The sequence below is a fragment of the Phyllobates terribilis genome, unplaced genomic scaffold (assembly GCF_046119375.1).
Source record: "Phyllobates terribilis strain yellow unplaced genomic scaffold, ASM4611937v1 Scaffold_1__5_contigs__length_1240528914, whole genome shotgun sequence".
NCBI classification, from domain to species: domain Eukaryota; kingdom Metazoa; phylum Chordata; class Amphibia; order Anura; family Dendrobatidae; genus Phyllobates; species Phyllobates terribilis.
The window spans coordinates 329,942,664-330,014,752 of NW_027362761.1; positions in this window are offsets into that span (position 1 = coordinate 329,942,664).

Genomic DNA, 72,089 nt, shown 5'->3' on the forward strand with positions numbered 1-72,089 from the left:
GTCCACTCCCACGATAGGCGGTTCTTCTCCTATACTTTACCGCCATTGTCGCTATCTTGGAATCCATGCTTCAGGCCGCCATATTGAGCCGCATGTCTTCCAACACTTTCTCTTCAGTGTTCTGGGTCGGCTCTTCCCTGTTTTCTTCATGCAAGGAGCTCGCCTCCTGCCGACTGCGCCAAATGTAAGGTGCCCCAGCAAGGTCATGGGCGAGCTGTGGCCCCTGCTCGCTCTGGCAACCTACAGCCAATGTGTGTCCTCCCTCTGATGTACTGCAGTGTATGTGGTGCTCTCCACTTATTTTGATAGATCGGACCTTTCTAAATGCAGCGATACCACGCATGTATTTTTTTAATTGTTTTACTTTCAATGGGGCAAAAGTGGGTGATTTGAACTTTTGTGCTAATCTTTTACTTTTTTTATATTTTAAAAAACTTTTTTTTCACTTTTTACTTTTTTTAATAGACCCCTTAGGAGACTTAAAGCTGAGATTGTCTGATTGCCTGTGCTATACACAGTGTTTCAGCATTATTATGTATGGCAGAAATGACAATCTCCTATGAACGCCGGCCATAAGCCAGCGTTCACAGGTGTATAGAAATTACAGGCACGGGGGTCTTCTGCAGACCTTGGCTGTCATGACAACCCATCAGCGCCCCGTGATCACTTGACATGGGCGCCGATGGGCGGGATTTCAGACGCGCATCCGACTGTCGCATGTTAAATCTCGCTGTCAGAGATTGACAGCAAAATTTAACGGGTTAACAGCCACGAGTGGAGGTCCACTCCATCTGCAGCTGTTAAAGGCTAATGACAGCTATTTAAATCAGCTGTCATGTGTGGGGAAACATGCAGGCTCGGCATGTGAGCCTACATCAAAGGCAGGGACACTACATATGACGTAAATATATATCATATATCGGGAAGGGGTTAAACAATATATCATTTACTGATGATAGGTTCCCAATAATAGTAACTGAGCTCCAGTACCTTAGATTGGCAATTATACAGTGTTCTATTCTTGCTTCATCCACTGTTCATGCTGTATGCCACTAATACTGCAAACAGCTGATTAATGGGGAAGCCAGAGGTTGGTCCTCCACCAATCAAATATTGACCATCTATCCCATTGGTATCAAAATTTAAGCTATAAGAATCCCTTTAAGTTAAAAGGGTATTCTGTTAATAATTATTACTGAATAGCTAATAACTAGATCAGTGGGGGTCTGACCACTCAGACCTTACCGTTCGCCAGAATGGAGCTCTGTTTCACCCATTTGAATAGAGAAAATGTAATGTATGCATGCTACTGCTTTATTCCATTTTTAAGGAAGTAACAAACATAGCTCTAAAGTCCTACAGATTTTGAAAAGAGCAGTAGCGTGCATGGCCGACAACTGACACATAACTCCAGCTCTAGCAGTTGGTTGAGGTCTCAGGGGTAAGACCTACACTGATCTAGCAGTTATCACTCATGCAGTGGATAGGTGATAAATTGCTATTACCAGAATAATTCTATAACATAAATCAAACAGTGATGTGTATGGTAAAAGAGAATAGAAAACAGCTTGGCTTTAACAAAAACAAAATCTCACATAGTGGTGTTGACGTAAAAATATAAACGCTATAGATAATATAGCTGTGAATGTGATGAATTAAAATAAAAATATTCTAGCTTTCCAAACAAGCAAAACACCCACATTTTGACCTAGTTAGAGAACAAATGACACATTATAATTTGTCATGTGTTGTTGTTAATCTGAAATTTTATTTACCTAATTTAAAAGGGATTCTGTCAGCACAGACAGAACCAAAGAGTGGTAATAAATGGTTGCACATCCAGTTGGAAGAATGTCTCAAGTGGGATACCACAAGGCTCTGTCCTGCGCACTGTGTTGATCAACATCTTTATCAATGATTTAGATGAAGGAATTTATTAAATTTGCTGATGATACAAAGCTAGGAAGGATAGCTAATACTAGAGAAGAGAGAGGAGATTCAAAAAGATCTAAACAAACTGGAACTCTGGGCAGCAACTAACAGAATGGTTTTTAACAAGAAGAAATTAAAAATCCTACATCTGGGCAAGAAAATTTAAAAAAGCATATAGAGAATGGGAGGAATAGGGCAAAGCAACAGCACATGTGAAAAAGACTTGCCTATACTAAGGCTAAGTGCCAACGATGCAGAAATGCTCCGGATTTTTCCTGAGCTTTTCTGTATCTCCCTGGCAGAAAAAACGCATGCGGATTGTACGTACGGATTGTACATGCGGATTTTACATGCATTTTTTTCTGCCAGGGACAAGCGGATGTGAAGTGTTTTGATCATGTGATTTCACATGCGGGTTGTCAAGCGCTTTGCAAGCGATTTTAGCATCACTTGGAAAGTGCCTAACAACTTGGTCACACTATATAAAATCCATGCAACCGGCATGGATTTTATATAGTGTGACCAAGTTAGTTAAAAAAAAGAATAAAAATGGTAAAAAATAAAAAAATACATTATACTCACCTTCCGGTGGCCCCCGGTCTCCTTATCCGATGAGTCGGGTCTTCCCGGTGTCTCGCGGTTGTGTAAAAGGACCTGCCATGACGTCATTTAGTCATGTGACAGGTCATGTGACCGCCGACGTCAGCGGTCGCGTGACCCGTCACATGACTAAATTACGTCATGGCAGGTCCTTTTAGACCATCGCAAGCTGCCGGGAAGCCAGGACGCACCATAGAGGAGACCGGGGGCCATCAGAAGGTAAGTATAATGTAAATTTTTTATTTTAATTCTTTTTTTTTTACAGGTACTATGGTATCCGGGTCTGGAGGAGAGTCTCCTCTTCTCCAAACCCGGGTACCATCAGCACATTGAATCGCTTAATATCAGCATGTGCACATGTAGTTATGTGGATATTAAGCGATTCAATGCAAGTCAATGGCAGCAAAAACGCCGCCATTACTCAAAATAATTGGTAGTGCTTCGGATTTTTTCGCAATGATAATCCGCAGCTGAAATTTCCGCAGCATGTGCAAAGCACATGCGGATTATCATTGGGGAACATTGCAGACTTTCTACCAAGCATTTTTTAAGCGTTTCTACAGCGGAAATGCCGCTGCGGAAAAGCTTAAAAAATGCATAGTGGGCACACAGCCTAATAGATCACAGATTGAACATGAGTCAACAGTGTGTTGTAGCAGCAAAAAAAGGCAAACACAATTCTGGATTGTATTAACAGAATCATACAGTCTAGATCAGGTGAAGTAATTATCCCCCTCTACTCCTCTTTGGTCAGGCCTCATCTGGAATACTGTGTCCAGTTCTGGGCCCCACATCTTAAAAAAGACATGAAGAAACTGGAGCAAATTCAGAGAAGAGAGACCAAAATGGTGTCCTGTGAGGAACAGTTAGAGGATTTGGGAATGTTTAGCTTGCACAAGAGAAGACTGAGAGGAGACTTAATAGCTGTCTACAAATATATCAAGGGCTGTCACACTGTAGAGGGATCAGCTTTATTCTCATTTGCATAAAGAAAGACTAAAAGCAATGGGATGAAACTGAATGGGAGAAGATACAGATTAGATATTAGAAAAAAATTTTTGACAGTGAGGGTGAATCCTGCCATGAGAGGTGGTGAGTTCTCCTTCAATGGAAGTCTTCAACAGAGGCTGAGATGATTTAGTAAATCCTGCATTGAGCAGGTGATTGGACCAGATGACCCTAGACGACCCCTCCAACTCTAACATTCTATGATTCTATGAATGACCGTTCAAACTAAGTACAGGCGCCGGTGCTTCATGGCGGGTCAAATCTCTTCCCTCCTGCTTGTTTCCCTCTATTTCCCTCTTCTTTGATTGATAGCTTTGGCTTCATAGAACAAGACAAGGGCAGAGATCAATGGAAAAAAAGAAAGTGGCAAGGTGTAGTTAAATAATTGTCCACGCCATGATGCACCGAGCACCTGTACTTGGTTTGAACAGTCATTCTATGCTGACAAAGTCCCTTTAAGACCCTCTAAGGACCAGATTTTTTTTTCATGTATCGTAATTAGAGATGAGCAAATATTTAAAATTTTCTAGCTTTTCTGAATTTTTATCACAAATTTGATTCATGGCAACCCGGAAAAGAATTCCAACAAACAAGATGACCGCACAAAATATATACAGAACCAGAGCTTTCAGTCTCTGTTTAGCCTCCTCCTGCACCAACATATCTGACCACAGAAAATTGTTTGGCTTGACATTGGCTTTCTTTTTTCTTTATTTCTATTACCTATGCCACAGCACTCCTCCTCTTATGACATCACCTCCTCATCAATCCGATCTGGTTCTTAGGTCCCATCCAACACATAATCATCATCATTAACTTGGCTGACAATTATCTCAATGTGGAAAATGTCCTAAGCTCCTTGCCTCCCAACTGATTCCCACCTCTAGCTTTGCCCTGAATTAGAGTGGCTTTACCAACTTGACAGCTACTACCAGTGCGCCTGGACCATGGCTGACAAGGCCACTGACACAGCTTGCCATTTGAGTCATTTTCTCCATCTCCTCTGCTCCATCTAATCCAAACACAAAATCGGACTGTTCATCTCATCCAGTAAATCAACTGGAAGTAATTGTTTTTATGAAATATCTCCCATAGCCCCTATAGTGCTTTGGCTTAATGAACTAATTGAAACTCTACAATGTAAAATATAAACCGTTATTGTGGCATAGCATGAATGTGCAGAAGACTGATTCCAACTGATTGTTTCATTTTCAGAGGCAATATCATTCTGTGTGCTGTGTTGGTGCTGCTGCTGCTCCAGCGTTCTTATAGTAATATGCCATAGTATGGTTTTCTTTTCCCCCTCTACATAACCCTGTCCATTACTACTGCCACATTTTCTTTCATGATACATTTTTTTGCTACAATATAATTAATTTTTGTCACTGTTTTCATCCACTATTTTCCCATTCAGAAGAAGTACTGAACAAGAAAGACAGACTTTAGGAGTTAGATAGTCTCATTAAATGTTTTGATTTTTTATACTTTTATTTTTATTTCCCCATTCCCAAAAAGGAATGAATAGAAAATGCTACATGTCCAAATCACATCCAAAAAGCTCATAGGGGTAAAAAGCCATAGTATTGGTGCGGCTTACACAAATCTCAAATTTAACTTCTAAAACAAGTATAAAAAAGAACTATGATATAGACCGTTTGTGATATAGACAGTTGCAATTAACTGTCTATATTTTTTTTATTTATTTAGTATTTTTTTTAAAACAACTATTTTATTCCCAAAAATGATTGAACAAGAAATCCATTAACCTAGTACCATAGTTTGTGACACATGCACTTTGTCGGCCAGACACAAAGTTTAGTTTTTTTATGAAATATTGTTGACTTGTTGCCTGCTTCTGCATGAAGAATGAAAAAAAAAAATAATTGAAATGCAGCAGCTGCCAGTTTCTTTATATTGCTGTGTGATCAATCAATGGCACTGCTGCTGACAGATCTCCTCCGTCTCTCCTCCCTTTCTATATTATTCTCACATTACTACACTAATCTTTTTCGCTACTGCAGTTAAACAAAAAATACTGTCTGCAGTAGGCATGAGCGAACACTTCAATGTTCGGTTCGGAAAAGTTCGCCGAGCAAATTGATATTCGCAGAATTTATTCGCCGAATGTTCGTCGAACATTTCCGAATCCCATAGAAGTCAATGGGGGACCAAAAAATGCATAGACAACACCTTGAAACGGGACCAAAAGCTGCCAAAACACATCAAATTAGGGTAGTGCCATCAACTGACCCAGAGTACAAGTACTATAATTATTATTACTGTGACAGCAACATTTATTCAGTTGCGCTTTACATGTCACCGACTGGTACAACAGGAGAGAGGACCCTGTCTGCGAGGGCGCACTGTCACGGATGTGGTTTGTAGAACCACTGTGCCACGGACCCCGGAGAGCCTGGAGGGGCGTGACTAACCGGACTGTTCACTAGAGCCTCTAATGTGAGGTTTAACTTGGCTCCCGATGAACGCCAGGTGCCACTCCTGGACAGACCAACGGACGCGCAGCAGCTGGACCCAGTAGGACAGACTAGATGGTGCAGCAGGCAGAGTCTGCATCAGAGTGTAGTAGACAGAGTCTGTATCAGAGTGCAGCAGGCAGAGTCTGTATCAGAGTGCAGCAGGCAGAGTCTGTATCAGAGTGCAGCAGGCAGAGTCTGTATCAGGAGAGCAGCAGACAGAGTCTGTATCAGGAGTGCAGCAGGCATAGTCTGTATAAGGAGTGCAGCAGGCAGAGTCTGTATCAGGAGTGCAGCAGGCAGAGTCTGTATCAGGAGTGCAGCAGGCAGAGTCTGTATTAGAGTGCAGCAGGCAAATTCTGTATCAGAGTGCAGCAGGCAGAGTCTGTATCAGAGTGCAGCAGGCAGAGTTTGTATTAGGAGAGCAGCAGACAGAGTCTATATCAGGAGTGCAGCAGGCAGAGTCTGTATCAGGAGTGCAGCAAGGACTGGTACACAACCTTACACAACTTAGACTGCAGAACAGGAAGGTTCCACTACAGCCAACCCAATAGATGGAGACCCAATCAAGATTCTCCACATTTAAAAAAAATAGTGGCAGACACTAGCAATGTCTAATCAATTTCACTACAGTATAAATAGTGTAAATAAGATCCACACTTCTTCCAGTACAGCCAACCCAGGCGATGGAGACTTAACCAGGAGTGTTCATATTGCCCTAAATGAGGGCCTAACACCACCGAAGTGGCATCAGTGTCATCAGACTACAAGTAGTTTAATGCAGACCCATACCTGTCCCACTACAGCCAACCCAGGAGATGCTGACTCAATCGAAAGTGTTTACATTTTAAAAAATTGGGCCTAAGACCACCATTTCTGTGGCCAACAGATTGGAGATGGTGGGGTTCAACCCTTTCGCTTTGTCACGTGTAGGATGAAGCAATCTTTGACATGACCACAACAGTGGGATTGAGGGCTGGCTGCAGTGCTGAGAGAGGGCAGAGTACGGTGAAACGGACAAACCGATAGACCATGAGTGAGGTGCAGGCGGAGATGTTAGAGTGGATTGAGAAACGTGTGGTGTGCTCAGTGAAACAAACACAGCAGGCCTGTCCGCTTCACTTACAGCTGATGGGCTGTCACTCAGCCTAACTGCAGGGGGTATACAGCTGGTTCAGTCAGACACCTGCGTGACACAAGTTGGTATGATAAGAGAGGAGGAGGAAGAAGCGGCAGAGGTGTTTGATGGAGCAGCTGATGGTTGTTTATTGAAAATCAATAACTATAGAAATGCATGGAGACCAAAACCTCTTCCAGTACAGACAACCCAAGAGGTGGATACTTAACCAGGAGTGTTCACATTGCCATAAATGAGGGCCTAACACCACCAAAGTGGCATAAATGTTCTCAGACTACAAGTAGTTTAATGCAGACCCAAACCTGTCCCACTACAGCCAACCCAATGGATGGAGACACAATCAGAATTCTCCACATTTCCCAAGATTAGGGACTAAAACCTGCAGCAGCAGCAGCAAGAGCAGGCACAGAAGCCATATCACAGACTGCAATTTCAAAGGATCAATGCAGCACACTCAAAATGACAACATCGCCTACTCTGTGCAATCTGCAATTGGGGTGCAAAAGTCCTTGGAGATCCATGACTTGATCATCTTAATGAAATTTAGGAGGTCTACACTTTCAGGGGACAGCCAGGTGCGCTTATCCGTCAAGATACTACCAGCAGTGCTGAAGACACATTCAGAGAGAACGCTGGCTGCCGGGCATAATAAAACCTCCAAGGCGTGAGAGGCGAGCTCAAGCCATTCATCCATTTTTGAAGACCAAAATGTAAAAGGGTCAAAATCCTCCCTGATGGTAGTCATATTAAGCTCTAGTTACTCCTTCACCATCTTCTCCAGTCGTTCATCACGTGTCAGACTTGTACTCTGTTGTGCTGGTGCACGAACTGGTGCAAAAATGTGCGAAAGTACTCCCAGAAATTGCTTCTGCCACTTACTCTGCAGCTGCTGCTAATGCTTTGGCATTGACAAACTAAAGTGCCGGAGGTTGAAAGACTACAGCTGCGATGCACACTGTGTGCCTCACTGTTTTCTTGGGGAAAACCTCTTTTAAAGTTGCTAAAAAGCTTGTTTCGATACTCCAACATAAGCAGGTCCCTTTCCAGGGCGGGAAGCATCTGGCAAAATTGACTCTTAAATCGTGGATCTAACATAGTGCTACCCAGTAGTGAGCATTATTTTGAATCCTTACTATACAAGGATCATGTTGCAGATAGTGTATCAAGAAGGCACTCATGTGTCGGCCTCTTCCAGGAGGTCCAAAGCCAGGCTGTGTTGTGGGCTGCATAACAATGATGCTTGTTTCCTCCATCCCCTCCTGCAAACCACGTTCAAACGACAGGGGATGATTATCCTCTTCATTATCTGACAGCTGCTTGCCCATCACCTCTTCCTCCTACATTAGTTCCTCAGTTCTTGCACCTTCACTAACAGTTTGCCTGGTATCACCAAACCCCCTCGATCGCTTTAATCCACCATCACTTGGCATCCGCCTGTGTGACAACAGTCTGTAAATTTGAGACATTGGTGTCCCTTCCGCATTCTCCTCTTCTTCTGGACCCACCACCTCCTACCGCAGGTCATTCAAGGTTTGCTCCAGCATGTATATGACCGGAATAATGATGCTGATGACGGCATCGTCAGCGCTAACCAGTTCAGTAGCCATTTCAAAACCATGCAAAAGGGTGCAGAAGTCCTTAATCTGTTCCCACTCCGAAACGTGATATGCCCCAAGTCCGTACTGCGTTGCCCCAAGCTATACGTCATGACATACAGCATCAGAGCTCATTGCTGCTGGCACAGTCGCTGCAACATGTGCAGAGTGGAATTCCACCGCGTCGGCACATCGCAGATAAACCTGTTAACTGGCACGGACAAAGACTTCTGTATCGATGCAAGTCGATGACATGAGGGGTGCGAACGACGGAAGTGAGCACACAGCTTCTGTACTTTGTGAAGCAGCTCATCCAGGCCAGGATAGAGGCGGAGAAATCGCTGTACCACCTGGTTGAGGACGTGAGCCATGCAAGGCATGTGTATGAGCTTGCCTCGGCCTAGGGCCGCTAACAGGTTTTATCGCACACGGCCTTCCCTGGCTCCAGGTTCAGCGGAAACAGTCATTGCTCAAACTGAGCCTGGAGAGCTGCCCACAACTCTTCACCCATATGACTGCGATCTCCAAGGCATATTAATTTGAAGACTGCCTGATTACGGTGAGCCCTGATTGCGCAGTACTGAGGTGGTGTGTATTCGCTCTGCACCCTTGGAACGCGTATCTCGTTAAGACTGAGGTTGAGTGTGCAGGTGGAGGCCCTAGAGGAGGTGTGGAACGCAGAAGCAGCGGAGGAAGTGGGAAATACAGAGGTTTCTTCTGGAAGCCTTGAGGATTCCAAGATTTGTGAAGCAGCCCCTTCCCCGCCTGCCCCCAAAGCCACCAGAGTCACCAAGTACCCAGTAAGCGAGATGTAATGCCCTTGGCCATGCTCACTCGTCCAGATGGCTGTGATGAAATGCACCCTGGCACACGTAGATTTAGACACGGAACGGGTGATGTTGTCTGCGACATGCAGGCACAGCTTTCTTAGAGAAGTAATGGTGACTGAGCAACTGGTACTGGGGGACTGCGACGGCCATCAGTTTTCGGAAACCGTCCGTATCTACCAAGGCGGAAAGGCAGCATTTCCGTGGCCAACAGATTGGATATGGTGGAGTTCAACCTCTTAGCTTTGTCATGCATAGGATGAAACAATCTTTTACGTGACCACAACTGTGGGACCGAGGGCTGGCTAAGGTGCTGAGAGAGGGAGGAGTATGGTGAACCGGAAAAACTGGTGGAGCGTGAGTGAGGTGCAGATGTTACGGTAAATTGAGAAACATGCAGTGTGCTCGGTGAAACAAGCCCCGCAGGTGTGTCCGCTTCCATTACAGCTGACGGGCTGTCACTCAGTCTGACTGGAGCGTGTAAATAACTGGAGTTTCTGCAATGGGAGACCTGCGTGACAATACTTGGCATGGTAACAGAGGAGGTGTTATGATCTGCAACAACTACGAAGGAAAGAAGGGGAAAGCTTTCCCTACAGTAAGACTAAGCTGAATCCCTACAATGTAGAGGGCTGCCTGTTCCTTGTCAACAGACCCGCCTTAGTCCTAGACTAGTCTGAACGAAGACCTATAGAATAAAGGGGAGTGGTCCCTAAAAGAACTAAGAACTGGTACAAAAATGGGACACCTCCTGAACAGAGAGAGTTGTTGCAGAACACAAAAAGATAAACTGACAAAAAGGTACTAGAGGTCCCAAGGAACCAAGCGAACTGACAGAGATAGGCACTGAAGCACCTGTCTAGCAAAACAGTCAGACAACACTGCAGTCCAGCACAGCCAAAAAGGCGGAGCTGGAATATAAAGGCAGATGGTCACGTGACCGCAAAACACAAGATGTCAAAAACAAACAGGAGGGTTCTAACAGGAGGAGGAAGAAGCAGCGGATGCATTGGATGGGGCAGCTGATTGTTGTTGAGGTGCGCTGGTCCGCATTTCAGAGTGGTAAGATTCCCGAGAGTTGGCTTTTCCTTTGCAGTGACAAAAAAGGCCCATGCTAGGCAACCCTTGCTGCCCCTGCGAGCTGCAGACCCATGATCGCTGCTGGCCACAGCCACGGTTGTGGCTAAGGATGCAGTGCTCCTCGTGCTTGCATCACTCCGTGTCTGCGCTGTAGGGTGAAGTGTAACCTCCTCGTCTTCCTCCTTCACATCCTCAGATGAGCTACTCGGTTGCATGACTCTGAGTTCACACCAAGTAGGATCTTCAACCCTGCCATCATCCAATGTGTTATCCCATTCCTTGCCCTCAGAGTGACCCCTCTCTTCTTGTTGCCCTGACTGCACAATACAGTCCCCATGAGCCTCAGGTATCTGAGTCTCATCGGGATCACCTCTCTCCCCTGCAGTTAACGTCTGGTGACAAGGGTCAGGAACCTGCTCTGACCCTACTTCGTCCTGCCCCAAATCCAAGCTAAAAAAAATTTGGGCATCGGTGCAGATGTTTTCCTCCCCTTGACTCTGTGACTGCTTGGAGTACACTTCTGATGCCCATGGTGTAGAATGAGTGAAGAGTTCTACAGACTCGCTCATCTGTGGTTCGCTACAGTGAGTTGGGCAGTTGGCCAGTTGTGACGCGGTGGGAAGCATGGGTAATTGGGGTTCCACCTCTGTGGACTGTACTGAATGTGATGTTGAGATGGAGGAAGAAGAGGAGAGGCCACTGGAAGCAGAGCTTGGCATCCACTGGAGCACCTGCTCTTTCTGGGCCTTATCAACAAGGCGTATTGCTGCGTGGCTGTCAAAGGAAGGGAGTGCAGTAGGCTTCCACTATCATAAGTTGTCAGTTGTCTTTGGATAGGACCTGTTTGTGTTGGTTCACTAGTACTTTCACTTACCATGTACCCCACGTACACCTTGAATACCAAGCCTATTCCCCCTTCCACCACGCCCTCTCTTTTTCCCACTCATGTTGGTCAGATACAGTGGTAAGAGCACGCAATTAACTAAAGAAAAATACATTTTTTTCCTGTGCAATATCTCAGCACACACCTGAATTTCAGCGACACTAAATGACAAGGTAAGATATGGCCTGCCATATAACGTTACTAACAGACAAAAGAAATTTGTTAGTGTGCATTAGGCCGATTAAACCTACGAGATATTCTCCAAACAATTTCAAAACTGAGATGCTTCCTGCTGTATTACTTTAGGAACAGAAGAATTTTTTTTTTAATATAGTTGAGGCCAGTATGACATAGAATATATGCTCCAAAATATTTTAAACTCAGATCTAGCCAGCTGCATCACTTTACTCAGAGCAAAAAATATTTTTGGGTTACTCTGCATAAGCTCTGCGTCCAGTTGACTTTGACTGCCACTGACGTAGTAGCCGACTTATAGCACTATATGACTTTTGGCACAGGAAAAAAATATTTTTTGGACTGGGTCTAGTAAGAGAAAAATTTATTTTTTTTACTCTGAAACCACCTGAAGTTCAACTCCACTAAAATAGTATCTGACACTAAAAAAAACTTTAGTGCACACAGCTTTCAATATCACAATAACAACAGAAAAAAAACAGTTTTTGTGCTCTGCAATAAGAAGCTCTGCAGACTGTGCAGAGCACAATTTCAACCCCACTAAAAGAAAAGGTGCACTGCGCTTGTTTGATCATATTAGCAAGTGCCAAAAAAGATTCAAGGTATACTGAGACATGGAGCTCTATACCAGCCGTGCACAGCACTATTGTGTAGCATGGATCCTCTGTTTCTGTCAGAATCTCAGTATTTGCACAAGAACACCAAAAATGTGCTGCAACGGCGGTTGCAGAGGTAAACAGGCCAGGAATTATCTACACTATCTGACTACCACACAAGCGCCCATCTATCTAGCTAATATCTCTCATTACACAAGAGAACATTGAGCTGCGTCTGTCTCCAGAAGTGACATGGATATAATGGCGCTGAGGGAACATGGCCGCTTTTTATATTGAGAGAACATATGATTTCTGCAGCCAATTGCAGAAGTCCTTATGTCTGGACAGTGTAGATGCTTCCTGCGCTATGATTGGCTGGCCGCGTTTTCCTCAGTTAAAGTTACCGCCCACGGGAAAAAACAAACAAACAGTGCCCCGCTGATCTGACCTGTTCTAAGCTCTCCACAGCCCCCACACTCACCTGGCACATGTCATCGCTCATCATACACTTGCACTATGCAAACAAAACTGTTAAAAACGTCGTGATTGCCCTGTATTTGCGGTCCCACGCAAATTCATCTAACTTTTCCGATTTTAAGAAAATTTGCTTTACTTTGCGTTCACGAATCCGAATGTGCCATATTCTTGCCGAACATTCACCGAACAAATTCGCTCAACACTAGTCTGTAGTACTTGTCCAATGTTTTATGGCTTTCTTTCCCTTTCTCCATAGCTAAGCTGTGAAGGCACTTTCACTGCCCCAGCTTTTGTACAGGCTATGATAGTCCTTCCTCATTGGCTCTGCTATACCATGTGATGTGATAGCTGCAAATAATTATCAGGATGTTTGCCCAGCTGTGCCTAAAAGTCATGTGAGCCTTCTCATTGTATAAAATGGTGGTGGGCATTTTTTGTGATTCATGCAACATTCATGAGTCACAAATGTAATTCACATCAATTTTATTTACTCATCTCTGATATGTAAGACCAAAGTACTTGATTTTTCTTATGATGGTGTACTGCCCAACATTTTACCTTAAAGAAAAATATTCTTTTTTCTAAATGATCTAGTCCATACATTGCTTGAATAAACTTACTCTGGCACAACTATTTGCAGTTGTTATCGACCTACTTATTGTATGACAAATGTAAATGAGAAGAATGCCAAAAATGTAAATTTGTCATGATCCTTAGGCTGGTTTCGGCAGCCAAAGTAAAATGTGACCCAGTTAGATCTGCAATTTGCCGATGTAAATTGCTCCATGTAGAAGAGCTCGATGAACTTGCCCACATAGCAGATAAGTGCAGGAGCTGCCTGATATTTACATACCCTAGTTTGGTCAATAAATCAGACCATAATAGTGCCTGCTGCAGTTTTTTCCATGCAGACAATTGGTCTATGTGGAAAATCAGCATACCGGCATTAATGGATCTGTTTGCTTTATGAATGTGGTTTGTGGTGTACAAGGACAGCACACGTACTTTAACTAGACAGGCAAATACTGAGGTAGTAAAGCAGTTGGTTGTCTAGGTTCTAAACATTCATGGGTGGTTAGGCACTTTATTGCATTATCAACGCACCTAAAAACATAGCTTATGAACAGCCCATTAATGATTTTTTGCAATATTGCCGACAGTTAAATAGACCTTGCATTTTATATTGCTTAATAATGCAGATTTTATAACATTTTGAATAGATTTATGTATAAAAACTTGCATGTCTTTTTTCAATCTGCACTTCACACAAACAAACCAAAATTAGCTGAAGTTATATGTCAGCAACTTAAAGGGCTCAGGCAAGAAATGATTAAATCTTTTCAAATTTAGATTCATCACGTTCGGCAAATGTTTTTTAAAAAAATCTATTCATAGGGAATCAATTTGCTGTGAAACGCAAAATTGCAAAACCTCCAACTGCACTGAAAGAAAAAAGGCCGTAAAAAGAAAGATTTTTCTGTGATATATATATATACACACTGCTCAAAAAAATAAAGGGAACACTTAAACAACAGAATATAACTCCTATTAAATCAAACTTCTGTGAAATCAAACTGTCCACTTAGGAAGCAACACTGATTGACAATCAATTTCACATGCTGTTGTGCAAATGGAATAGACAATAGATGGAAATTATTGGCAATTATCAAGGCACACTCAATAAAGGAGTGGTTCTGCAGGTGGGGACCACAGACCACATCTCAGTACCAATGCTTTCTGGCTGATGTTTGGGTCACTTTTGAATGTTGGTTGTGCTTTCATACTTGGGGTAGCATGAGACAGACTCTACAATCCACAGAAGTTGCTCAGGTAGTGCAACTCATCCAGGATGGCACATCAATGCAATCTGTGGCAAGAAGGTTTGCTGTGTCTGTCAGCGTAGTGTCCAGAGGCTGGAGGCGCTACCAGGAGACAGGCCAGTACACCAGGAAACGTGGAAGGGGCCGTAGGAGGGCAACAACCCAGCAGCAGGACCGCTACCTCCGCCTTTGTGCAAGGAGGAACAGGAGGAGCACTGCCAGAGCCCTGAAAAATGACCTCCAGCAGGCCACAAATGTGCATGTGTCTGCACAAACGGTTAGAAACCGACTCCATGAGGGTGGTATGAGTGCCCGACGTCCACAGATGGGGGTTGTGCTCACAGCCCAACACTGTGCAGGACGCTTGGCATTTGCCACAGGACACCAGGATTGGCAAAGTCGCCACTGGCGCCCTGTGCTCTTCACAGATGAAAGTAGGTTCACACTGAGAACATGTGACAGACTTGACAGAGTCTGGAGACACCGTGGAGAGCAATCTGCTGCCTGCCACATACTTCAGCATGACCGGTTTGGCAGTGGGACAGTAATGATGTGGGGTGGCATTTCTTTGGAGGGCCGCAGAGCCCTCCATGTGCTCGCCAGAAGTAGCCTGACTGCCATTAGGTTCCGAGGAGAGATCCTCAGACCCCTTGTGAGACCATATGCTAGTGCGGATGGCCCTGGGTTCTTCCTAATGCAGGACAATGCCAGACCTCACGTGGCTGGAGTTTGTCAGCAGTTCATGCAAGATGAAGGCATTGAAGCTATGGACTGGCCCGCCCGTTCCACAGACCTGAATCCGATTGAGCACATCTGAGACATCACGACTCACTCCATCCACCAACGTCACGTTGCACCACAGACTGTCCAGGAGTTGGCGGATGCTTTAGTCCAGGTCTCGGAGGAGATCCCACAGGAAACCATCCGCATCCTGATTAGGAGCATGCCCAGGCATTGTAGGGAGGTCATACAGGCACGTGAAGGCCACACACAATACTGAGCCTCATTTTGACTTGTTTTATCGACATTACATCAAAGTTGGATCAGCCTGTAGTGTGTTTTTCCACTTTAATTTTGGGGGTGACTCCAAATGCAGGCCTCCATTGGTTAATAAATTTGATTTACATTGATGATTTTTGTGTGATTTTGTTGTTAGCACATTCAACTTTGTACTGAACAAAGTATTCAATGAAAATATTTCATTCATTCAAATCTAGGATGTGTTATTTGAGTGTTCCCTTTATTTTTTTGAGCAGTTTATATGCAAGTACAAAAATCAAAATGTGGCAGCATGCTGCAGCATAGGTGTGGTAAGTAGGGTTGTAAAACAAGTGTGCAAAGGCAGAATGCACAATTAAATGTCAATATTTTTAAAACTTTTTTAAAAATTTTCTAAAAAAATGCAACCCTCTTCACAAAAAGGACATACACCGTGTTCCAAATTATTATGCAAATGCAGTTTTCCTCTGATGTTCCAATATGGTATATTCCAATGAGTCAGCATAATGTTCAAATCATCAACCGTTAGAGTAGAAATCACATTTTATTGGACAAACCTCACAATGATAACAGTATCTTTTTTTTCAAAATGAAAACAAAACTCAAAATGCACTCTTCTATGCACAGCAGAGATTCCAAACATTTTATAGGTTGCGAAGAACTGAAAATAGTTATTTGATGAATTTGCAGCATTAAGAGGTCATATTTATTGAAATCAAAAGCTTTTTCAATCAAAACATATTAACAGGCCAAGTTACTTTAACCCCTTTACCCCCCAAGTCTGTTTGCACCTTCATAACCAGGCCAAATTTTACAATTCTGACCACTGTCACTTTATGAGGTAATAAATCTGGAACACTTCAATGGATCCCACTAATTCTGAGATTGTTTTTTTCATGACATATTGTACTACATGATATTGATAACATTTATTTGATATGACTTGAGTTTATTTGTGAAAAAAATGGAAATTTGCAAAAAAATTTAAAATGTTGAAATGTATCAGCACAATTTTTAAAACACATTTTTTTTTATTAAGAAGTTATAAGGGTTAAAAGTGGACCAGCGAATTCTCATTTTTCCAACAAAATTTACAAAACCATTTTTTTAGGGACCACATCCCATTTGAAGTGACTTTGAGGAGTCTATTTCTAATTCCTGGAACATGGAAGAAAATAATGAACATGTAATTTTGTTTCACAAAAATTTATCTTTAGACCCAACTTTTCAATTTTTGCAAGGGTACCAGGAAAAAAATAGTCTCTAAATTTATTGTGCAATTTCTCCTGAGCACGCCAATACCCCATATGTAGGGAAAAACCACTGTTTGGGTGCACGGCAGGGCTTGGAAGAGAAGGAGCGCCATTTGGCTTTTTGAATGCAAAATTTGCTTGAATAATTAGCAGATGCCATGTTGCGTTTGGAGAGCCTCTGATGTGCCTAAATAGTGGAAACCCCCCACCAGTGACACTGTTTTGGAAATTATACCCCTTAGGGAACTTATCTAGATGAGGGGTGAGCACCTTAAACCTCCAGGTGCTTCACAGAAGTTTATAACATTGAGCCATAAAAATAAAAATTTCACATTTTTCCCACAAAAAAATGTTCTCTTAGAAGCAAATTCCTGTTTTAGCACCAGAGGGTAAGAGGTAGTGTTGAGCGAGCATGCTCGACACTGCTCGGTACTCGCCAGAACATCTCACTATTCGGGATGTTTGGCGAGCACAGAGCATTTCCGGGTTACTCGGGGGGGAGCTCGGGTCTCCGCCCTGCACGTTTGGCGCTCTTTACAGAGCCAATGAACATGCAGGGATTGCCAGCCAATCACTGGAATGCCGCAGCCATGCTGTTTGTGGGCATTACAGTGATTGGCTGGCCGCACAGCATCACCTCGAGCATTTAAAACTGGACGCCGCAATCTTGGACACAGTCGCTCTGGATCAGACAGTGTAGGGTCAGTGCTGGAGAGCTAGGGAGAGATTTATATTGCAAAATAGATAGTGAAGGGTCTCTAAAGCCTGACAAATCAAGAACACAGTCCTTCTCAGGACTAATATCCATCCCAGATATCAGGCAGGCAGGCTGTATAGGAGACGCAGTGGTTATACCAACAAACACTGCATTACAGTCCTGTGTGCTCCTGCTGGTCAAATTGCTAGACTTAGCCCCAAGTCTCACGGGCCAGGAAAAATCCTTTTTTTTTCATCTAAATCCTGTTTTGCTTTGTTTTTCCCTCAGTCAGACTGTAAAAATACACGTCTTATAAACCTTTTGGTATTCCCCACCCCCCCAAAAAAAAAATTGAGTGTCTCGCTGACTGTTCAGACACCAATATATATGTTTAAAAGAGTCTGGTGTAGGCCAGAGAACTAGAACTGTGTTTTTCCTCTTCCACGGTTAAAATCTGGGTGTTATCAACCTGCTTGCCTTTTTTCCATTGAAAAAAACAGTTTGAGTGTGTCGCTGACTGTTCAGACACAAATATATCTATTTTAACAAGACTGGTATACACCAGGAAATTATAACTGTGGTTTTGCAGTTCCACGGTTCAAATCTCTGCATTACCCACTTTTTTGTCTTTTTTGCATAAAAAAAAACATTTTCAGTGTCTCGTTGACTGTTCAGACACCAATATATCTGTTTAAAAGAGTCTGGTGTAGGCCAGAGAAGTAAAACTGTGTTTTTCTTCTTCCACAGTTCAAATCTGGGTGTTATCAACCTGCTTGCCTTTTTTCTATAAAAAAAAACAGTTTGAGTGTGTCGCTGACTGTTCAGACACAAATATATCTATTTTAACAAGTCTGGTATACACCAGGAAATTATAACTGTGGTTTTGCAGTTCCACGGTTCAAATCTCTGTATTATCCACTTTTTTGTCTTTTTTGCATAAAAAAAACAATTACAGTGTCTCGCCGACTGTTCAGACACCAATATATCTGTTTAAAAGAGTCTGGTGTAGGCCAAAGAACTAGAACTGCGTTTTTCCTCTTCCACGGTTCAAATCTGGTTGTTATCAACCTGCTTGCCTTTTTTCCATTAAAAAAAACAGTTTGAGTGTGTCGCTGACTGTTCAGACACAAATATATCTATTTTAACAAGTCTGGTATACACCAGGAAATTATAACTGTGGTTTTGCAGTTCCGCGGTTGAAATCTCTGTATTATCCACTTTTTTGTCTTTTTTGCATAAAATAAACATTTTCAGTGTCTCGCTGACTGTTCAGACACCAATATATCTGTTTAAAAGAGTTTGGTGTAGGCCAGAGAACTAGAACTGTGTTTTTCCTCTTCCACGGTTCAAATCTGGGTATTAGCAATCTGCTTGCATTTTTTACATAAAAAAAACAGTTTGAGTGTGTCGCTGACTGTTCAGACACAAATATATCTATTTTAACAAGTCTGGTATACACCAGGAATTTATAACTGTGGTTTTGCAGTTCCACGGTTCAAATATCTGTATTATCCACTTTTTTGTCTTTTTTGCATAAAAAATAAAATTTTCAGTGTCTCGCTGACTGTTGTGACACCAATATATCTGTTTAAAAGAGTCTGGTGTAGGTCAGAGAACTAGAACTGTGGCTTTCCTCTTCCACGGTTCAAATCTGGGTGTTATCAACCTGCTTGCCCTTTTTCCATAAAAAAAACAGTTTGAGTGAGTCACTGACTGTTCAGACACACACATATCTATTTTAACAAGTCTGGTATACACCAGGAAATTATAACTGTGGTTTTGCAGTTCCATGGTTCAAATCTCTGTATTATCCACTTTTTTTTCTTTTTTGCATAAAAAAAACATTTACAGTGTCTCGCCGACTGTTCAGACACCAATATATCTGTTTAAAAGAGTCTGGTGTAGGCCAAAGAACTAGAACTGTGTTTTTCCTCTTCCACGGTTCAAATCTGGGTGTTATCAACCTGCTTGCCTTTTTTCCATTAAAAAAAATAGTTTGAGTGTGTCGCTGACTGTTCAGACACAAATATATCTATTTTAACAAGTCTGGTATACACCAGGAAATTATAACTGTGGTTTTGCAGTTCCGCGGTTTAAATCTCTGTATTATCCACTTTTTTTCTTTTTTGCATAAAAAAAACATTTTCAGTGTCTCGCTGACTGTTCAGACACCAATATATCTGTTTAAAAGAGTTTGGTGTAGGCCAGAGAACTAGAACTGTGTTTTTCATCTTCCACGGTTCAAATCTGGGTATTAGCAACCTGCTTGCATTTTTTACATAAAAAAAAACAGTTTGAGTGTGTCGCTGACTGTTTAGACACAAATATATCTATTTTAACAAGTCTGGTATACACCAGGAATTTATAACTGTGGTTTTGCAGTTCCACGGTTCAAATCTCTGTATTATCCACTTTTTTGTCTTTTTTGCATAAAAAATAACATTTTCAGTGTCTCGCTGACTGTCCTGACACCAATATATCTGTTTAAAAGAGTCTGGTGTAGGCCAGAGAACTAAAACTGTGGTTTTCCTCTTCCACGGTTAAAATCTGGGTGTTATCAACCTGCTTGCCTTTTTTCCATAAAAAAAAACAGTTTGAGTGTGTCGCTAAATGTTCAGACACAAATATATCTATTTTAACAAGACTGGTATACACCTGGAAATTATAACTGTGTTTTTGCAGTTCCGCGGTTCAAATCTCTGTATTATCCACTTTTTTGTCTTTTTTGCATAAAAAAAACATTTTCAGTGTCTCGCTGACTGTCCAGACACCAATATATCTGTTTCATAGAGTCTGGTGTAGGCCAGAGAACTAGAACTGTGTTTTTCCTCTTCCATGGTTCAAATCTGAGTGTTATCAACCTGCTTGCCTTTTTTCCATAAAAAAAAAAACAGTTTGAGTGTGTCGCTGACTGTTCAGTCACAAATATATCTATTTTAACAAGTCTGGAATACACCAGGAAATTATAACTGTGGTTTTGCAGTTCCACGGTTCAAATCTCTGTATTATCCACTTTTTTGTCTTTTTTGCATAAAAAAAACAATTACAGTGTCTCGCCGACTGTTTAGACACCAATATATCTGTTTAAAAGAGTCTGGTGTAGGCCAAAGAACTAGAACTGCGTTTTTCCTCTTCCACGGTTCAAATCTGGTTGTTATCAACCTGCTTGCCTTTTTTCCATTAAAAAAAACAGTTTGAGTGTGTCGCTGACTGTTCAGACACAAATATATCTATTTTAACAAGTCTGGTATACACCAGGAAATTATAACTGTGGTTTTGCAGTTCCGCGGTTGAAATCTCTGTATTATCCACTTTTTTGTCTTTTTTGCATAAAATAAACATTTTCAGTGTCTCGCTGACTGTTCAGACACCAATATATCTGTTTAAAAGAGTTTGGTGTAGGCCAGAGAACTAGAACTGTGTTTTTCCTCTTCCACGGTTCAAATCTGGGTATTAGCAATCTGCTTGCATTTTTTACATAAAAAAAACAGTTTGAGTGTGTCGCTGACTGTTCAGACACAAATATATCTATTTTAACAAGTCTGGTATACACCAGGAATTTATAACTGTGGTTTTGCAGTTCCACGGTTCAAATATCTGTAATATCCACTTTTTTGTCTTTTTTGCATAAAAAATAAAATTTTCAGTGTCTCGCTGACTGTTGTGACACCAATATATCTGTTTAAAAGAGTCTGGTGTAGGTCAGAGAACTAGAACTGTGGTTTTCCTCTTCCACGGTTCAAATCTGGGTGTTATCAACCTGCTTGCCCTTTTTCCATAAAAAAAACAGTTTGAGTGAGTCACTGACTGTTCAGACACACACATATCTATTTTAACAAGTCTGGTATACACCAGGAAATTATAACTGTGGTTTTGCAGTTCCATGGTTCAAATCTCTGTATTATCCACTTTTTTTTCTTTTTTGCATAAAAAAAACATTTACAGTGTCTCGCCGACTGTTCAGACACCAATATATCTGTTTAAAAGAGTCTGGTGTAGGCCAAAGAACTAGAACTGTGTTTTTCCTCTTCCACGGTTCAAATCTGGGTGTTATCAACCTGCTTGCCTTTTTTCCATTAAAAAAAATAGTTTGAGTGTGTCGCTGACTGTTCAGACACAAATATATCTATTTTAACAAGTCTGGTATACACCAGGAAATTATAACTGTGGTTTTGCAGTTCCGCGGTTTAAATCTCTGTATTATCCACTTTTTTTCTTTTTTGCATAAAAAAAACATTTTCAGTGTCTCGCTGACTGTTCAGACACCAATATATCTGTTTAAAAGAGTTTGGTGTAGGCCAGAGAACTAGAACTGTGTTTTTCATCTTCCACGGTTCAAATCTGGGTATTAGCAACCTGCTTGCATTTTTTACATAAAAAAAAACAGTTTGAGTGTGTCGCTGACTGTTTAGACACAAATATATCTATTTTAACAAGTCTGGTATACACCAGGAATTTATAACTGTGGTTTTGCAGTTCCACGGTTCAAATCTCTGTATTATCCACTTTTTTGTCTTTTTTGCATAAAAAATAACATTTTCAGTGTCTCGCTGACTGTCCTGACACCAATATATCTGTTTAAAAGAGTCTGGTGTAGGCAAGAGAACTAAAACTGTGTTTTTCCTCTTCCACGGTTAAAATCTGGGTGTTATCAACCTGCTTGCCTTTTTTCCATAAAAAAAAACAGTTTGAGTGTGTCGCTAAATGTTCAGACACAAATATATCTATTTTAACAAGACTGGTATACACCTGGAAATTATAACTGTGTTTTTGCAGTTCCGCGGTTCAAATCTCTGTATTATCCACTTTTTTGTCTTTTTTGCATAAAAAAAACATTTTCAGTGTCTCGCTGACTGTCCAGACACCAATATATCTGTTTCATAGAGTCTGGTGTAGGCCAGAGAACTAGAACTGTGTTTTTCCTCTTCCACGGTTCAAATCTGAGTGTTATCAACCTGCTTGCCTTTTTTCCATAAAAAAAAAAACAGTTTGAGTGTGTCGCTGACTGTTCAGTCACAAATATATCTATTTTAACCAGTCTGGAATACACCAGGAAATTATAACTGTGGTTTTGCAGTTCCACGGTTCCAATCTCTGTATTATCCTCTTTTTTGCATAAATAAAACATTTTCAGTGTCTCGCTGACTGTTCAAACACCAAGATATCTGTTTAAAAGAGTCAGGTGTAGGCCAGAGAACTAGAACTGTGTTTTTCCTCTTCCACGGTTCAAATCTGGGTGTTATCAACCTGCTTGCCTTTTTTACATTGAAAAAAACAGTTTGAGTGTGTCGCTGACTGTTCAGACACAAATATATCTATTTTAACAAGTCTGGTATACACCAGGAAATTATAACTCTGGTTTTGCAGTTCCGCGGTTGAAATCTCTGCATTACCCACTTTTTTGTTTTTTTGCATAAAAAAAACATTTTCAGTGTCTCGCTGACTGTTCAGACACCAATATATCTGTTTAAAAGAGTCTGGTGTAGGCCAGAGAACTAGAACTGTGTTTTTCCTCTTCCACGGTTCAAATCTGGGTATTAGCAACCTGCTTGCATTTTTTACAAAAACAGTTTGAGTGTGTCGCTGACTGTTCAGACACAAATATATCTATTTTAACAAGTCTGGTATACACCAGGAAATTATAACTGTGGTTTTGCAGTTCCACGGTTCAAATCTCTGTATTATCCACTTTTTTGTCTTTTTTGCATAAAAAAAAACATTTTCAGTGTCTCGCTGACTGTTCAGACACCAATATATCTGTTTAAAAGAGTCTGGCGTAGGCCAGAGAACTAGAACTCTGTTTTTCCTCTTCCACGGTTCAAATCTGGGTGTTATCAACCTGCTTGCCTTTTTTCCATAAAAAAAACAGTTTGAGTGTGTCGCTGACTGTTCAGACTCAAATATATCTATTTTAACAAGACTGGTATACACCAGGAAATTATAACTGTGGTTTTGCAGTTCCACGGTTCAAATCTCTGTATTATCTACTTTTTTGCATAAATAAAACATTTTCAGTGTCTCGCCGACTGTTCAAACACCAATATATCTGTTTAAAAGAGTCTGTTGTAGGCAAGAGAACTAGAACTCTGTTTTTCCTCTTCCACGGTTCAAATCTGGGTGTTATCAACCTGCTTGCCATTTTTCCATAAGAAAAAAACAGTTTGAGTGTGTCGCTGACTGTTCAGACACAAATATATCTATTTTAACAAGTCTGGTATACACGAGGAATTTATAACTGGGGTTTTGCAGTTCCACGGTTCAAATCTCTGTATTATCCACTTTTTTGTCTTTTTTGCATAAAAAAAAACATTTTCAGTGTCTCGCTGACTGTTCTGACACCAATATATCTGTTTAAAAGAGTCTGGTGTAGGCCAGAGAAATAGAACTGTGGTTTTCCTCTTCCACGGTTAAAATCTGGGTGTTATCAACCTGCTTGCCTTTTTTCCGTAAAAAAAAACAGTTTGAGTGTGTCGCTAAATGTTCAGACACAAATATATCTATTTTAACAAGACTGGTATACACCAGGAAATTATGACTGTGTTTTTGCAGTTCCACGGTTCAAATCTCTGTATTATCCACTTTTTTGTCTTTTTTGCATAAAAAAAACATTTTCAGTGTCTCGTTGACTGTTCAGACACCAATATATCTGTTTAAAAGAGTCTGGTGTAGGCCAGAGAAGTAAAACTGTGTTTTTCCTCTTCCACAGTTCAAATCTGGGTGTTATCAACCTGCTTGCCTTTTTTCTATAAAAAAAAACAGTTTGAGTGTGTCACTGACTGTTCAGACACAAATATATCTATTTTAACAAGTCTGGTATACACCAGGAAATTATAACTGTGGTTTTGCAGTTCCATGGTTCAAATCTCTGTATTATCCACTTTTTTGTCTTTTTTGCATAAAAAAAAACAATTACAGTGTCTCGCCGACTGTTCAGACACCAATATATCTGTTTAAAAGAGTCTGGTGTAGGCCAAAGAACTAGAACTGCGTTTTTCCTCTTCCACGGTTCAAATCTGGGTGTTATCAACCTGCTTGCCTTTTTTCCATTAAAAAAAACAGTTTGAGTGTGTCGCTGACTGTTCAGACACAAATATATCTATTTTAACAAGTCTGGTATACACCAGGAAATTATAACTGTGGTTTTGCAGTTCCGCGGTTGAAATCTCTGTATTATCCACTTTTTTGTCTTTTTTGCATAAAAAAAACATTTTCAGTGTCTCGCTGACTGTTCAGACACCAATATATCTGTTTAAAAGAGTTTGGTGTAGGCCAGAGAACTACAACTGTGTTTTTCCTCTTCCACGGTTCAAATCTGGGTATTAGCAACCTGCTTGCATTTTTTACATAAAAAAAAACAGTTTGAGTGTGTCGCTGACTGTTCAGACACAAATATATCTATTTTAACAAGTCTGGTATACACCAGGAATTTATAACTGTGGTTTTGCAGTTCCACGGTTCAAATATCTGTATTATCCACTTTTTTGTCTTTTTTGCATAAAAAATAAAATTTTCAGTGTCTCGCTGACTGTTGTGACACCAATATATCTGTTTAAAAGAGTCTGGTGTAGGTCAGAGAACTAGAACTGTGGTTTTCCTCTTCCACGGTTCAAATCTGGGTGTTATCAACCTGCTTGCCCTTTTTCCATAAAAAAAACAGTTTGAGTGAGTCACTGACTGTTCAGACACACACATATCTATTTTAACAAGTCTGGTATACACCAGGAAATTATAACTGTGGTTTTGCAGTTCCATGGTTCAAATCTCTGTATTATCCACTTTTTTTTCTTTTTTGCATAAAAAAAACATTTACAGTGTCTCGCCGACTGTTCAGACACCAATATATCTGTTTAAAAGAGTCTGGTGTAGGCCAAAGAACTAGAACTGTGTTTTTCCTCTTCCACGGTTCAAATCTGGGTGTTATCAACCTGCTTGCCTTTTTTCCATTAAAAAAAACAGTTTGAGTGTGTCGCTGACTGTTCAGACACAAATATATCTATTTTAACAAGTCTGGTATACACCAGGAAATTATAACTGTGGTTTTGCAGTTCCGCGGTTTAAATCTCTGTATTATCCACTTTTTTGTCTTTTTTGCATAAAAAAAACATTTTCAGTGTCTCGCTGACTATTCAGACACCAATATATCTGTTTAAAAGAGTTTGGTGTAGGCCAGAGAACTAGAACTGTGTTTTTCCTCTTCCACGGATCAAATCTGGGTATTAGCAACCTGCTTGCATTTTTTACATAAAAAAAACAGTTTGAGTGTGTCGCTGACTGTTTAGACACAAATATATCTATTTTAACAAGTCTGGTATACACCAGGAATTTATAACTGTGGTTTTGCAGTTCCACGGTTCAAATCTCTGTATTATCCACTGTTTTGTCTTTTTTGCATAAAAAATAACATTTTCAGTGTCTCGCTGACTGTCCTGACACCAATATATCTGTTTAAAAGAGTCTGGTGTAGGCCAGAGAACTAGAACTGTGGTTTTCCTCTTCCACGGTTAAAATCTGGGTGTTATCAACCTGCTTGCCTTTTTTCCATAAAAAAAAACTGTTTGAGTGTGTCGCTAAATGTTCAGACACAAATATATCTATTTTAACAAGACTGGTATACACCTGGAAATTATAACTGTGTTTTTGCAGTTCCGCGGTTCAAATCTCTGTATTATCCACTTTTTTGTCTTTTTTGCATAAAAAAAACATTTTCAGTGTCTCGCTGACTGTCCAGACACCAATATATCTGTTTAATAGAGTCTGGTGTAGGCCAGAGAACTAGAACTGTGTTTTTCCTGTTCCACGGTTCAAATCTGAGTGTTATCAACCTGCTTGCCTTTTTTCCATAAAAAAAAAAACAGTTTGAGTGTGTCGCTGACTGTTCAGTCACAAATATATCTATTTTAACAAGTCTGGAATACACCTGGAAATTATAACTGTGGTTTTGCAGTTCCACGGTTCCAATCTCTGTATTATCCTCTTTTTTGCATAAATAAAACATTTTCAGTATCTCGCTGACTGTTCAAACACCAAGATATCTGTTTAAAAGAGTCAGGTGTAGGCCAGAGAACAAGAACTGTGTTTTTCCTCTTCCACGGTTCAAATCAGGGTGTTATCAACCTGCTTGCCTTTTTTCCATAAAAAAATACAGTTTGAGTGTGTCGCTGACTGTTCAGTCACAAATATATCTATTTTAGCAAGTCTGGTATACACCAGGAAATTATAACTATGGTTTTGCAGTTCCACGGTTCAAATCTCTGTATTATCCACTTTTTTGCATAAATAAAACATTTTCAGTGTCTCGCTGACTGTTCAAACACCAAGATATCTGTTTAAAAAAGTCTGGTGTAGGCCAGAGAACTAGAACTGTGTTTTTCCTCTACCACGGTTCAAATCTGGGTGTTATCAACCTGCTTGCCTTTTTTCCATAACAAAAAAACAGTTTGAATGTGTCGCTGACTGTTCAGACACAAATATATCTATTTTAACAAGTCTGGTATACACCAGGAAATTATAACTGTGGTTTTGTAGTTCCACGGTTCAAATCTCTGTATTATTCACTTTTTTTCATAAAAAAAAACATTTTCAGTGTCTCGCTGACTGTTCAGATACCAATATATCTGTTTAAAAGAGTCTGGTGTAGGCCAGAGAACTAGAACTGTGTTTTTCCTCTTCCACGGTTCAAATGTGGGTGTTATCAACCTGCTTGCCTTTTTTCCATAAAAAAAAAACAGTTTGAGTGTGTCGCTGACTGTTCAGACACAAATATATCTATTTTAACAAGTCTGGTATACACCAGGAATTTATAACTGTGGTTTTGCAGTTCCACGGTTCAAATCTCTGTATTATCCACTTTTTTGTCTTTTTTGCATAAAAAAAACATTTTCAGTGTCTCGCCGACTGTTCAGACACCAATATATCTGTTTCATAGAGTCTGGTGTAGGCCAGAGAACTAGAACTGTGTTTTTCCTCTTCCACGGTTCAAATCAGGGTGTTATCAACCTGCTTGCCTTTTTTCCAGAAAAAAATACAGTTTGAGTGTGTCGCTGACTGTTCAGTCACAAATATATCTATTTTAGCAAGTCTGGTATACACCAGGAAATTATAACTATGGTTTTGCAGTTCCACGGTTCAAATCTCTGTATTATCCACTTTTTTGCATAAATAAAACATTTTCAGTGTCTCGCTGACTGTTCAAACACCAAGATATCTGTTTAAAAAAGTCTGGTGTAGGCCAGAGAACTAGAACTGTGTTTTTCCTCTACCACGGTTCAAATCTGGGTGTTATCAACCTGCTTGCCTTTTTTCCATAACAAAAAAACAGTTTGAGTGTGTCGCTGACTGTTCAGACACAAATATATCTATTTTAACAAGTCTGGTACACACCAGGAAATTATAACTGTGGTTTTGTAGTTCCACGGTTCAAATCTCTGTATTATTCACTTTTTTTCATAAAAAAAAACATTTTCAGTGTCTTGCTGACTTTTCAGACCCCAATATATCTGTTTAAAAGAGTCTGGTGTAGGCCAGAGAACTAGAACTGTGTTTTTCATCTTCCACGGTTCAAATCTGGGTGTTATCAACCTGCTTGCCTTTTTTCCATTAAAAAAAAACAGTTTGAGTGTGTCGCTGACTGTTCAGACACAAATATATCTATTTTAACAAGTCTGGTATACACCAGGAATTTATAACTGTGGTTTTGCAGTTCCACGGTTCAAATCACTGTATTATCCACTTTTTTGTCTTTTTTGCATAAAAAAAAACATTTTCAGTGTCTCGATGACTGTTCAGACACCAATATATCTGTTTAAAAGAGTCTGGTGTAGGCCAGAGAACTAGAACTGTGTTTTTCCTCTTCCACGGTTCAAATCTGGGTGTTATCAACCTGCTTGCCTTTTTTCTATAAAAAAAACAGTTTGAGTGTGTCGCTGACTGTTCAGACACAAATATATCTATTTTAACAAGTCTGGTATACACCAGGAAATTCTAACTGTGGTTTTGCAGTTCCACGGTTCAAATCTCTGTATTATCCTCTTTTTTGCATAAATAAAACATTTTCAGTGTCTCGCTGACTGTACAAACACCAAGATATCTGTTTAAAAGAATCTGGTGTAGGCCAGAGAACTAGAACTGTGCTTTTCCTCTTCCGCGGTTCAAATCTGGGTGTTATCAACCTGCTTGCCTTTTTTCCATTAAAAAAAACAATTTGAGTGTGTCGCTGACTGTTCAGACACAAATATATCTATTTTAACAAGTCTGGTATACACCAGGAAATTATAACCGTGGTTTTGCAGTTCCACGGTTCAAATCTCTGTATTATCCACTTTATTGTCTTTTTTGCATAAAAAAAAACATTTTCAGTGTCTCGCTGACTGTTCAGACACCAATATATCTGTTTAAAAGAGTCTGGTGTAGGCCAGAGAACTAGAACTGTGTTTTTCCTCTTCCACGGTTCAAATCTGGGTGTTATCAACCTGCTTGCCTTTTTTCCATAAAAAAACAGTTTGAGTGTGTCGCTGACTGTTCAGACTCAAATATATCTATTTTAACAAGACTGGTATACACCAGGAAATTATAACTGTGGTTTTGCAGTTCCACGGTTCAAATCTCTGTATTATCCAATTTTTTGTCTTTTTTGCATAAAAAAAACATTTTCAGTATTTCGCTGACTGTTCAGACACCAATATATCTGTTTAAAAGAGTCTGGTGTAGGCCAGAGAACTAGAACTGTGTTTTTCCTCTACCACGGTTCAAATGTGGGTGTTATCAACCTGCTTGCCTTTTTTCCATAATAAAGAAACAGTTTGAGTGTGTCGCTGACTGTTCAGACACAAATATATCTATTTTAACAAGTCTGGTATACACCAGGAAATTATAACTGTGGTTTTGCAGTTCCGCGGTTTAAATCTCTGTATTATCCACTTTTTTTCTTTTTTGCATAAAAAAAACATTTTCAGTGTCTCGCTGACTGTTCAGACACCAATATATCTGTTTAAAAGAGTTTGGTGTAGGCCAGAGAACTAGAACTGTGTTTTTCATCTTCCACGGTTCAAATCTGGGTATTAGCAACCTGCTTGCATTTTTTACATAAAAAAAAACAGTTTGAGTGTGTCGCTGACTGTTTAGACACAAATATATCTATTTTAACAAGTCTGGTATACACCAGGAATTTATAACTGTGGTTTTGCAGTTCCACGGTTCAAATCTCTGTATTATCCACTTTTTTGTCTTTTTTGCATAAAAAATAACATTTTCAGTGTCTCGCTGACTGTCCTGACACCAATATATCTGTTTAAAAGAGTCTGGTGTAGGCAAGAGAACTAAAACTGTGTTTTTCCTCTTCCACGGTTAAAATCTGGGTGTTATCAACCTGCTTGCCTTTTTTCCATAAAAAAAAACAGTTTGAGTGTGTCGCTAAATGTTCAGACACAAATATATCTATTTTAACAAGACTGGTATACACCTGGAAATTATAACTGTGTTTTTGCAGTTCCGCGGTTCAAATCTCTGTATTATCCACTTTTTTGTCTTTTTTGCATAAAAAAAACATTTTCAGTGTCTCGCTGACTGTCCAGACACCAATATATCTGTTTCATAGAGTCTGGTGTAGGCCAGAGAACTAGAACTGTGTTTTTCCTCTTCCACGGTTCAAATCTGAGTGTTATCAACCTGCTTGCCTTTTTTCCATAAAAAAAAAAACAGTTTGAGTGTGTCGCTGACTGTTCAGTCACAAATATATCTATTTTAACCAGTCTGGAATACACCAGGAAATTATAACTGTGGTTTTGCAGTTCCACGGTTCCAATCTCTGTATTATCCTCTTTTTTGCATAAATAAAACATTTTCAGTGTCTCGCTGACTGTTCAAACACCAAGATATCTGTTTAAAAGAGTCAGGTGTAGGCCAGAGAACTAGAACTGTGTTTTTCCTCTTCCACGGTTCAAATCTGGGTGTTATCAACCTGCTTGCCTTTTTTCCATTGAAAAAAACAGTTTGAGTGTGTCGCTGACTGTTCAGACACAAATATATCTATTTTAACAAGTCTGGTATACACCAGGAAATTATAACTGTGGTTTTGCAGTTCCGCGGTTGAAATCTCTGCATTACCCACTTTTTTGTTTTTTTGCATAAAAAAAACATTTTCAGTGTCTCGCTGACTGTTCAGACACCAATATATCTGTTTAAAAGAGTCTGGTGTAGGCCAGAGAACTAGAACTGTGTTTTTCCTCTTCCACGGTTCAAATCTGGGTATTAGCAACCTGCTTGCATTTTTTACAAAAACAGTTTGAGTGTGTCGCTGACTGTTCAGACACAAATATATCTATTTTAACAAGTCTGGTATACACCAGGAAATTATAACTGTGGTTTTGCAGTTCCACGGTTCAAATCTCTGTATTATCCACTTTTTTGTCTTTTTTGCATAAAAAAAAACATTTTCAGTGTCTCGCTGACTGTTCAGATACCAATATATCTGTTTAAAAGAGTCTGGCGTAGGCCAGAGAACTAGAACTCTGTTTTTCCTCTTCCACGGTTCAAATCTGGGTGTTATCAACCTGCTTGCCTTTTTTCCATAAAAAAAACAGTTTGAGTGTGTCGCTGACTGTTCAGACTCAAATATATCTATTTTAACAAGACTGGTATACACCAGGAAATTATAACTGTGGTTTTGCAGTTCCACGGTTCAAATCTCTGTATTATCTACTTTTTTGCATAAATAAAACATTTTCAGTGTCTCGCCGACTGTTCAAACACCAATATATCTGTTTAAAAGAGTCTGTTGTAGGCAAGAGAACTAGAACTCTGTTTTTCCTCTTCCACGGTTCAAATCTGGGTGTTATCAACCTGCTTGCCATTTTTCCATAAAAAAAAAACAGTTTGAGTGTGTCGCTGACTGTTCAGACACAAATATATCTATTTTAACAAGTCTGGTATACACGAGGAATTTATAACTGGGGTTTTGCAGTTCCACGGTTCAAATCTCTGTATTATCCACTTTTTTGTCTTTTTTGCATAAAAAAAAACATTTTCAGTGTCTTGCTGACTGTTCTGACACCAATATATCTGTTTAAAAGAGTCTGGTGTAGGCCAGAGAAATAGAACTGTGGTTTTCCTCTTCCACGGTTAAAATCTGGGTGTTATCAACCTGCTTGCCTTTTTTCCGTAAAAAAAAACAGTTTGAGTGTGTCGCTAAATGTTCAGACACAAATATATCTATTTTAACAAGACTGGTATACACCAGGAAATTATGACTGTGTTTTTGCAGTTCCACGGTTCAAATCTCTGTATTATCCACTTTTTTGTCTTTTTTGCATAAAAAAAACATTTTCAGTGTCTCGTTGACTGTTCAGACACCAATATATCTGTTTCATAGAGTCTGGTGTAGGCCAGAGAACTAGAACTGTGTTTTTCCTCTTCCACGGTTCAAATCAGGGTGTTATCAACCTGCTTGCCTTTTTTCCAGAAAAAAATACAGTTTGAGTGTGTCGCTGACTGTTCAGTCACAAATATATCTATTTTAGCAAGTCTGGTATACACCAGGAAATTATAACTATGGTTTTGCAGTTCCACGGTTCAAATCTCTGTATTATCCACTTTTTTGCATAAATAAAACATTTTCAGTGTCTCGCTGACTGTTCAAACACCAAGATATCTGTTTAAAAAAGTCTGGTGTAGGCCAGAGAACTAGAACTGTGTTTTTCCTCTACCACGGTTCAAATCTGGGTGTTATCAACCTGCTTGCCTTTTTTCCATAACAAAAAAACAGTTTGAGTGTGTCGCTGACTGTTCAGACACAAATATATCTATTTTAACAAGTCTGGTACACACCAGGAAATTATAACTGTGGTTTTGTAGTTCCACGGTTCAAATCTCTGTATTATTCACTTTTTTTCATAAAAAAAAACATTTTCAGTGTCTTGCTGACTTTTCAGACCCCAATATATCTGTTTAAAAGAGTCTGGTGTAGGCCAGAGAACTAGAACTGTGTTTTTCATCTTCCACGGTTCAAATCTGGGTGTTATCAACCTGCTTGCCTTTTTTCCATTAAAAAAAAACAGTTTGAGTGTGTCGCTGACTGTTCAGACACAAATATATCTATTTTAACAAGTCTGGTATACACCAGGAATTTGTAACTGTGGTTTTGCAGTTCCACGGTTCAAATCACTGTATTATCCACTTTTTTGTCTTTTTTGCATAAAAAAAAACATTTTCAGTGTCTCGCTGACTGTTCAGACACCAATATATCTGTTTAAAAGAGTCTGGTGTAGGCCAGAGAACTAGAACTGTGTTTTTCCTCTTCCACGGTTCAAATCTGGGTGTTATCAACCTGCTTGCCTTTTTTCTATAAAAAAAACAGTTTGAGTGTGTCGCTGACTGTTCAGACACAAATATATCTATTTTAACAAGTCTGGTATACACCAGGAAATTCTAACTGTGGTTTTGCAGTTCCACGGTTCAAATCTCTGTATTTTCCTCTTTTTTGCATAAATAAAACATTTTCAGTGTCTCGCTGACTGTACAAACACCAAGATATCTGTTTAAAAGAATCTGGTGTAGGCCAGAGAACTAGAACTGTGCTTTTCCTCTTCCGCGGTTCAAATCTGGGTGTTATCAACCTGCTTGCCTTTTTTCCATTAAAAAAAACAATTTGAGTGTGTCGCTGACTGTTCAGACACAAATATATCTATTTTAACAAGTCTGGTATACACCAGGCAATTATAACCGTGGTTTTGCAGTTCCACGGTTCAAATCTCTGTATTATCCACTTTATTGTCTTTTTTGCATAAAAAAAAACATTTTCAGTGTCTCGCTGACTGTTCAGACACCAATATATCTGTTTAAAAGAGTCTGGTGTAGGCCAGAGAACTAGAACTGTGTTTTTCCTCTTCCACGGTTCAAATCTGGGTGTTATCAACCTGCTTGCCTTTTTTCCATAAAAAAACAGTTTGAGTGTGTCGCTGACTGTTCAGACTCAAATATATCTATTTTAACAAGACTGGTATACACCAGGAAATTATAACTGTGGTTTTGCAGTTCCACGGTTCAAATCTCTGTATTATCCAATTTTTTGTCTTTTTTGCATAAAAAAAACATTTTCAGTATTTCGCTGACTGTTCAGACACCAATATATCTGTTTAAAAGAGTCTGGTGTAGGCCAGAGAACTAGAACTGTGTTTTTCCTCTACCACGGTTCAAATCTGGGTGTTATCAACCTGCTTGCCTTTTTTCCGTAATAAAGAAACAGTTTGAGTGTGTCGCTGACTGTTCAGACACAAATATATCTATTTAAACAAGACTGGTATACACCAGGAAATTATAACTGTGGTTTTGTAGTTCCACGGTTCAAATCTCTGTATTATTCACTTTTTTGCATAAAAAAAAACATTTTCAGTGTCTCGCTGACTGTTCAGTAGAGATGAGCGTTGTTCTATTCGAACTGTTCGCCAATCTCAAATTCGAGCTGTTTTGGGCGGTGTTCGAGCCGTTCGGCGAACACGAACGATTTGAGAAAAATTAGGCTGTTCGAGGTTATGTTCGGTAACTGTTCGTGCACCAAAATCATAACTGGATTTTTTCTCAGTAATGATGAAAATTAATGTCAATACGCAGTTTGAGTGTACAGCGGGGTGGGGGGAGGGGCAGGGGATGGATCTCTGCAGGAATAATGAAGATCTCCATTTTTTTTTCTCTTTCCTGCATTTGCAGTGGGGAGGTGCAGTCTGTCAGCCTATCAGCAGCGCACACACGGAGCGAACTGCTGTTTTTCACACAAGCAAGGGCATGTGTCATTGGCAGTGTATGTCACATGTCCTTGCTCTATAAGACCAAGCCATTTTCCCCGTCGCCACCATTTTCTCACTGCTGCAGCTGCGTGTTAGACGGCACCGCTGTTGCTGTGTGCGCTATACCTTGTTAATTTCAAGCCAATTTTCGCACAAATATACAGATAGCTTGGGAGTAGGGAATAGTTGTGATTGCAGTCCTTTTAAGGACTAGGTTACAGCATTTCCTATGACTTTTATCAGGCAGGTCTGTGCTCTTAAATAGATAGATTGTGGGAGTAAAGACTAATTGTAATTGCAGTCCTTTTCAGGACTAGGTTACATCAGTTCCTATCAGTTTTTGCCAGGCAGGTCTGTGCCAGTGCTGTGCAAGTTTTTTTCACAGCATTTGGCTGAATCTAGCAAAGCTAATCCTTTTTGGCCTATTGCAGAGTGTGTTAGTCAGTGGAGTAGCCTATCTGTGTTGCAAGATATACCACCTGTGTATAGAATACCAATTTTTTTACTGCACCTAGTGAAGTAAAATCTTTTGGGCATAGCATCATTCTATTAGTCCATCTATACTGACCTCCATCAGGTTGCAAATTGAATATAATTTTTTTCTGCATCTAGCTCTGAAAAAATATTTGGGCTTCTAGCAGTGTGTGGGACTTGTTCTATTAGTCCATCTATACTGACCTCCATCAGGTTGCAAACTGAATATAATTTTTTTCTGCATCTAGCTCTGAAAAAATATTTCACCTTCTAGCAGTGTGTGGGACTTTCTCTATTAGTCCATCTATACTGACCTCCATCAGGTTGCAAATTAAAAATAATTTTTATCTGCATCTAGATCTGAAAAAATATTTGGCCTTCTAGCAGTGTGTGGGACTTTCTCTATTAGTCCATCTATACTGACCTCCATCAGGTTGCAAATTAAAAATAATTTTTATCTGCATCTACCTCTGAAAAAATATTTGGGCTTCTAGCTGTGTGTGGGACTTGTTCTATTAGTCCATCTATACTGACCTCCATCAGGTTGCAAACTGAATATAATTTTTTTCTGCATCTAGCTCTGAAAAAATATTTGGCCTTCTAGCAGTGTGTGGGACTTTCTCTATTAGTCCATCTATACTGACCTCCATCAGGTTGCAAATTGAATATATTTTTTTTCTGCATCTACCTCTGAAAAAATATTGGGCTTCTAGCTGTGTGTGGGACTTGTTCTATTAATCCATCTATACAGACCTCCATCAGGTTGCAAACTGAATATATTTTTTTTCTGCATCTAGCTCTGAAAAAATAGTTGGCCTTCTAGCAGTGTGTGGGACTTTCTCTATTAGTCCATCTATACTGACGTCCATCAGGTTGCAAATTAAAAATAATTTTTATCTGCATCTAGCTCTGAAAAAATATTTGGCCTTCTAGCAGTGTGTGGGACTTTCTCTATTAGTCCATCTATACTGACCTCCATCAGGTTGCAAATTAAAAATAATTTTTATCTGCATCTACCTCTGAAAAAATATTTGGGCTTCTAGCTGTGTGTGGGACTTGTTCTATTAGTCCATCTATACTGACCTCCATCAGGTTGCAAACTGAATATAATTTTTTTCTGCATCTAGCTCTGAAAAAATGTTTGGCCTTCTAGTAGTGTGTGGGACTTTCTCTATTAGTCCATCTATACTGACCTCAATCAGGTTGCAATTTAAAAATAATTTTTATCTGCATCTAGCTCTGAAAAAATATTTGGCCTTCTAGCAGTGTGTGGGACTTTCTCTATTAGTCCATCTATACTGACCTCCATCAGGTTGCAAATTAAAAATAATTTTTATCTGCATCTACCTCTGAAAAAATATTGGGCTTCTAGCTGTGTGTGGGACTTGTTCTATTAATCCATCTATACAGACCTCCATCAGGTTGCAAACTGAATATATTTTTTTTCTGCATCTAGCTCTGAAAAAATAGTTGGCCTTCTAGCAGTGTGTGGGACTTTCTCTATTAGTCCATCTATACTGACGCCAATCAGGTTGCAAATTAAAAATAATTTTTATCTGCATCTAGCTCTGAAAAAATATTTGGCCTTCTAGCAGTGTGTGGGACTTTCTCTATTAGTCCATCTATACTGACCTCCATCAGGTTGCAAATTAAAAATAATTTTTATCTGCATCTACCTCTGAAAAAATATTTGGGCTTCTAGCTGTGTGTGGGACTTGTTCTATTAGTCCATCTATACTGACCTCCATCAGGTTGCAAACTGAATATAATTTTTTTCTGCATCTAGCTCTGAAAAAATGTTTGGCCTTCTAGTAGTGTGTGGGACTTTCTCTATTAGTCCATCTATACTGACCTCAATCAGGTTGCAAATTAAAAATAATTTTTATCTGCATCTAGCTCTGAAAAAATATTTGGCCTTCTAGCAGTGTGTGGGACTTTCTCTATTAGTCCATCTATACTGACCTCCATCAGGTTGCAAATTAAAAATAATTTTTATCTGCATCTACCTCTGAAAAAATATTGGGCTTCTAGCTGTGTGTGGGACTTGTTCTATTAATCCATCTATACAGACCTCCATCAGGTTGCAAACTGAATATAATTTTTTTCTGCATCTAGCTCTGAAAAAATAGTTGGCCTTCTACCAGTGTGTGGGACTTTCTCTATTAGTCCATCTATACTGACGTCCATCAGGTTGCAAATTAAAAATAATTTTTATCTGCATCTAGCTCTGAAAAATATTTGGCCTTCTAGCAGTGTGTGGGACTTTCTCTATTAGTCCATCTATACTGACCTCCATCAGGTTGCAAATTAAAAATAATTTTTATCTGCATCTACCTCTGAAAAAATATTTGGGCTTCTAGCTGTGTGTGGGACTTGTTCTATTAGTCCATCTATACTGACCTCCATCAGGTTGCAAACTGAATATAATTTTTTTCTGCATCTAGCTCTGAAAAAATGTTTGGCCTTCTAGTAGTGTGTGGGACTTTCTCTATTAGTCCATCTATACTGACCTCAATCAGGTTGCAAATTAAAAATAATTTTTATCTGCATCTAGCTCTGAAAAAATATATGGCCTTCTAGCAGTGTGTGGGACTTTCTCTATTAGTCCATCTATACTGACCTCCATCAGGTTGCAAATTAAAAATAATTTTTATCTGCATCTACCTCTGAAAAAATATTTGGGCTTCTAGCTGTGTGTGGGACTGGTTCTATTAGTCCATCTATACTGACCTCCATCAGGTTGCAAACTGAATATAATTTTTTTCTGCATCTAGCTCTGAAAAAATATTTGGCCTTCTAGTAGTGTGTGGGACTTTCTCTATTAGTCCATCTATACTGACCTCCATCAGGTTGCAAATTAAAAATAATTTTTATCTGCATCTAGCTCTGAAAAAATATTTGGCCTTCTAGCAGTGTGTGGGACTTTCTCTATTAGTCCATCTATACTAACCTCCATCAGGTTGCAAATTAAAAATAATTTTTATCTGCATCTACCTCTGTAAAAATATTTGGGCTTCTAGCTGTGTGTGGGACTTGTTCTATTAGTCCATCTATACTGACCTCCATCAGGTTGCAAACTGAATATAATTTTTTTCTGCATCTAGCTCTGAAAAAATATTTGGCCTTCTAGCAGTGTGTGGGACTTTCTCTATTAGTCCATCTATACTGACGTCCATCAGGTTGCAAATTAAAAATAATTTTTATCTGCATCTAGCTCTGAAAAAATATTTGGCCTTCTAGCAGTGTGTGGGACTTTCTCTATTAGTCCATCTATACTGACCTCCATCAGGTTGCAAATTAAAAATAATTTTTATCTGCATCTAGCTCTGAAAAAATATTTGGCCTTCTAGCAGGTTGTGGGACTTTCTCTATTAGTCCATCTATACTGACCTCCATCAGGTTGCAAACTGAATATATTTTTTTTCTGCATCTACCTCTGAAAAATATTTGGGCTTCTAGCTGTGTGTGGGACTTGTTCTATTAGTCCATCTATACTGACCTCCTTCAGGTTGCAAATCGAATATAATTTTTTTCTCCACCTAACCGAGCCAATAGTTTTGGCCTAATACCACAGTTTGGCCACTCAGCTCTGCTCGGTTCCCATCCATTCTTTTTTTGTGCAAACAACTCCAGAGTTGTGAATTAGTTAACCACCAAAATGAGTGGAAAAAGGCCTGCTGCTGGTGGAAAGGGGAATAGGCGTGTTGGGAAGGGGAAAAAAGGTTGTGTCCGTGGGGTAGGTGTTAAAGCAACAGTAACATCTGCAGAAGAAAGACCATCTTCCAGCCAAACTAAAATGTCTACTTCTTTTAGCGGACAATGTGATAAGATCCCTTTCTTACGGCCACGCCAATCGCTACAAATTCCAGATGAGGCACAAAAACAGCAGGTGCTTCAACGGATATCAAGTGCTCCTTTAAGTGGGCTCTCCTCCACATCAACTTCAACATCACAAATACTCCAGTCCTCAAAGGTGTCACCCCAATCGCACTTGCTTCCTCACAGCTCCCAAATCTCCAGCTGCCCGTCTGAGTATGAGGTAGAACAGATGGTTGAGTCTGCAGAGCTGTTTACTCATACTATAGCCTGGGAATCAGAGGTCGACTCCAGCGCTTCTGTGAATCCAGACGAGGAAATGATCTGCACTGATGCCCAGAATCTTTATGAGTCGGATCCAGGACCAGACGCAGAAGGTTCTGACCATAATGTAGACCCTCATTCCCAAACTGTAACTCCTGTTGGTGGAGACAATGAGGAAGACGATGATGAGACTCAAATACCTGATTGGAGCGACAACTTTAGTTTTTTGTCAGGGCAGGAACAGGTTGGCTCTGAGGACGACGGGTGTGATAACGCACAGGGTGATGATGATGAGGTTGGAGATCCCACTTATTGTCAACCCACAGTCAGCCAAGAGATGAGGTCAGCAGAGGAGGTGGAGGAAGATGCTAGTGACGACGAGGTCAGGTTGCGCCTTCCTGGACAGAGACGTAGTACTGGAAGCACGTCAACAACTACATCCTCAAACACAACTCTGCCTCTCACCACAAGTCGTGGTGGCTCTTCAGGTCGCATGGGTGCTAAGCCTTGCATAGCCTGGGCATTTTTTCAGATCGATAAAGATGACCCAACTCGTGTTATCTGTAACATTTGTCAGCAAAAGCTAAGTAGAGGCCAAAAAATACATAGTTTGAGTACTTCATGCATGAACCGGCACATGGACATGAAGCATAAGTTGCAGTGGGAAGCTCAGTGTGCTACAATGCGGCCTAGCCGGCCGGGCCAACCACCGTCTGCCATATCTTGTGCATCCGCGGCCTCTTCATCCTCTGTGACTGGGGGGATAGCAGTCACACCTGTTTTGGGGCGCAGACCTGCCACCTCTTTACCCGCAACAGCCAGCGTGATTGGCAGGTCATCATTTTCTTTGGAGGTGGTAACACCAGCTGGTGTTGAGCGCTGTCCGACATCGATAGCACCACCTTTGGATCAAGGCAACCTAACATGTCCGCCTGCATCTTCCTCACAGACCGGCAGTTTGCCGGGGACACCCTTATCAACCCCGTCTAAGCACAATAGCCAGCCCTCGGTCCCTCAGATGTGGACAAGTAAAAGACCATTTCCTCCTAGCCATGAGAAAGCTAAGAGGTTGAATTTCACCATCTGCAAGCTCTTGGCTACAGAAATGCTGCCTTTCCGCCTGGTGGACACAGAGGATTTTCGAGACCTTATGTCCGTCGCAGTACCCCAGTACCAGATGCCCAGTCGGCACTACTTCTCAAAGAAAGGTGTGCCTGCGCTCCACCAGCATGTTGCACACAACATCACCGCTTCTTGGAGAAACTCTGTGTGTGACAGGGTGCATTTCACCACAGACACTTGGACGAGTAGGCATGGACAGGGGCATTACATGTCGCTGACTGGGCACTGGGTAACTATGGTGACAGCAGGACAAGGGGCTGCTGTCCAAGTCTTGCCGTCCCCACGAGTTGTGCGTCAATCCTCTTTATGTCAAAGTTCCTCCACTGCTTCTGCCTCCTCAACCGACTCTCGGTCTTCCACCTGCACCCAAAGCCTGTCTGGTCATGCCACAAGCTTTCTAACTGCGCAGAAGGGATCCTGCACACATCCTTACTATTCTGGCAGTAGGGCTCAACGTCATCAGGCGGTTTTTACTTTGAAATGTCTGGGAAATGTGAGTCACACAGCTGAGGAGTTGTGGTCAGCTCTGGAGAACCAATTTCATGAATGGTTGTCTCCACTGGACCTGAAACCAGGGAAGGCCATGTGCGACAATGCTGCAAACCTGGGTGCGGCCCTTCGCCGGGGCAATGTCACACACGTGCCTTGTATGGCTCACGTGTTGAACCTGGTTGTCCAGCAATTTTTAGCCCACTATCCCAGACTAGATGGCCTTCTGCAGAGGGCACGGTCGCTGTGTGCTCACTTCCGCCGTTCGCATCCCGCAGCTCAGCGACTTACATCTCTACAGAAGTCGTTGGGCCTGCCACTTCACCGGCTAAAATGCGATGTGCCTACCCGGTGGAATTCAACTCTGCACATGTTGCAGCGACTGTGGCAGCACCGACAAGCCCTGGTGCAATACGTTCTGACGTATAGCCTGGGCCAACGAGATCCAGAGGTGGGGCAAATCACGCTGGAGGAGTGGTCTCAGATCAGGGACCTATGCACCCTTCTGCACAGTTTTGAAATGGCGACGAAGATGTTTAATGCTGACGATGCCATTATCAGCATGACTATTACGGTGATTTACATGCTGGAGCACATGTTAAACAGAATTCGGAGTCAGGTGGTGGCACAAGAGGAGGTGGAGGAAGTAGAGGAGGAGGAGTTGTATGCGGAAGGGCTAACATCTGCAAGGTCCAGACGGTCGGCAGCACCAAGGCGGCAGGCATGTGAGGGTGGGGGAGATGGTTTTACCAGGGTGCATGGTAGCAGCCAAACTAGTGAGGAAGGTGCAGGAGCCCAGGAAGAAGTGGAGGACGAACTAATGCAAGACTCATCAGATGAGGGAGACCTTGATCACATTTCTGTTGTGTGAGGTTGGGGGGAGAGGACAGAGGAAGGAAGCATGATTGTTACCTCGCCACCAACACAACAGGGACTTGGTGCTCCTGGATGCGCAACACACATGAGTGCCTTCTTGCTGCACTACCTGCAACATGACCCTCGAATTGTGAGAATTAGAAATAATCCTGACTACTGGGTTGCCACACTGTTAGATCCCCGGTACAAAAGTAAATTTGCCGAAATTATTCCTGCCATAGAAAGGGATGCACGCATGCAGGAGTATCAGCAGAGACTGTTGCAGAATCTTACATGTGCTTTTCCACAAAACACCAGTGTTGCACGTAGTGAATCTCACAGTTCCAACTTGCCAACCGTGGGACCGTCAAGTGTTCAGCACTCAAACCGTAACAGAACCACAGTATCTGCTGGTAACATCAATTTTGCGGAATCATTTCACCACTTTTTTAGCCCATCCTTTGCAAGGCCACAGGAGACAAGAAGTCTGACACAAAGTCAACGCCTAGAGACGATGGTACAGGAGTATCTCCAAGTAAACATTGAAGCCATGACTGTGTCACTGGACCCTTGCTCTTTTTGGGCTTCCAATCTGGATAAATGGCCGGAGCTAGCCACTTACGCCTTGGAGATCTTGTCATGCCCCGCAGCCAGCGTTCTGTCCGAACGTGCGTTCAGCTCTGCTGGTGGTGTGCTGACAGATAAGCGCACGCGGCTCTCCACTGATAATGTAGACAGACTCACGTTCATAAAGATGAACAAATCATGGATCCGAAATGACTTTTCTACCCCTGTGTCATCCTGGGGAAAGTAAAAGCTTGATGATTGGTTAAAATCACCCTACCAACCGTTTTAAGCATGTTTATCTGTATCTTGGCTGGAAAATAATTTGGGCTTTGTAGCAGTGTGCAGCACTGATTCTATTAGGCCATCTATAATAAGCTCCACCAGATTTAAAATTACTAATCATGTTTATCTGTATCTAGGCTGGAAAATAATTTGGGCTTTGTAGCAGTGTGCAGCACTGATCCTATTAGGCCATCTATACTAAGCTCCACCAGATTTAAAATTAATAATAATTTTTAGCTGCACCTAGCCCGGAAAATAATTTTGGGGCTCCGAGATGCGCAAGACACATAAGTGCCTTCTTGCTTCAGTACCTGCAACATGACCCTCATATTGTCAGAATTCGAAGTAATCATGACTACTGGGTTGCCACACTCTTAGATCCCCCAAACTTTTCGATCAACCTTTTCATTTTAATAAAGAACAAAAAAATGGTCATTTTTGAAATTATAAGCATTAGCAGGTTATTAGAAACTGAAATCAAACAGTTTTCAACTCAAAACTTTATTCTAGGTGATGTTACATTTTCACATAGGACCCCTTGTTCGAAAGGAGCTTCTGAACTCTCTCGTCCATTGAATTTGTCAGGTTTTGGATGGTTTCTGCTTCAATTGTTTTGCATGAGGACAGAATACCCTCCCAGAGGTGTTGCTTAGATGTGAATTGCCTCCCGCCATCATAGACACTCCTTTTGATGATGCTCCAGAGGTTCTGAATGGGGTAGAGGTCAGGGGAGCATGGGGGTCACACCATAAGTTTGTCCCCTTTTATGCCCATATCAGCCAGAGATGCAGATGTTTTATGTGCAGCATGAGATGGTGCATTATCATGCAAAAGAATGATCTTGCTGTGAAATACACGGTTCTTCTTCTTGAACCATGGCAGGAAGTGCTGTTTGAGAAAATCCACATACATTATGGAGTTCATCTTTAGCGCCTTCAGGGATCCTAAAGGGGCCGACAATCTCTCTCCCCATGATTCCAGCCTAAAACATTACTCCACCTCCTCCTTGTTGGCGCTGTAGCCGTGTTTGCGTGGGGTGTCCATCAATCAGCCATCCTCCACTCCATCCATCTGGACCATCGAGCGCTGCACGGCACTCATCTGTGAACAAAACAGTTTTGAAATCAGTCTTCATGTAATGTTTAGCCCACTGGAGCCGTTTCTGCTTGTGTGAAGTGGATAGAGGAGGTCGACAGGATGGCGTATGCACAGCTGCAAACCTCTGAAGGACCCTGCATCTTGTTGTTCGGGGGACGTTGGAGGCACCAGCAGCTTCAAAAACTTGTCTGCTGCTATGACAAGGCTTTTTTGCCGCTGCTCTTTTAACCTGACGTAATTGCCTGCAGGAAAGAGTCCTCAATTTGCCCTTATCAGCACGCACATGTGTGTACTGTGAATCAGCTACATACTTCTTGATTGCCAAGACACTTCATCCTGATCATCGCACAATGTTGATTGTAGTCATGCCTTGACCTAAACACTCCACAATTTGTTGCTTCTCAGCAGCCGACACATCCTTTTTCTTTCCCATTTTGGCAGAAAATGTAGGCTGCTTAATAATGTGAGACAGCCTTCTTAAGTAGTCTTGCCTTTCATTGGACACACCTGCCAAACTAATTAGTAGTGTTGAGCCACCCCCGTAGTGTTCGGGTTCGGTTCGTCGAACACCGGGATGTTCGAGGAACTGTTCGTCGAACTGTTCATCGAACACCTTAGAACACCGTCGAACACCGTTAAAACCAATGGCAGGCAAACAAAAACACATAGAAACACATAGAAAACACCTTCAAAGGTGTCCAAAAGCTGACAAACTGCTCAGAAGACGCTTTCTTTAAAAAAGCCGGCCGGCAATTCAGCAGCGGCATACACCGGTACCCGACAATTTAGACAAGAAGGAATAGAGCCTCACACATAGATTAGATAGATAGAAACATGTCAGTCACATATATATGAAGTACAGTGACAGTGTTGCTTACTGTACTTGTCATTTAGTGTAAAGGATTTATTAAAAAATATAATAGTGTTTTCATGCACTGTCTCTTTAAAAAAGCCGGCCGGCAATTCAGCATCTGTACCCGACAATTTATAACAGACAGAATAGAGCTTCACACATAGATTAGATAGATAGAAACATGTCAGTCACATATATATGAAGTACAGTGATAGTGTTGGTTACTGTACTTGTCATTTAGCATTAAAATAAAGGATTTATTATTAAAAAAAATTGGCGTGGGGTTCCTCTTAATTTTAGTCTCTAGCGGAGGTTAAGCAGACAGCTGGGGCAGATGTTTGAAGCCTGGGAAGGGGGTAATACCCACGGAGCTTCCCAGGCTACTAATATGAGCCCCCAGCTTAATACATAGCCTTTACTAGCTATTAAAATGGGGGACCCCCCCAAAAAAATGACGTGGGGTCCCCCCTAATTTAATAGCTAGCAAAGGCTAGGCAGACAGCTGGGGGCTGATATTAATAGCCCAGGAAGGGAGCCATGAATATTGGCCCCCTCCCAGGCTAGAAACACCAGCCGTCAGCCGCCCCAGAAATGGCGCATTCATAGGATGCGCCAATTCTGGCACTTAGCCTCGCTCTTCCACGCTGCCCTGTAGCGGTGGCAGGGGGTAATATTGCTGGGGTTGATGTCAGCTTATAATGCCAGCTGACATCAAGCCCAGGTTAGTAATGGAGAGGCGTCTATAAGACACCCCCATTACTAACCCCATAGTCAAAGTTAAAAGAAAACACAAACACCCAGAATAAAGTCCTTTAATTGAAATAAAGACACAATCCTTTATTGTTCTAAATTAAACCATACTTACCATCACGCCCATTCCAGCTGAAGCCAACGATCTCCTGCAATAAAAGAAAAATAATAAAGCAACATCATCCTTACCTTTCCATGGTTCCCACGACAGCTTCAGCTCTGCTACATCGAGATGACAGGCTGGACCGCAGCAGAACGCTGCCATACAGCCTGTCATCCCGCAGACACTGAGAAGCGCAGGCATGCTTGCGCTCTGCAGTGTCTGGCTGTGACGGCATAAAGATGAGACGAGTTCATGTCCAATGAACTCGGCGCACCTCATGCACGTCACTGACAGCGTGGGAAAATTCTCACGCTGAAGCGCTGAGTGCAGGAGAATTCTCCCACGCTGTAAGTGACGTGCATAAGGTGAGCTCATATCCAATGAACTCAGCTCACCTCCTGCACGTCACTGACAGCGTGGGAGAATTCTCCTGCACTCAGCGCTTCAGCGTGAGAATTCTCCCACGCTGAAGCGCTGAGTGCAGGAGAATTTTCCCACGCTGTCAGTGACGTGCATAAGGTGAGCTCATGTCCAATGAACTCAGCTCACCTCCTGCACGTCACTGACAGCGTGGGAGAATTCTCCTGCACTCAGCGCTTCAGTGTGAGAATTCTCCCACGCTGAAGCGCTGAGTGCAGGAGAATTTTCCCACGCTGTCAGTGACGTGCATGAGGTGAGCCGAGTTCATTGGACATTAACTCGGCTCATCTGGATGCCCTCACAGAGAGACACTGTGGAGCGCAAGCAAGCCTGCGCTTCTCAGTGTCTGCGGGATGACAGGCTGGATGGCAGCGTTCTGCTGCGGTCCAGCCTGTCATCTCGATGTAGCAGAGCTGAAGCTGTCATGGGAACCATGGAAAGGTAAGGATGATGTTGCTTTATTATTTTTCTTTTATTTCAGGAGATCGTTGGCTTCAGCTGGAATGGGCGTGACGGTAAGTATGGTTTAATTTAGAACAATAAAGAATTGTGTGTTTATTTCAATTAAAGGACTTTTTTCTGGGTGTTGTGTTTTTTTTAAATACTTTACTAGAAATTCATGGTGGTCATGTCTAATATTGGCGTGACCCCATGAATTTTGGGCTTAGGGCCAGCTGATAATGCCAAGCTGGCCCTAACCCCTTTATTACCCAGTGAGCCACCGCATCAGGGCCCTGGATGAGTTGGGTACAGCGCCAGAAGATGGCGCTTCTATGAACGCGCCATTTTCTGGGGTGGCTGCGGACTGCAATTTGCAGCGGGGGTGGCCCAGAAAGCTTGGGCCTCCCTGCGCTGCGGATTCCAGCCCCCAGCTGCCTAGTTGTACCTGGCTGGACACAAAAACAGGGCGAAGCCCCACGTCAATTTTCTTTAAATTATTTCATGAAATAATTAAGAAAAAAAGGGCTTCCCTATATTGTTGTGTCCGGCCAGGTACAAATAGGCAGCTGGTGGTTGGGCGCAGCCCGCTCCTGCCTGCTGCACCTGACTGGACACAAATATAGTGCGAAGCCCCACGTCAATTTTTTTTTAATTATTTCATGAATTTCCTGAAATAATTTAAAAAAATTGAAGTGGGGCTTCGCACTATATTTGTGTCCAGCCAGGTACAGCAGGCAGGAATGGGCTGCCCCCAACCACCAGCTGCCTATTTGTACCTGGCCGGACACAACAATATAGGGAAGGCCTTTTTTTCTTAATTATTTCATGAATTTCATGAAATAATTAAAAAAATTGAAGTGGGGCTTCGCACTATATTTGTGTCCAGCCAGGTACAGCAGGCAGGAACGGGCTGCCCCCAACCACCAGCTGACTATTTGTACCTGGCCGGACACAACAATATAGGGAAGGCCTTTTTTTCTTAATTATTTCATGAATTTCATGAAATAATTAAAAAAAAAATACGTGGGGCTTCGCCCTATTTTTGTGTCCAGCCAGGTACAACTAGGCAGCTGGGGGCTGGAATCTGCAGCGCAGGGAGGCCCAAGCTTTCTGGGCCCCCCCCGCTGCAAATTGCAGTCCGCAGCCACCCCGGAAAATGGCGCGTTCATAGAAGCGCCATCTTCTGGCGCTGTACCCAACTCATCCAGGGCCCTGGTGCGGTGGCTCACTGGGTAATAAAGGGGTTAGGGCCAGCCTGGTATTATCAGCTGGCCCCAAGCCAAAAATTCATGGGGTCATGCCAGTATTAGACATGACCGCCATGAATTTCTAGTAAAGTATTTAAAAAAAACACAACACCCAGAATAAAGTCCTTTAATTGAAATAAACACACAATTCTTTATTGTTCTAAATTAAACTATACTTACCATCACGCCCATTCCAGCTGAAGCCAACGATCTCCTGCAATAAAAGAAAAATAATAAACCAACCTCATCCTTACCTTTCCATGGTTCCCACGACAGCTTCAGCTCTGCTACATCGAGATGACAGGCTGGACCGCAGCAGAACGCTGCCATCCAGCCTGTCATGCCGCAGACACTGAGAAGAGCAGGCATGCTTGCGCTCCTCAGTGTCTCGCTGTGACGGTATCCAGATGAGCCGAGGTCATGTCCAATGAACTCGGCTCACCTCATGCACGTCACTGACAGCGTGGGAAAATTCTCACGCTGAAGTGCTGAGTGCAGGAGAATTCTCCCACGCTGTCAGTGACGTGCATGAGGTGAGCTCATGTCCAATGAACTCAGCTCACCTCATGCACCTCACTGACAGCGTGGGAAAATTCTCCTGCACTCAGCGCTTAAGCGTGAGAATTCTCCCACGCTGTAAGTGACGTGCATGAGGTGCGCTGAGTTCATTGGACATGAACTCGTCTCATCTTTATGCCGTCACAGAGAGACAATGTGGAGCGCAAGCAAGCCTGCGCTTCTCAGTGTCTGCGGGATGACAGGCTGGATGGCAGCGTTCTGCTGCGGTCCAGCCTGTCATCTCGATGTAGCAGAGCTGAAGCTGTCGTGGGAACCATGGAAAGGTAAGGATGAGGTTGCTTTATTATTTTATTTTTATTACAGGAGATCGTTGGCTTCAGCTGGAATGGGCGTGACGGTAAGTATGGTTTAATTTAGAACAATAAAGAATTGTGTCTTTATTTCAATTAAAGGACTTTATTCTGGGTGTTTGTGTTTTTTTTAACTTTGACTATGGGGTTAGTAATGGGGGTGTCTTATAGACGCCTCTCCATTACTAACCTGGGCTTGATGTCAGCTGGCATTATAAGCTGACATCAACCCCAGCCCTATTACCCCCTGCCACCGCACCAGGGCAGCGTGGAAGAGCGAGGCTAAGTGCCAGAATTGGCGCATCCTATGAATGCACCATTTCTGGGGCGGCTGACGGCTGGTGTTTCTAGCCTGGGAGGGGGCCAATATTCATGGCTCCCTTCCTGGGCTATTAATATCAGCCCCCAGCTGTCTGCCTAGCCTTTGCTAGCTATTAAATTAGGGAGGACCCCACGTCATTTTTTTGGGGGGGTCCCCCATTTTAATAGCTAGTAAAGGCTATGTATTCAGCTGGGGGCTGATATTAGTAGCCTGGGAAGCTCCGTGGGTATTACCCCCTTCCCAGGCTTCAAACATCTGCCCCAGCTGTCTGCTTAACCTCCGCTAGAGCCTAAAATTAAGGGGAACCCCACGCCAATTTTTTTAATAATAAATCCTTTATTTTAATACTAAATGACAAGTACAGTAACCAACACTATCACTGTACTTCATATATATGTGACTGACATGTTTCTATCTATCTAATCTATGTGTGAAGCTCTATTCTCTCTGTTATAAATTGTCGGGTACAGATGCTGAATTGCCGGCAGGCTTTCTTAAAGAGACGGTGCATGAAAACACTATTATTTTTTTTAATAAATCCTTTACACTAAATGACAAGTACAGTAAGCAACACTGTCACTGTACTTCATATATATGTGACTGACATGTTTCTATCTATCTAATCTATGTGTGATTCTCTATTCCTTCTATTCTAAATTGTTGGGTACAGATGCTGAATTGCCGGCCGGCTTTTTTAAAGAGATGGTGCATGAAAACACTATTATTTTTTTTGATAAATCCTTTACACTAAATGACAAGTACAGTAATCAACACTGTCACTGTACTTCATATATATGTGACTGACATGTTTCTATCTATCTAATCTATGTGTGATTCTCTATTCTTCTATTCTAAATTGTCGGGTACCGCTGCTGAATTGCCGGCCGGCTTTTTTAAAGAGACGGTGCATGAAAACACTATTATTTTTTTTGATAAATCCTTTACGCTAAATGACAAGTACAGTAAGCAGCACTTTCACTGTACTTCGTATATATGTGGCTGACATGTTTATATCTATCTAATCTATGTGTGAAGCTCTATTCTTTCGGTTCTAAATTGTTGGGTACCGGTGTATGCCGCTGCTGAATTGCCGGCTTTTCATGTTTCACTGTTGGCACTGTTCCCTTCGATTTGGGCAATCACTGTAATGCCACAACCACCATGGCTGTGGCATTACAGTGAGTGGCAGACAATCTCTGCATGATTGGTGCTCTAAATAGCGCCAGACATGCAGTACACGCTTTTGGTGCATGAACAGTTATCGAACATAACCTCGAACAGCCGAATTTTTTGCAAATCGTTCGGGTTCGTCGAACAACTCGAACACCGCCCAAAACAGCTCGAATTTGAGATTGGCGAACAGTTCTAGTCGAACACCGCTCATCTCTACTAATTAGCACAGGTGTCTGCAATTGCTTACAGTGATATTAAGAGCCCTGACACACATCACCATCAATGAGTTTAACTGACAAACAAACAAATTCTTCCCTTATCACACCTAAACACTTTTTGCATAATAATTTGGAACACAGTGTACATGTGCTTTTCCACAAAACACCAGTGGTTCACGTAGTGAATCTTACTGTTCTAACTTGCCAACCGTGGTCTGTATGGAGTTGTTCAATAAAGGGCCCAAAATTAAGATAACATAGATGGGAGAGGTCTCTATGAATAGGAATTCCTAAGTATTTGATACCCTGTGAGGGCCAGGCAAAGGGAAAGTTGGACTGGATGGAATCCTATATGGATTTAGGGAGGGAGACATCGAGGGCCTCAGACTTCGCTGCATTGATTTTAAAATTTGACCATGTAACAAAGTGATCTATTTCAGCCATAACAGCATGGATGGATATATTTGATTGAGTGATATATACTAGGACATCATCAGCAAATAGAGAGCACTTGTACTCGGTGCCTCCCACCTCAATCCACCTAATATTGGGGTTATGGCGAATTGATGAGAGCAGGTGCTCCGTCACTAGGATGTATAAGAGAAGGGACAGAGGACATCCCTGCCTTGTCCCATTGGTGATTGTGAAAGGTGATGAAAATGTTCTGATGCACCCCCTGGGCCTTGGGACACCCGGAGCCGGACCCTTTTTGGTGGATGCTGGTGGTTGTAGTCTTTGTGGCGGCGACCCGGTTCCGTGGCTCAGGGTGGTCAAACCAGTGGCGGAACTATTTATGTGGTTTTGATGTTTAAATGTCCGACTACGCCACCCGTGGATTGCGGTCAGAGTGAACCGCCGCTGCAGGGCAGACCGCTGAGGCTGGTGTTGTGGGTGCAGCAGAGCGTAGCATAACTCCCCACGGGAGGAGTATAGCCCCAGGGCAGTGTATGCGGAGGATGGGGGTGATGGTGCAGGGCAGCAGCAGTAACGACACGGAGTCAGTGATGCAGTCCAGGGCCTTTACTCACAGTTCTTATTATCCAGACCACGTCTGCAGGTAATGGCTGCCCACGTCGTACTGTGCTCACCAGGTGAGGGGCTCAGACAACTCCCAGATAACTTTGGAGCGCTTCACAGGACCCCCTTTGTGTGTCCTTTGTTTGGCCTTTCTTACCAACCCTTCTGTCCGGCTGCCTCGGGCCTCCTCTTGGTAAACTTGGCGCCAGTTTCCCTGACCCTATGTGGTGCCTTCCTAGCGGGTGTAGCGAGGGGCTGCGCCACATAAAATGTCAGAGCCTCCGGTTTCTAGCTGAGGGTCGTTTCCTGCCTCCACTAGTTTCGGGGACCGGTCTCCCCCTTTGGCCTGACCCCTCCACGCAGGTGGATTCGGGCGTGCGGTGGTGACTCACCCGTCCGCACCCCTGGGATCCCTTCATTCCTCATTCCTGGAGCCTTCTCCGCTCCTCTTCCTTCCTTCTCCCTCTTCCAGGCCTGGGCCTCTGTTACTAGGCCCGCCTCCGGAGCAGAGCTCATGCAGAGCCCCTGCTCCCTGCCACTTCTGCTCAGACTTCTCTGCACTGAACTAAGATGGTGCCCACCTTTTATACTCCCTTCTCAATGCACCCAGGAACTGCTTCCTCCCTGCTCCTGCACTACAGGGTTCCCCTTCCTCAGTGTTCCCTCCCCCCACTCCAGCCAGGGACAGGGACTGTCGTGCCCATCTCAGAGGCATATTGGTCGCCCTGCCCCACGGCAATGTGGTGTAATGCATGCAGGTGTCGGGTCCTGATCCACACTCCATCCTTACCTGAGAGTGAGATATCACACCTCTGGGTGAGGTGCAATACCTCTGTAGCAACCGAACCCTCAGGGTGCTACAGTTCCATTTATCTTCAGCCTAGGTGACGTATTGTGATACAGGGCCGTGATTTTGGCTATAAAAGGGTCCCCTAGACCCCTACCCCAAGCTTTTTAAGAGAATCATATATGGCGTGCCAGGAGACTCTATGGAATGCTTTCTCAGCATCCAACGAGAGTATTTAATTACAAATTTTTAACTGCATCTAGCCCAGGAAATACTTTGTGCCTAGTAGCAGTGTCTGCTAGTCAGCGGATTATCCCGGCTGTTAAGCAATCTACACCACCTGTAGTTTGGACACTTAATTTTTTCAAAGGAAATGCTTCGGGACCACGGGATACTCAGTGAAGAGCATCAGGATGCACCCCAAGGCATAGGGGCTGGGACTGGCAGTAGGATGCCTTGCGGTGGACAGCCGAGCTCGATCCTTATAAAAGCTTTTTAACTGCAGCAGCTTTAGTGGACGCTACTGGAGCTGGAATTACGCGGCTGCTGGCATGAGACTTGCCCTCCAATAGATCCTTGTAAATGGATTTAAAGTGTATTCATTCAAATTAGAGAGACAATTTAAATTAAAAAGCTTAGAGCTGCCTCCACCACAGGGGGGCTCGCTCGACCCACCAGCGGACAGGCACCAGTATTGGGAGAGGGGGGCTGGCCGTCAGGGTTCACCGCGGCTCTGGCACAAACCCGGCGACACGGAGGTGGCACGGGCAGGAGCGGACTGAACGTGTCGGCTTCACACTTTTTGGATTTTAGAAGGGCATGACATGCCTATATTTGTGTCTCCCCCTCCTTTTACTCCTCCACCTCTTTTCTTTTCGCATGACTATATGTACTTGTCACTTTTCCATGTGTTAGTTGTGTCTTCTGAGCAGTTTGTCAGCTTTTGGACACCTTTGAAGGTGTTTTCTATGTGTTTCTATGTGTTTTTGTTTGCCTGCCATTGGTTTTAACGGTGTTCGAAGGTGTTCGACGAACAGTTCGACGAACAGTTCGGCGAACACACGGGTGTTCGACGAACCGAACCGAACTCGAACACTATGGGGGTGGCTCAACACTACTGTTCAGACACCAATATATCTGTTTAAAAGAGTCTGGTGTAGGCCAGAGAAATAGAACTGTGTTTTTCCTCTTCCACGGTTCAAATCTGGGTGTTATCAACCTGCTTGCCTTTTTTCCATAAAAAAAAAACAGTTTGAGTGTGTCGCTGACTGTTCAGACACAAATATATCTATTTTAACAAGTCTGGTATACACCAGGAATTTATAACTGTGGTTTTGCAGTTCCACGGTTCAAATCTCTGTATTATCCACTTTTTTGTCTTTTTTGCATAAAAAAAAACATTTTCAGTGTCTCGCTGACTGTTCAGACACCAATATATCTCTTTAAAAGAGTCTGGTGTAGGCCAGAGAACTAGAACCGTGTTTTTCCTCTTCCACGGTTCAAATCTGGGTGTTATCAGCCTGCTTGCCTTTTTACCATAAAAAAAAAAAGCAAAAAAACAGTTTGAGTGTGTCGCTGACTGTTCAGACACAAATATATCTATTTTAACAAGTCTGGTATACACCAGGAAATTATAACTGTGGTTTTGCAGTTTTGCGGTTCAAATCTCTGTATTATCCACTTTTTTGTCTTTTTTGCAAAAAAAAAACACTTCAGTGTCTCGCTGACTGTTCAGACACCAATATATCTTTTTAAAAGAGTCTGGTGTAGGCTACAGAACTAGAACTGTGTTTCTGCTCTTCCACGGTTCAAATCTGGGTGTTATCAACCTGCTTGCCTTTTTTCTATAAAAAAAACAGTTTGAGTGTGTCGCTGACTGTTCAGACACAAATATATCTATTTTAACAAGTCTGGTATACACCAGGAAATTATAACTGTGGTTTTGCAGTTCCACGGTTCAAATCTCTGTATTATCCACTTTTTTGTCTTTTTTGCATAAAAAAAACATTTTCAGTGTCTCGCTGACTGTTCAGACACCAATATATCTGTTTAAAAGAGTCTGGTGTAGGCCAGAGATCTAGAACTGTGTTTTTCCTCTTCCACGGTTCAAATCTGGGTGTTATCAACCTGCTTGCCCTTTTTCCATAAAAAAAAACAGTTTGAGTGCGTCACTGACTGTTCAGACTCAAATATATCTATTTTAACAAGTCAGGTATACACCAGGAAATTATAACTGTGGTTTTGCAGTTCCATGGTTCAAATCTCTGTATTATCCACTTTTTTGTCTTTTTTGCATAAAAAAAACATTTACAGTGTCTCGCCGACTGTTCAGACACCAATATATCTGTTTAAAAGAGTCTGGTGTAGGCCAGAGAACTAGAACTGTGTTTTTCCTCTTCCACGGTTCAAACCTGGGTGTTATCAACCTGCTTGCCTTTTTTCCATTAAAAAAAACAGTTTGAGTGTGTCGCTGACTGTTCAGACACAAATATATCTATTTTAACAAGTCTGGTATACACCAGGAAATTATAACTGTGGTTCTGCAGTTCCACGGTTCAAATCTCTGTATTATCCACTTTTTTGTCTTTTTTGCATAAAAAAAACATTTTCAGTGTCTCGCTGACTGTTCAGACACCAATATATCTGTTTAAAAGAGTCTGGAGAAGGCCAGAGAACTAGAACTCTGTTTTTCCTCTTCCACGGTTCAAATCTGGGTGTTATCAACCTGCTTGCCTTTTTTCCATAAAAAAAACAGTTTGAGTGTGTCGCTGACTGTTCAGACTCAAATATATCTATTTTAACAAGACTGGTATACACCAGGAAATTATAACTGTGGTTTTGCAGTTCCACGGTTCAAATCTCTGTGTTATCCACTTTTTTGTCTTTTTTGCATAAAAAAAAACATTTTCAGTGTCTCGCTGACTGTTCAGACACCAATATATCTGTTTAAAAGAGTCTGGTGTAGGCCAGAGAACTAGAACTATGTTTTTCCTCTTCCACGGTTCAAATCTGGGTGTTATCAGCCTGCTTGCCTTTTTACTAGAGATGAGCGGTGTTCGACTAGAACTGTTCGCCAATCTCAAATTCGAGCTGTTTTGGGCGGTGTTCGAGTTGTTCGACGAACCCGAACGATTTGCAAAAAATTCGGCTGTTCGAGGTTATGTTCGATAACTGTTCGTGCACCAAAAGCGTGTCCTGCATGTCTGGCGCTATTTAGAGCACCAATCATGCAGGGATTGTCTGCCACTCACTGTAATGCCACAGCCATGGTGGTTGTGGCATTACAGTGATTGCCCAAATCGATGGGAACAGTGCCAACAGTGAAACATGAAAAGCCGGCAATTCATCAGCGGCATACACCGGTACCCGACAATTTAGAACCGAAAGAATAGAGCTTCACACATAGATTAGATAGATAGAAACATGTCAGCCACATATATATGAAGTACAGTGACAGTGTTGCTTACTGTACTTGTCATTTAGTGTAAAGGATTTATCAAAAAAAATAATAGTGTTTTCATGCACCGTCTCTTTAAAAAAGCCGGCCGGCAATTCAGCATCTGTACCCGACAATTTAGAATAGAAAGAATAGAGAATCACACATAGATTAGATAGATAGAAACATGTCAGTCACATATATATGAAGTACAGTGATAGTGTTGGTTACTGTACTTGTCATTTAGTATTAAAATAAAGGATTTATTATTAAAAAAATTGGCGTGGGGTTCCCCTTAATTTTAGGCTCTAGCGGAGGTTAAGCAGACGGCTGGGGCAGATGTTTGAAGCCTGGGAAGGGGGTAATACCCACGGAGCTTCCCAGGCTACTAATATCAGCCCCCAGCTGAATACATAGCCTTTACTAGCTATTAAAATGGGGGACACCCCAAAAAAAATGACGTGGGGTCCCCCCTAATTTAATAGCTAGCAAAGGCTAGGCAGACAGCTGGGGGCTGATATTAATAGCCCAGGAAGGGAGCCATGAATATTGGCCCCCTCCCAGGCTAGAAACACCAGCCGTCAGCCGCCCCAGAAATGGCGCATCCATAGGATGCGCCAATTCTGGCACTTAGCCTCGCTCTTCCACGCTGCCCTGGTGCGGTGGCAGGGGGTAATAGGGTTGGGGTTGATGTCAGCTTATAATGCCAGCTGACATCAAGCCCAGGTTAGTAATGGAGAGGCGTCTATAAGACACCCCCATTACTAACCCCATAGTCAAAGTTAAAAAAAACACAAACATCCAGAATAAAGTCCTTTAATTGAAATAAAGACACAATCCTTTATTGTTCTAAATTAAACCATACTTACCATCACGCCCATTCCAGCTGAAGCCAACGATCTCCTGCAATAAAAGAAAAATAATAAAGCAACCTCATCCTTACCTTTCCATGGTTCCCACGACAGCTTCAGCTCTGCTACATCGAGATGACAGGCTGGACCGCAGCAGAACGCTGCCATCCAGCCTCTCATCCCGCAGACACTGAGAAGCGCAGGCATGCTTGCGCTGCTCAGCGTCTCTCTGTGACGACATCCAGATGAGCCGAGTTCATGTCCAATGAACTCGGCTCACCTCATGCACGTCACTGACAGCGTGGGAAAATTCTCACGCTGAAGCGGTGAGTGCAGGAGAATTCTCCCACGCTGTCAGTGACGTGCATAAGGTGAGCTCATGTCCAATGAACTCAGCTCACCTCCTGCACGTCACTGACAGCGTGGGAGAATTCTTCTGCACTCAGCGCTTCAGCGTGAGAATTCTCCCACGCTGAAGCGCTGAGTGCAGGAGAATTTTCCCACGCTGTCAGTGACGTGCATAAGGTGAGCTCATGTCCAATGAACTCAGCTCACCTCCTGCACGTCACTGACAGCGTGGGAGAATTCTCCTGCACTCAGCGCTTCAGCGTGAGAATTCTCCCACGCTGAAGCGCTGAGTGCAGGAGAATTTTCCCACGCTGTCAGTGACGTGCATGAGGTGAGCCGAGTTCATTGGACATTAACTCGGCTCATCTGGATGCCCTCACAGAGAGACACTGTGGAGCGCAAGCAAGCCTGCGCTTCTCAGTGTCTGCGGGATGAGAGGCTGGATGGCAGCGTTCTGCTGCGGTCCAGCCTGTCATCTCGATGTAGCAGAGCTGAAGCTGTCATGGGAACCATGGAAAGGTAAGGATGATGTTGCTTTATTATTTTTCTTTTATTGCAGGAGATCGTTGGCTTCAGCTGGAATGGGCGTGATGGTAAGTATGGTTTAATTTAGAACAATAAAGAATTGTGTGTTTATTTCAATTAAAGGACTTTTTTCTGGGTGTTGTGTTTTTTTTAAATACTTTACTAGAAATTCATGGTGGTCATGTCTAATATTGGCGTGACCCCATGAATTTCGGGCTTAGGGCCAGCTGATAATGCCAATCTGGCCCTAACCCCTTTATTACCCAGTGAGCCACCGCATCAGGGCCCTGGATGAGTTGGGTACAGCGCCAGAAGATGGCGCTTCTATGAACGCGTCATTTTCCGGGGTGGCTGCGGACTGCAATTTGCAGCGGGGGTGGCCCAGAAAGCTTGGGCCTCCCTGCGCTGCGGATTCCAGCCCCCAGCTGCCTAGTTGTACCTGGCTGGACACAAAAACAGGGCGAAGCCCCACGTCAATTTTCTTTAAATTATTTCATGAAATAATTAAGAAAAAAAGGGCTTCCCTATATTGTTGTGTCCGGCCAGGTACAAATAGGCAGCTGGTGGTTGGGGGCAGCCCGTTCCTGCCTGCTGTACCTGGCTGGACACAAATATAGTGCGAAGCCCCACGTGAATTTTTTTTAAATTATTTCATGAATTTCCTGAAATAATTTAAAAAAATTGAAGTGGGGCTTCGCACTATATTTGTGTCCAGCCAGGTACAGCAGGCAGGAACGGGCTGCCCCCATCCACCAGCTGCCTATTTGTACCTGGCCGGACACAACAATATAGGGAAGCCCTTTTTTTCTTAATTATTTCATGAATTTCATGAAATAATTAAAAAAAAAGTACGTGGGGCTTCGCCCTATTTTTGTGTCCAGCCAGGTACAACTAGGCAGCTGGGGGCTGGAATCTGCAGCGCAGGGAGGCCCAAGCTTTCTGGGCCCCCCCCCACTACAAATTGCAGTCCGCAGCCACCCCGGAAAATGGCGCGTTCATAGAAGCGCCATCTTCTGGCGCTGTACCCAACTCATCCAGGGCCCTGGTGCGGTGGCTCACTGGGTAATAAAGGGGTTAGGGCCAGCTTGGTATTATCAGCTGGCCCCAAGCCCAAAATTCATGGGGTCACGCCAGTATTAGACATGACCGCCATGAATTTCTAGTAAAGTATTTAAAAAAAACACAACACCCAGAATAAAGTCCTTTAATTGAAATAAAGACACAATTCTTTATTGTTCTAAATTAAACCATACTTACCATCACACCCATTCCAGCTGAAGCCAACGATCTCCTGCAATAAAAGAAAAATAATAAACCAACCTCATCCTTACCTTTCCATGGTTCCCACGACAGCTTCAGCTCTGCTACATCGAGATGACTGGCTGGACCGCAGCAGAACGCTGCCATCCAGTCTGTCATCCCGCAGACACTGAGAAGCGCACGCATGCTTGCGCTCCTCACTGTCTCGCTGTGACGGCATCCAGATGAGCCGAGGTCATGTCCAATGAACCCGGCTCACCTCATGCACGTCACTGACAGCGTGGGAAAATTCTCACGCTGAAGTGCTGAGTGCAGGAGAATTCTCCCACGCTGTCAGTGATGTGCATGAGGTGAGCTCATGTCCAATGAACTCAGCTCACCTCCTGCACGTCACTGACAGCGTGGGAAAATTCTCCTGCAATCAGCCCTTCAGCGTGAGAATTTTCCCACGCTGTCAGTGACGTGCATGAGGTGAGCCGAGTTCATTGGACATGAACTCGGCTCATCTGGATGTCGTCACAGAGAGACGCTGAGCAGCGCAAGCAAGCCTGCGCTTCTCAGTGTCTGCGGGATGAGAGGCTGGATGGCAGCGTTCTGCTGCGGTCCAGCCTGTCATCTCGATGTAGCAGAGCTGAAGCTGTCGTGGGAACCATGGAAAGGTAAGGATGAGGTTGCTTTATTATTTTTCTTTTATTGCAGGAGATCGTTGGCTTCAGCTGGAATGGGCGTGATGGTAAGTATGGTTTAATTTAGAACAATAAAGAATTGTGTCTTTATTTCAATTAAAGGACTTTATTCTGGGTGTTTGTGTTTTTTTTAACTTTGACTATGGGGTTAGTAATGGGGGTGTCTTATAGACGCCTCTCCATTACTAACCTGGGCTTGATGTCAGCTGGCATTATAAGCTGACATCAACCCCAACCCTATTACCCCCTGCCACCGCACCAGGGCAGCGTGGAAGAGCGAGGCTAAGTGCCAGAATTGGCGCATCCTATGAATGCGCCATTTCTGGGGCGGCTGACGGCTGGTGTTTCTAGCCTGGGAGGGGGCCAATATTCATGGCTCCCTTCCTGGGCTATTAATATCAGCCCCCAGCTGTCTGCCTAGCCTTTGCTAGCTATTAAATTAGGGGGGACCCCACGTCATTTTTTTTGGGGGGTCCCCCATTTTAATAGCTAGTAAAGGCTATGTATTCAGCTGGGGGCTGATATTAGTAGCCTGGGAAGCTCCGTGGGTATTACCCCCTTCCCAGGCTTCAAACATCTGCCCCAGCTGTCTGCTTAACCTCCGCTAGAGCCTAAAATTAAGGGGAACCCCACGCCAATTTTTTTAATAATAAATCCTTTATTTTAATACTAAATGACAAGTACAGTAACCAACACTATCACTGTACTTCATATATATGTGACTGACATGTTTCTATCTATCTAATCTATGTGTGATGCTCTATCTTTCTGTTCTAAATTGTCGGGTACCGCTGCTGAATTGCCGGCCGGCTTTTTTAAAGAGACAGTGCATGAAAACACTATTATTTTTTTAAATAAATCCTTTACACTAAATGACAAGTACAGTAACCAACACTGTCACTGTGCTTCTTATATGTGTGACTGACATGTTTCTATCTATCTAATCTATGTGTGATGCTCTATTCCTTCTTGTCTAAATTGTCGGGTACCGGTGTATGCCGCTGCTGAATTTGCCGGCCGGCTTTTTTAAAGAGAGTGTCTTCTGAGCAGTTTGTCAGCTTTTGGACACCTTTGCAGGTGTTTTCTATGTGTTTCTATGTGTTTTTGTTTGCCTGCCATTGGTTTTAACGGTGTTCGACGGTGTTCTAAGGTGTTCGACGAACAGTTCGACGAACAGTTCCTCGAACATCCCGGTGTTCGACGAACCGAACCGAACCCAAACACTACGGGGGTGGCTCAACACTACTTTTTACCATAAAAAAAAAAAAACAAAACAGTTTGAGTGTGTCGCTGACTGTTCAGACACAAATATATCTATTTTAACAAGTCTGGTATACACCAGGAAATTATAACTGTGGTTTTGCAGTTCCACGGTTCAAATCTCTGTATTATCCACTTTTTTGTCTTTTTTGCATAAAAAAAAACATTTTCAGTGCCTCGCTGACTGTTCAGACACCAATATATCTGTTTAAAAGAGTCTGGTGTAGGCCAGAGATCTAGAACTGTGTTTTTCCTCTTCCACGGCTCAAATCTGGGTGTTATCAACCTGCTTGCCCTTTTTCCATAAAAAAAAACAGTTTGAGTGCGTCACTGACTGTTCAGACTCAAATATATCTATTTTAACAAGTCAGGTATACACCAGGAAATTATAACTGTGGTTTTGCAGTTCCATGGTTCAAATCTCTGTATTATCCACTTTTTTGTCTTTTTTGCATAAAAAAAACATTTACAGTGTCTCGCCGACTGTTCAGACACCAATATATCTGTTTAAAAGAGTCTGGTGTAAGCCAGAGAACTAGAACTGTGTTTTTCCTCTTCCACGGTTCAAATCTGGGTGTTATCAACCTGCTTGCTTTTTTTCCATTAAAAAAAACAGTTTGAGTGTGTCGCTGACTGTTCAGACACAAATATATCTATTTTAACAAGTCTGGTATACACCAGGAAATTATAACTGTGGTTTTGCAGTTCCACGGTTCAAATCTCTGTATTATCCACTTTTTTGTCTTTTTTGCATAAAAAAAACATTTTCAGTGTCTCGCTGACTGTTCAGACACCAATATATCAGTTTAAAAGAGTCTGGTGAAGGCCAGAGAACTAGAACTCTGTTTTTCCTCTTCCACGGTTCAAATCTGGGTGTTATCAAGCTACTTGCCTTTTTTCCATAAAAAAAACAGCTTGAGTGTGTCGCTGACTGTTCAGACTCAAATATATCTATTTTAACAAGACTGGTATACACCAGGAAATTATAACTGTGGTTTTGCAGTTCCACGGTTCAAATCTCTGTATTATCCACTTTTTTGTCTTTTTTGCATAAAAAAAACATTTTCAGTGTCTCGCCGACTGTTCAGACACCAATATATCTGTTTAAAAGAGTCTGGTGAAGGCCAGAGAACTAGAACTCTGTTTTTCCTCTTCCACGGTTCAAATCTGGGTGTTATCAACCTACTTGTCTTTTTTCCATAAAAAAAACAGTTTGAGTGTGTCACTGACTGTTCAGACACAAATATATCTATTTTAACAAGTCTGGTATACACCAGGAAATTATAACTGTGGTTTTGCAGTTCCACGGTTCAAATCTCTGTATTATCCACTTTTTTGTCTTTTTTGCATAAAAAAAAACATTTTCAGTGCCTCGCTGACTGTTCAGACACCAATATATCTGTTTAAAAGAGTCTGGTGTAGGCCAGAGATCTAGAACTGTGTTTTTCCTCTTCCACGGCTCAAATCTGGGTGTTATCAACCTGCTTGCCCTTTTTCCATAAAAAAAAACAGTTTGAGTGCGTCACTGACTGTTCAGACTCAAATATATCTATTTTAACAAGTCAGGTATACACCAAGAAATTATAACTGTGGTTTTGCAGTTCCATGGTTCAAATCTCTGTATTATCTACTTTTTTGTCTTTTTTGCATAAAAAAAACATTTACAGTGTCTCGCCGACTGTTCAGACACCAATATATCTGTTTAAAAGAGTCTGGTGTAAGCCAGAGAACTAGAACTGTGTTTTTCCTCTTCCACGGTTCAAATCTGGGTGTTATCAACCTGCTTGCTTTTTTTCCATTAAAAAAAACAGTTTGAGTGTGTCGCTGACTGTTCAGACACAAATATATCTATTTTAACAAGTCTGGTATACACCAGGAAATTATAACTGTGGTTTTGCAGTTCCACGGTTCAAATCTCTGTATTATCCACTTTTTTGTCTTTTTTGCATAAAAAAAACATTTTCAGTGTCTCGCTGACTGTTCAGACACCAATATATCAGTTTAAAAGAGTCTGGTGAAGGCCAGAGAACTAGAACTCTGTTTTTCCTCTTCCACGGTTCAAATCTGGGTGTTATCAAGCTACTTGCCTTTTTTCCATAAAAAAAACAGCTTGAGTGTGTCGCTGACTGTTCAGACTCAAATATATCTATTTTAACAAGACTGGTATACACCAGGAAATTATAACTGTGGTTTTGCAGTTCCACGGTTCAAATCTCTGTATTATCCACTTTTTTGTCTTTTTTGCATAAAAAAAACATTTTCAGTGTCTCGCCGACTGTTCAGACACCAATATATCTGTTTAAAAGAGTCTGGTGAAGGCCAGAGAACTAGAACTCTGTTTTTCCTCTTCCACGGTTCAAATCTGGGTGTTATCAACCTACTTGCCTTTTTTCCATAAAAAAAACAGTTTGAGTGTGTCGCTGACTGTTCAGTCACAAATATATCTATTTTAGCAAGTCTGGTATACACCAGGAAATTATAACTGTGGTTTTGCAGTTCCACGGTTCAAATCTCTGTATTATCCACTTTTTTGTCTTTTTTGCATAAAAAAAAACATTTTCAGTGTCTTGCTGACTGTTCAGACACCAATATATCTGTTTAAAAGAGTTTGGTGTAGGCCAGAGAACTAGAACTATGTTTTTCCTCTTCCACGGTTCAAATCTGGGTATTAGCAACCTGCTTGCATTTTTTACATAAAAAAACCCAGTTTGAGTGTGTCGCTGACTGTTCAGACACAAATATATCTATTTTAACAAGTCTGGTATACACCAGGAAATTATAACTGTGGTTTTGCAGTTTCGCGGTTCAAATCTCTGTATTATTCACTTTTTTGTCTTTTTTGCATAAAAAAAACATTTCAGTGTTTCGCTGACTGTTCAGACACCAATATATCTTTTTAAAAGAGTCTGGTGTAGGCTACAGAACTAGAACTGTGTTTTTGCTCTTCCACGGTTCAAATCTGGGTATTAGCAACCTGCTTGCATTTTTTACATAAAAAAAAACAGTTTGAGTGTGTCGCTGACTGTTCAGACACAAATATATCTATTTTAACAAGTCTGGTATACACCAGGAAATTATAACTGTGGTTTTGTAGTTCCACGGTTCAAATCTCTGTATTATCCACTTTTTTGTCTGTTTTGCATAAAAAAAAACATTTTCAGTGTCTCGCTGACTGTTCAGACACCAATATATCTGTTTAAAAGAGTCTGGTGTAGGCCAGAGAACTAGAACTGTCTTTTTCCTCTTCCACGGTTCAAATCTGGGTGTTATCAGCCTGCTTGCCTTTTTGCCATAAAAAAAAACAAAAAAACAGTTAGAGTGTGTCGCTGACTGTTCAGACACAAATATATCTATTTTAACAAGTCTGGAATACACCAGGAAACTATAGCTGTGGTTTTGCAGTTCCGTGGTTCAAATCTCTGTATTATCCACTTTTTTGTCTTTTTTGCATAAAAAAAACACTTCAGTGTCTCGCTGACTGTTCAGACACCAATATATCTTTTTAAAAGAGTCTGCTGTAGGCTACAGAACTAGAACTGTGTTTTTCCTCTTCCACGGTTCAAATCTGGGTGTTATCAACCTGCTTGCCTTTTTCCTATAAAAAAAACAGTTTAAGTGTGTCGCTGACTGTTCAGACACAAATATATCTATTTTAACAAGTCTGGTATACACCAGGAAATTATAGCTGTGGTTTTGCAGTTCCGCGGTTGAAATCTATGTATTATCCACGTTTTTGTCTTTTTTGCATAAAAAAAACATTTTCAGTGTCTTGCTGACTGTTCAGACACCAATATATCTGTTTAAAAGAGTTTGGTGTAGGCCAGAGAACTAGAACTGTGTTTTTCCTCTTCCACGGTTCAAATCTGGGTGTTATCAACCTGCTTGCCTTTTTTCCATAAAAAAAACAGTTTGAGTGTGTCGCTGACTGTTCAGACACAAATATATCTATTTTAACAAGTCTGGTATACACCAGGAATTTATAACTGTGGTTTTGCAGTTTCGCGGTTCAAATCTCTGTATTATCCACTTTTTTGTCTTTTTTGCATAAAAAAAACATTTCAGTGTTTCGCTGACTGTTCAGACACCAATATATCTTTTTAAAAGAGTCTGGTGTAGGCTACAGAAGTAGAACTGTGTTTTTGCTCTTCCACGGTTCAAATCTGGGTGTTATCAACCTGCTTGCCTTTTTTCTATAAAAAAAGCAGTTTAAGTGTGTCGCTGACTGTTCAGACACAAATATATCTATTTTAACAAGTCTTGTACACACCAGGAAATTATAACTGTGGTTTTGCAGTTCCACGGTTCAAATCTCTGTATTATCCACTTTTTTGTCTTTTTTGCATAAAAAAAAACATTTTCAGTGTCTCGCTGACTGTTCAGACACCAATAAATCTATTTAAAAGAGTCTGGTGTAGGCCAGAGAACTAGAACTGTGTTTTTTCTCTTCCACGGTTCAAATCTGGGTGTTATCAACCTGCTTGCCTTTTTTCCATAAAAAAAACAGTTTGAGTGTGTCGCTGACTGTTCAGACACAAATATATCTATTTTAACAAGTCTGGTATACACCAGGAAATTATAACTGTGGTTATGCAGTTCCGCGGTAGAAATCTCTGTATTATCCACTTTTTTTGTCTTTTTTGCATAAAAAAAAACATTTTCAGTGTCTCGCTGACTGTTCAGACACCAATATATCTGTTTAAAAGAGTTTCTTGTAGGCCAGAGAACTAGAACTGTGTTTTTCCTCTTCCACGGTTCATATCTGGGTATTAGCAACCTGCTTGCATTTTTTACATAAAAAAAAAACTGTTTGAGTGTGTCGCTGACTGTTCAGACACAAATATATCTATTTTAACAAGTTTGGTATACACCAGGAAATTATAACTGTGGTTTTGCATTTACGATGTTCAAATCTCTGTATTATCCACTTTTTTGTCTTTTTTGCATAAAAAAAACATTTCAGTGCTTCGCTGACTGTTCAGACACCAATATATCTTTTTAAAAGAGTCTGGTGTAGGCTACAGAACTAGAACTGTGTTTTTCCTCTACCACGGTTTAAATCTGGGTGTTATCAACCTGCTTGCCTTTTTTCCATAACAAACAAACAGTTTGAGTGTGTCGCTGACTGTTCAGACACAAATATATCTATTTTAACAAGTCTGGTATACACCAGGAAATTATAACTGTGGTTTTGTAGTTCCACGGTTCAAATCTCTGTATTATCCACTTTTTTGTCTGTTTTGCATAAAAAAAAACATTTTCAGTGTCTCGCTGACTGTTCAGACACCAATATATCTGTTTAAAAGAGTCTGGTGTAGGCCAGAGAACTAGAACTGTGTTTTTCCTCTTCCACGGTTCAAATCTGGGTGTTATCAGCCTGCTTGCCTTTTTGCCATAAAAAAAAAACAAAAAAACAGTTAGAGTGTGTCGCTGACTGTTCAGACACAAATATATCTATTTTAAAAAGTCTGGTATACACCAGGAAATTATAACTGTGGTTTTGCAGTTCCGCGGTTCAAATCTCTGTATTATCCACTTTTTTTTCTTTTTTGCATAAAAAAAACACTTCAGTGTCTCGCTGACTGTTCAGACACCAATATATCTTTTTAAAAGAGTCTGCTGTAGGCTACAGAACTAGAACTGTGTTTTTGCTCTTCCACGGTTCAAATCTGGGTGTTATCAACCTGCTTGCCTTTTTCCTATAAAAAAAAACAGTTTAAGTGTGTCGCTGACTGTTCAGACACAAATATATCTATTTTAACAAGTCTGGTATACACCAGGAAATTATAACTGTGGTTTTGCAGTTCCACGGTTCAAATCTCTGTATTATCCACTTTTTTGTCTTTTTTGCATAAAAAAAAACATTTTCAGTGTCTCGCTGACTGTTCAGACACCAATATATCTATTTAAAAGAGTCTGGTGTAGGCCAGAGAACTAGAACTGTGTTTTTCCTCTTCCACTGTTCAAATCTGGGTGTAATCAACCTGCTTGCCTTTTTTCCATAAAAAAAAAAGTTTGAGTGTGTCGCTGACTGTTCAGACTCAAATATATCTATTTTAACAAGACTGGTATATACCAGGAAATTATAACTGTGGTTTTGCAGTTCCACGGTTCAAATCTCTGTATTATCCACTTTTTTGTCTTTTTTGCATAAAAAAAACAATTTCAGTGTCTCACCGACTGCTCAGACACCAATATATCTGTTTAAAAGAGTCTGGTGTAGGCCAGAGAACTAGAACTGTGTTTTTCCTCTTCCACGGTTCAAATCAGGGTGTTATCAACCTGCTTGCCTTTTTTCCATAAAAAAAACAGTTTGAGTGTGTCGCTGACTGTTCAGTCACAAATATATGTATTTTAGCAAGTCTGGTATACACCAGGAAATTATAACTGTGGTTTTGCAGTTCAGCGGTTCAAATCTCTGTATTATCCACTTTTTTGCATAAATAAAACATTTTCAGTGTCTCGCTGACTGTTCAAACACCAAGATATCTGTTTAAAAAAGTCTGATGTAGGCCAGAGAACTAGAACTGTGTTTTTCCTCTACCATGGTTCAAATCTGGGTGTTATCAACCTGCTTGCCTTTTTTCCATAACAAAAAAACAGTTTGAGTGTGTCGCTGACTATTCAGACACAAATATATCTATTTTAACAAGTCTGGTATACACCAGGAAATTATAACTGTGGTTTTGTAGTTCCACGGTTCAAATCTCTGTATTATTCACATTTTTGCATTAAAAAAAACATTTTCAGTGTCTCGCTGACTGTTCAGACACCAATATATCTGATTAAAAGAGTCTGGTGTAGGCCAGAGAACTAGAACTGTGTTTTTCCTCTTCCACGGTTCAAATCTGGGTGTTATCAACCTGCTTGCCATTTTTCCATAACAAAAAAAAACAGTTTGAATGTGTCGCTGACTGTTCAGACACAAATATATCTATTTTAACAAGTCTGGTATACACCAGAAATTTATAACTGTGGTTTTGCAGTTCCACGGTTCAAATCTCTGTATTATCCACTTTTTTGTCTTTTTTGCATAAAAAAAAAACATTTTCAGTGTCTCGCTGACTGTTCAGACACCAATATATCTGTTTAAAAGAGTCTGGTGTAGGCCAGAGAACTAGAACTGTGTTTTTCCTCTTCCACGGTTCAAATCTGGGTGTTATCAGCCTGCTTGCCTTTTTACCATAAAAAAAAACAAAAAAAACGTTTGAGTGTGTCGCTGACTGTTCAGACACAAATATATCTTTTTTAACAAGTCTGGTATACACCAGGAAATTATAACTGTGGTTTTGCAGTTCCGCGGTTCAAATCTCTGTATTATCCACTTTTTTGTCTTTTTTGCATAAAAAAAACACTACAGTGTCTCGCTAACTGTTCAGACACCAATATATCTTTTTAAAAGAGTCTGGTGTAGGCTACAGAACTAGAACTGTGTTTTTGCTCTTCCACGGTTCAAATCTGGGTGTTATCAACCTGCTTGCCTTTTTCCTATAAAAAAAACAGTTTAAGTGTGTTGCTGACTGTTCAGACACAAATATATCTATTTTAACAAGTCTGGTATACACCAGGAAATTATAACTGTGGTTTTGTAGTTCCACGGTTCAAATCTCTGTATTATTCACATTTTTGCATAAAAAAAAACATTTTCAGTGTCTCGCTGACTGTTCAGACACCAATATATCTGATTAAAAGAGTCTGGTGTAGGCCAGAGAACTAGAACTGTGTTTTTCCTCTTCCATGGTTCAAATCTGGGTGTTATCAACCTGCTTGCCTTTTTTCCATAACAAAAAAAAACAGTTTGAGTGTGTCGCTGACTGTTCAGACACAAATATATCTATTTTAACAAGTCTGGTATACACCAAGAAATTATAACTGTGGTTTTGCAGTTCCATGGTTCAAATCTCTGTATTATCCACTTTTTAGTCTTTTTTGCATAAAAAAACATTTTCAGTGTTTCGCTGACTGTTCAGACACCAATATATCTGTTTAAAAGAGTCTGGTATAGGCCAGAGAACAAGAACTGTGTTTTTCCTCTTCCACGGTTCAAATCTGGGTGTTATCAACCTGCTTGCCTTTTTTCCATTAAAAAAAACAGTTTGAGTGTGTCGCTGACTGTTCAGACACAAATATATCTATTTTAACAAGTCTGGTGTACACCAGGAAATTATATCTGTGGTTTTGCAGTTCCGCGGTTGAAATCTCTGTATTATCCACTTTTTTGTATAAAAAATAATATTTTCATTGTCTCGCTGACTGTTCAGACACCAATATATCTGTTTAAAAGAGTCTGGTGTAGGCCAGAGAACTAGAACTGTGTTTTTGCTCTTTCACTGTTCAAATCTGGGTGTTATCAACCTGCTTGCCTTTTTTCTATAAAAAAAACAGTTTAAGTGTGTCGCTGACTGTTCAGACTCAAATATATCTATTTTAACAAGACTGGTATACACCAGGAAATTATAACTGTGGTTTTGCAGTTCCACGGTTCAAATCTCTGTATTATCCACTTTTTTGTCTTTTTTGCATAAAAAAAACATTTTTAGTGTCTCGCCGACTGTTCAGACACCAATATATCTGTTTAAAAGAGTCTGGTGTAGGCCAGAGAACTAGAACTGTGTTTTTCCTCTTCCACGGTTCAAATCTGGGTGTTATCAACCTGCTTGCCTTTTTTCCATTAAAAAAAACAGTTTGAGTGTGTCGCTGACTGTTCAGACACAAATATATCTATTTTAACAAGACTGGTATACACCAGGAAATTATAACTGTGGTTTTGCAGTTCCGCGGTTGAAATCTCTGTATTATCCACTTTTTTGTATAAAAAATAACATTTTCATTGTCTCGCTGACTGTTCAGACACCAATATATCTCTTTAAAAGAGTCTGGTGTACGCCAGAGAACTAGAATTGTGTTTTTCCACTTCCACGGTTCAAATCTGGGTGTTATCAACCTGCTTGCCTTTTTTCCATTAAAAAAAACAGTTTGAGTGTGTCGCTGACTGTTCAGACACAAATATATCTATTTTAACAAGTCTGGAATACACCAAGAAATTATAACTGTGGTTTTGCAGTTCCATGGTTCAAATCTCTGTATTATCCACTTTTTAGTCTTTTTTGCATAAAAAAAACATTTTCAGTGTTTCGCTGACTGTTCAGACACCAATATATCTGTTTAAAAGAGTCTGGTATAGGCCAGAAAACAAGAACTGTGTTTTTCCTCTTCCACGGTTCAAATCAGGGTGTTATCAACCTGCTTGCCTATTTTCCATTAAAAAAAACAGTTTGAGTGTGTCGCTGACTGTTCAGACACAAATATATCTATTTTAACAAGTCTGGTATACACCAGGAAATTATAACTGTGGTTTTGCAGTTCCGCAGTTGAAATCTCTGTATTATCCACTTTTTTGTCTTTTTTGCATAAAAAAAACATTTTCAGTGTCTCGCTAACTGTTCAGACACCAATATATCTGTTTAAAAGAGTTTGGTTTAGGCAAGAGAACTAGAACTTTGTTTTTCCTCTTCCACGGTTCAAATCTGGGTGTTATCAACCTGCTTGCCTTTTTTCCATAACAAAAAAACAGTTTGAGTGTGTCGCTGACTGTTCAGACACAAATATATCTATTTTAACAAGTCTGGTATACACCAGGAAATTATAACTGTGGTTTTGTAGTTCCACGGTTCAAATCTCTGTATTATCCACTTTTTTGTCTGTTTTGCATAAAAAAAAACATTTTCAGTGTCTCGCTGACTGTTCAGACACCAATATATCTGTTTAAACGAGTCTTGTGTAGGCCAGAGAACTAGAACTGTGTTTTTCCTCTTCCACGGTTCAAATCTGGGTGTTATCAACCTGCTTGCCTTTTTTCCGTAAAAAAAAACAGTTTGAGTGTGTCGCTTATTGTTCAGACACAAATATATCTAATTTAACAAGTTTGGTATACACCAGGAAATTATAACTGTGGTTTTACAGTTCCACGGTTCAAATCTCTGTATTATCCACTTTTTTGTCTTTTTTGCATAAAAAAAAACATTTTTAGTGTCTCGCTGACTGTTCAGACACCAATATATCTGATTAAAAGAGTCTGGTGTAGGCCAGAGAACTAGAACTGTGTTTTTCCTCTTCCACGGTTCAAATCTGTCTGTTATCAACCTGCTTGCCTTTTTTCCATAAAAAAAAAACAGTTTGAGTGTGTCACTGACTGTTCAGACACAAATATATCTATTTTAACAAGTCTGGTATACGCCAGGAAATTATAACTGTGGTTTTGTAGTTCCACGGTTCAAATCTCTGTATTATCCACTTTTTTGTCTTTTTTGCATTAAAAAAAACATTTTCAGTGTCTCGCTGACTTTTCAGACACCAATATATCTGTTTAAAAGAGTCTGGCGTAGGCCAGAGAACTAGAACTGTGTTTTTCCTCTTCCACGGTTCAAATCAGGGTGTTAAAAACCTGCTTGCCTTTTTTCCATAAAAAAATAGTTTGAGTGTGTCGCTGACTGTTCAGACACAAATATATCTATTTTAACAAGTCTGGTATACACCAGGAAATTATAACTGTGGTTTTGCAGTTCCACGGTTCAAAGCTCTGTATTATCCACTTTTTTGTCTTTTTTGCATAAAAAAAAACATTTTCAGTGTCTCGCTGACTGTTCTGACACCAATATATCTGTTTAAAAGAGTCTGGTGTAGGCCAGAGAACTAGAACTGTGGTTTTCCTCTTCCACGGTTCAGATCTCCTTTTTATTATCCTATTGCCCTTTATATTGCGAGTGTAAGCTATTTTACTTCATTTACAATGGGCAAGGCGCATGGCAAGGGACGTGGAACTGGACATTCTTGTGATGGTGTGTGCAGAGGATGAGGCCGTGTCCAAGGCTAAAATGTGCAACAACCAACAGCCACATCTTCTTGCTCCCAGTTCTTGACTGAATTGCTAGGGAAGCACACAACAGCACCACTATTGCGAACTGATCAGTGTGAACAGGTTATTGATTGGATAGCAGATAATACTTCAAGTCATCTGGGCACCACCACCTCCGGTCTGTCTTCCACACGGTCAAGTGTTAGTAGCCGTGAGTCTCGACTGCATACTCCTCCTCACCCTGATGCTCCTTCCTCCCACCATGCCGAGTGTTGTCAGACAGCAACTGATCCCACAGTTGGACACTCTGAATAGCTGTTCACTGGTCCATTTCCATATTTGGGCCCCTCGCCTGCTCCGATTGAAGTGGAGGAGATCCCATGTAGCGATGGTCAAATATTTGAACAGCCACGGCCACAGGAAGGCGATGCTGGCAATTTGTCACCAGAGGTGGACGATGATGAGACACAATTGCCACGAAGAGAGGAGGAGGACCGTCGTGAGTAAGTAGAAGAGGAGGAGGTGGTGGATGATCTAGTAACTGACCCAATGAGGCAGGAGGACACGCAGAGTGAGGCCAGCAGCACACAGTTGGAGGGAGGCAGAGTACCCCAACAGGCAGGAAAAATCAGTTTGGTGGCCGCAGACAAAAGGCGGGCAACCGTTCCCCATAACACCAACATGAGGGACGTTGCCAGTACAACCTGTATGTCTTCCAGAGTCTGGAATTTTTTTAAAGACTCTGCTGATAACCCCAAAAGGCCATTTGTACCACCAGCCAGGCCAGCTTCAGCAGGGGTGACAAAACTACCAGCCTGACCACCACCAGCATGATTAGGCACATGGCAGCAAAGCACCCGACTTTGTGGGGCGAACCCCAGGGTCCACGACCAGGGTCAGCGGGTGTCACTACTGCTTATTCCACTGTTGCGCGTGTAAGAGAACCCCCTGTTGTGCGTGCAAGGCTATCCCCTGTCCATACTGCATGCAAAGATGCCCCCTCCTCTCAGTCTTCACTTGTTATGGCAGTTTCTCAAGAAAGAGCATCAACGTCCACGTCCACGTCCCACCGCAGCGTTCAATTGTCGATATCCCAGACCTTTGAATGAAAGTGCAAATTCGCAGCCAACGCCCCACAGGCCCCAGTCCTAAATTTGCACATTTCATGACTGCTTGCATTGGAAATGCTGCCTTTTAGGCTGGTGGAGACGGAATCCTTCCTCAACCTTATGGCGGTAGCCGTCCCTCGGTATTCGGTCCCCAGCCGACACTGTTTTGCCCGGTGTGCCATCCCCGCACTACACAAGCACATGTCCCAAAACATCTGCCATGCCCTCAACAATGCAGTTACTGAG